The sequence below is a fragment of the Misgurnus anguillicaudatus genome, chromosome 12 (assembly GCF_027580225.2).
Source record: "Misgurnus anguillicaudatus chromosome 12, ASM2758022v2, whole genome shotgun sequence".
NCBI classification, from domain to species: domain Eukaryota; kingdom Metazoa; phylum Chordata; class Actinopteri; order Cypriniformes; family Cobitidae; genus Misgurnus; species Misgurnus anguillicaudatus.
The window spans coordinates 6843021-6915109 of record NC_073348.2 but is presented as its reverse complement, the minus strand read 5'-3'; the positions used below and the strand labels follow the sequence as shown (position 1 = coordinate 6915109).

The following is a 72089-nucleotide window of genomic DNA, read 5'->3' as shown; positions in this document are numbered from 1 at the left end:
ACAAATATAAAATAACTTTTGTAATGAAATAACCACAAATGTCTTTTCTGTGCTCACATCATTATCAGTTTTATTCAACCCCCAAGTGACATTCAATCTTAGTACTTAGTACAACATCCTTTTACAGTTAAAACAGCTTTTAAACGTGAAGCATAGCTTGACACAAGTGTCTTGCAGCGATCTACGGGTCTCTTCGCCCATTCATCATGGGCAAAAGCCTTCAGTTCAGTCACATTCTTAGGCTTGCGCACTGCAACTGCTTTCTTTAAGTCCCACCAGAGGTTCTCAGTCGGATTTAAGTCTGGTGACTGCGATGGCCACTTCAAAATGTTCCAACCTTTTTTCTGCAACCATGCTCTAGTGGATTTGGAGGTATGCTTGGGATCCTTGTCCTGTTGAAAGGTCCAACGTCTCCCAAGTCTCAGGTTTGTGACGGACTGCAACACATTGTCATCCAATATCTCCTGGTACTGAAGAGAATTCATGGTACCTTGCACACGCTGAAGTTTCCCTGTACCTGCAGAAGCAAAACAGCCCCAAAGCAAACAGTTCTAATTTTCCACAAAACACTATCCCAAAGCTTCTGTGGTTTGTCCACATGACTTTTGGCATACTGCAGTCGACTCTTCTTATTCTTTGGAGACTGCAAGGGGGTGCGCCTGGGAGTTCTGGCATGGAGGCCTTCAGTACGCAGGGTGCGCCGTATTGTCTGAGCAGAAACTTCAGTACCCACATCTGACAAATCTTTTCTCAGTTCCTCAGCAGTCACACAGGGACTTTTTTCCACTCTACGCTTGAGATAGCGCACAGCAGTCGCAGTTAGCATCTTTTTTCTGCCACGACCAGGAAGCGTTTCAACAGTGCCCTTTGCCTTGAATTTGCGAATGATTCTTCCTATGGTGTCTCTTGGTATGTTTAACATCTTTGCAATCTTCTTATAGCCATTGCCCTTCCTGTGAAGATTAATCACCTCTTCTCTTGTCTTCCTGGACCATTCTTTTGACTTCACCATGTTTGTAACCACACCAGTAAATGTTTAGAAGGAGTTGAGTATCACAGTCATTTTAAAGCTGCCTAATTGGTGCTTATTAGGCTTTATTGCTGTTCCCTGACATCCATAGGTGTTTTCAATACCTGAACCTCTGTTCTTCAGAGTGGTAGTTCTTTAAGGGGTTGAATAATTGTGTCAATGAAGAATTCACAAAAGAAACATTTACTACTATATTACAAAACCAATTGATGTCATTTTAGTTGCATATGGTTCTTTAAGAAGTCATTGTAGGATTTCATTCTGAATACAATTACAAATGTACACTAAATTCCCTAAAACCCTTAACAGCATTGGGGGGTTGAATAATTTTGAACACAACTGTACATAAGTTCACTTCACCATTTCCTTATGCAGAAATAGATGATTAAGAGTAATAAAATCTTTAAAATATTTAATTGTTTTTGACTTGGTCCATTTTTGTCTTTGGTTCCAGTACATATCTTAGTCACTAAATTACCAGCAGTTTTTAACATTGTTACTAGGTGCTAACTAGATTATAGCAAAAATGTGTGTATAAAACTGTAAAATAATAGCCTGACGTTGTCATACTCAATTCTAGTCAGAATTTGAGTCTGATACCGCTCCATTGAGCTATAATTATGAGGCGTGTCTCAACCGAAAAATGCCTCTGCACTCAATTGGATAGACCTACGACCAATCAGAGCAACGGCGTGTGTGACGTATGTTGAAATTACGTCTTTGCAGCCTGACCGAACTGCTAGTTATTTCGCTACAATGACACTAACATTGTGATTATACTGAGTTAGCGAATGTACATCAACACCTATTATGTTTACAACATTTCGTTTATATCACAACATGAAGTATTTACTAAGTCATAGAGTAAGACTATCTCTTACCATTTGTACGTTAGGTGAACTTCATCCATGACAATACCCATTACGTTGGCTTGAAAATATTGGAGCCTAGCATGTCCCTCCACTTATTCAGCAACTACGATTCCGGGCTTCCGAATAGAAGCTGGCAACGACCGCTAATTATATCCATCTCGTCGTGCACGCTGAGTTGCATCGCCGTGATATCTTTTAGAACAGACTCAATGTCAGAATCCACACATCTGAACTCTACAGCAGCAGCCATTCAACACACGCGCTCTTTGGTGACGTGGTTCATTACGTTACTGTTGATTATCTGTCCATCATCGTATAAAGCCCGCCCTGACAATTTGATTGGTTTGACCAGCATTTGTCTTAGCATAGTAGCTCCTTAACGGAGAAACGCCAGACCGATCTTCCCGTTTTCAAATTCTTGTGGGCGGGGCTAAGATCGGCTGGCACCCAGGCTAGTAAAATAATTGAGAGAGAAACTGGAGATCATTTTATCACAATAACTAATTACTTATTCATTTCATTTAGAATCTTCAAAAAACGCACAGAGAAAGTGGTCCACAGAAGAGATCCAGGCTGTGGAAGAAACCCTAATGGACTACATCAGTTCTGGAAAAGTTCCTGGAAAAGCCCAGTGCATGGAGTGCATTGAAAGGAGGTCCCCATCAGCACTTCAAGGGAGAAGTTGGAAAGGGTTAAATTTTATGTCAAAAATCGCATTGATTCCATGAAGCGTAAAATGTAAAACGATAGAGCCTTTATGAAGATGTTTTTCCCATGTTTGTGGATAGGATAGCATTGGTTTGTTGAAAACTTGAAATAAAAGGTAAAGGGCCTTTATAGGGCTGGGTGATAATTTTATGTTAAAAATCGCATTGATTCCATGAAGCGTAAAATGTAAAACGCTAGAGTCTTTATCAAGATGTTTTTTCCATGTTTGTGGATCGGATCGCATTGGTTTGTTGAAAACTTAAAATAAAAGGTAAAGGGCCTTTATAGGGCTGGGTGATATATCACATGTGATTATTTATGCACATCTAATCAGTAAAGCAGTTTCCATTATTAGTAGTAAATCGCTATCACCTGCTTTCCAAAGATCTTCTTTCAGATGAAGCAGCATTTACTACACAGAGATGTAGTTTACCGACAAGCTATGCAATATCACATTAATTAATGTACAGTATGTAACAGGTCGAGTCTGTAACAAAGCTAACTACTGGTGTAACAAAAGGTATTGTTACATATGTGTTACAATGTAATTATATTGAAAGTACCTTGTGTGGTACTATGTAATAGTGATGTCCAGTTCGTGAACGAATCGTTTTTTGAACTGGTTCTTTTCAGTGAACGACTTGAATCAGTACACCTAATCAGACTGAATCGTTTAAAAAGTTTGTGACTTGGGACAGCAATGATCCACAAGTTACTCATTTTCAGATGTGCTCGACAATCATTCAGAATCTAGGGGTGTAACGGTACGCAAAAATCACGGTTTGGTGCGTACTAGGGCTGCACGTTTTCAAGTTTTTAATTAACCGTTAACCGACACCCTTAGCGGTTAATACTCGGTTAACCATATTATGCGCAAGGCAACCCAGAGATAAAGACACACGATAAAAAAGGGGTAGTTATTAATTTTTAACACCTTTAATAACTGGTTGGACCACATTTAAAACGAAATTAATTTATAGAAATAAAACGCAGTGGTAAGGACAGAGCAGCTTAAGTATGTCACTGACTTTACGTTAGCGGGGATGCTAGGCTGGGCAAAGGTATTCGCAGGCTCCGCGGCCGCCTCTGTATGATGCCCGGGTGTTGGCTGGGTTTGTCGCGATAGTAGGTGAAACGGGGATTACCGGTGCTCCAGCCTCTCACCGGTTAGATCACTTGCCCACCCCGACACCGTCTTTCACCGTCGTTTTGATATTTTCTTGTAATTAAATCATTTAGCTTCGTTAGAGAGAGCAAACACTTATAACTGAATGTGTCTGCTGCATGAATTCAGCGGACCTGAACGCACGTCACTTCACAGAGCAGCAGGTGTCAGATTTCATTTATTTCTGTCAGAGTTTGCGAGGCGAGCTGAATGACCAGATGATAGCAGAAGCCGCGTGCTTACTCGTTTTTGTTATAATGCACATATATGATGTTTAATATAAGCGAGATAGTTTTGTTTTATTTTTTATCAAGAAAAATAATAAACCCATCATTCAAGCAGCGCTTTATGGAGGAGTCGGTTGCACTGCTTGGAACTGGCAAGTTCTGCGAGAATTACCTGCACACATTGACTCAAGCACTTAATTAAACCAGCTGTTTATTCATAAGCGATTTAATGCAGCTTACGCAAGCGCTGCATTTACACAATTGCGTAATTCAAAAGTGAAAGTAAAATGCGCACGTCTGCATGCATTAACCGGTGGGAAAATTCTGTCACCGCAGCAACCCTAGGTTGTACATGAAGTATATAAGCACTGCATTGCAATACTTGCATTTTGCCCTGTCATTCTCGATTTTAAAGTGCTCCCACGCTGTGCTTTTCTTTACCCGCTTCATATTAGAAAACTGCTACTACTTGTGGACATTACAAATGTCTGGGAGCGCTTTGGCGGTCTCTGGTGGTGCAAAAATGTATTACAACTAGGGATGCACCGAATCCAGATTTTTTAAGTTCGGCCGAATCCCGAATCCACCGTTTAAGATTCGGCCGAAACTGAATACCGAATCCTACTCGCATCCTTATTCCATTAACACAGTAAAGCACATTAATGAAGTAAACAACGTTCACAGCAGTGTATTTTTCATTTTATTTAATTTTAACTGTACATTATGCCAGGATGACAAGTTGGAAACTATTTTGACAATTACCATAAGCCTATGCATAATAAAAGCGATGCGTTGCGACACGCTCGTTTTTCAAATAAGCAAGCAGCTATATACTTTGAGTTAGAAGCTCCGCTCGTCAATGTCACAGTCTTCACACGGCCGTCCAATTACAGTGGAGGAGGGGCGGGACATTACCACAGCAACCAACCGGCTCACAGCTGAAGCATCACTGCGACCAAGCGCTCGGCTGAAAAACAGAAACAGCTGGCATTTTGCGTCCTCAAGGCGTTTTCAGCCGTGTTTAAAAGTTTTGGTGTGTCCAGCCCCTAGGCTCACCGAAAGACAAAGCTCATCTCCACGTCAGCACCCGATGTGTGTAATCAACGGCCGCGTGACATCGACCAGCGTAGCGCAAACCTAGGGTTCGGTTCGGTGGAAAAAAAATCTAGGATTCGGCCGAACCCGAACCCCGTCAAAAAGCCCAGTATTCGGCCGAATCCGAATCCTGGATTCAGTGCATCCCTAATTACAACTAAATTCAATGCACGCCATTGATGCCACTTAACCGAGCAAAATGTTTCACTCTGTTAAACAATTTTTAACGGTTAATCGGTTAATGGACACCCCTAGTGCGTACCTCGGTTTTGATGCCACGGTTCGGTTCATTTTCGGTACAGTAAGGGGAAAATGCAACCATTAAACTGCAGGTTGTTTGTTACTATAAACTTTTTTTACAATTTGTTTACACTTTGTTTAAACACTTTTTTAAAAAATATAATATATAAAATATATATAAAATAAAATAAAGATTAAATAAAATACTACTGCATAGTTCTCCACTAAATAACATACTTTTTTTACATTATTTTATAACAGTACAGTAGGTAACTATTTTCTTAACCTTCTCCTGAACTTGATTTACTAAAACCTTAAAGGAATAGTCTACTCATTTTCAATATTAAAATATGTTATTACCTTAACTAAGAATTGTTGATACATCCCTCTATCATCTGTGTGCGTGCACGTAAGCGGTGGAGCGCGCTGCGACGCTTCGATAGCATTTAGCTTAGCCCCATTCATTCAATGGTACCATTTAGAGATAAAGTTAGAAGTGACCAAACACATCAACGTTTTTCCTATTTAAGACGAGTAGTTATACGAGCAAATTTGGTGGTACAAAATAAAACGTAGCGCTTTTCTAAGCGGATTTAAAAGAGGAACTATATTTTATGGCGTAATAGCACTTTTGGGAGTAGTTCGACTCGCCTGAAAAGGCCGCTCCCCTTCTCACTCTCATAATGGGAGAGGGAGGGTGTTACTGTTACTCAGGAACTGATTCACAAAAAAGAGTTAGACTTCCCATCACTACTATGTAACAACAAGTACCTACATATGTTACTAGTTACATAGTTCACAGTTCAATTACATGAATTAGCTTCTTAATTACATTTAAATTACATAATATTACACAGGGATAAGCTACGTAAAATAAAGTGTATCAAGAGTGTACTTAAGTGTACTTCATGTGTATCTACATACCTTATCTATCTGTAACGTAGTTTGAATCGACTCAATAGTTTACAGTTTAATTACATGAATTAGCTTCTTAATTACATTTAAATTACATAATACTACACAGCGATAAGCTACGTAAAATAAAGTTTATCAAGAGTGTACTTAAGTGTACTTCCCTGATAGCACACATACATCTTGAAGACGTCTATTTGATGTCTGCGTTTACATCTGCAAGACGTATTATTTAGATTGTTTGCTCATCTGCAATACGTCTCTGAGACATTTCCTAAAAGATGTCATATAGACATATTGAAGACGTCTGCAAGACATTTTTGATTTAGAATGGATGTACAGCAGCTCTTTCTAAGACCTTTATAAGATGTTTTTACACACCAGATGTATTCCAGATCTCCAGATCTTTACCAGACATCTTGCAGACGTACCTGTGCTATCTGGGTTCATGTGTATCTACATACCTTATCCATCTGTAACATAGTTTGAATCGACTCACTAGTTAAATACATGAATTTGATTCTTAACCCTCTGGGGTCTAAGGGGTTTTTAGGGCCCTGGGGGCGTATTACAGAAACGTTCTATCTTAGGTCTTAACTTAAGATATGATGTGTTAAGTTAAGATTTTTCACAAATTCATATAACAGAAGCAAAGCTTAAATTGATTTAGGATTCTCATCTTATCTCACCAAATCTTATCTCATCTCTAGTTAGGAAATCCCAAATCGCTTAATCATGTTCGGCTATCAACTGTCATGTCTGTTACCAAGCAACCAGCAATGCGTGAGCTGCTGCTACAGTAAACAAAAGAATTGTCCTTTTAATTTCAATGGGCCAGAAAAATACATTTTATGTAATTCATAGTAATCATAGTCTGTGTTTTTTGTATTAGTGTTTTAGCACATCATCTATCAGTTACCATTCAATTTAAACATTTAGCAAATGTGACTTACAAAAATTTAAAAAAATATTCTTCCTAAGTGTCACGGGTGAGACAAGATGAGGCAAGGTACGGATCCAAGTGCAGTTTATTATATGCCAGAGGCCAGAGAGGGACTGGATACCAGGGTGGTGCTGGTGGTATCAGGAACCTGGGTAGAGGAGAACAGAGAGAGGCCCTCTGGGCCTGGTTAGACGGGGCAGTGAGTACAATTACAGTCATCATGGACCAGACAGTGAGGGCAAGGAGCTTGAGGACAGCCATCTTGATACAGACGGAGAGTTCAGAACTGGCCATAGTTTTCGTGACAATAGAAAGTCTTTGGAGCTTCGGGGTGACCACACTAGCATACCAATGAGGCGCAGGGGACTCAAACGGCACAGATGACTCACTCGGCTCAGGGGAATCAGGAGACTCACTCGGCTCAGGGGAATCAGGAGACTCACTCGGCTCAGGGGAATCAGGAGACTCACTCGGCTCAGGGGAATCAGGAGACTCACTCGGCTCAGGGGAATCAGGAGACTCACTCGGCTCAGGGGAATCAGGAGACTCACTCGGCTCAGGGGAATCAGGAGACTCACTCGGCTCAGGGGAATCAGGAGATTCACTCGGCTCGGAGGACTCGGCAGGTTCACTCGGCTCAGAGGACTCGGGAGATTCACTCGGCTCGGAGGACTCGGGAGATTCACTCGGCTCGGAGGACTCGGGAGATTCACTCGGCTCGGAGGACTCGGGAGATTCACTCGGCTCGGAGGACTCGGGAGATTCACTCGGCTCGGAGGACTCGGGAGATTCACTCGGCTCGGAGGACTCGGGAGATTCACTCGGCTCAGAGGACTCACTCGGCACAGAGGGCACAGGGGACTCAGAAAATTCAAGGGACTCAGATGACTCAGAGGATTCAGATGACTCAGTTGAAGGACCCTCGGACACCACAAAGCTGGAAACCACAGGACGGGGCAGCCCAGCCACCCGTACAGATACTAATGGTACATCCATCAGACTGGTGATTAGAAGTCGGAACTTTGGCAGTGCTGGAGAGTTTACCAATGCAGGTTGGTTAAGTGGAGTGGGTGTGGCAGTCATTTTGTGAGTCGTTTTGGGTACGGGAGCCATCTTGAGAACGGGTTTAGGTGTTACTACGGCAACTTTAACATCTGGAACAGTGATGATGGTGGCCTTTTGACAAATCGGAGCCGGTATGGTTGTGGCAAACTCGAATACTGGGGCAGAATTAACATCAGCGACCTGAGGCATGGAGTGGGATGACGTAGCGGCCATCTTGGCCGCGGACGCTGACACAGGGGACACAGAACTCGAGAGAACAGCGTCCGTGCTTACAGCGGATTGCTCGGCCTTGGGTCTCTTCCTCCGTTGCGGATGACGTGAGCAATGCGCTGGCTTCCTGATGACTGGCTCGATTATTTTTTCAGTCTCCGCGGGTCCTTCGGCGGGGAACTCCCACAAATTCCATCGGCTACGGTTGTGCAGGTAACCGACGAAGCCCCAGAAATCCAGTACTCGCAGCCCGTCCGCCTCCTGCTGCGGCACGGGTTCGTCGAGACATTCATTAAAATAATTTTTAAGTTCTGAGTTACTGAGGTCTAGGCCAAGTGAAAATGACCAGAATGTCTGTGCGAAACTTCACACAGGTTGCCCCTGTTGCCGGAGGGAAGTTAGGTTGGAGAGTGCGTTCCACCATTCTTCCTCCGTGGTAGGGGGTGAAACGTGCACTCGGACAATGCTGAGACGGAGCATAAGGACACAGGGAACACACCAAAGAACTTGAAAAAACACGGGAACGCGGAATTGCTGCTGGATCCTGAATGGTGGATTGTTCTGTCACGGGTGAGACAAGATGAGGCAAGGTACGGATCCAAGTGCAGTTTATTATAAATAAGAAAGTGTAAAAATGACAAAAACCATAATCCAGGGAAACACAAGGGACAAGCAACATCATTTAACAATCCACAAAAACAGAATGAACAAGCAGGGTATGAATGACTAAGACCAATGACAATGCAGAAACAATCAGTAACCAAGACAACACACAAGAGGAGAGGCATGAACACAATGAATATCCATGGTTACAAACAAGGGGGCGGAGACACTAATTAACACCGGGAAATACAACTAGGACCAAGGGTATACATGAACACAGGTTAAACACAGATACACAGATACAAAGCATAAACCAAAACACAACTATAACAAAACACAAGAATAACAGAACACAGGGACACAGGAGGCACTACGTTACACTAAGTGCTAGGATACTACTGTACATTTCAACATTTTATAGAGACATGACAAGAAATAGATGCTGAGTCAAGTGTGTACTGTATTCACTATAATCCCATCAAGTGTTCACGGATAAGATAACTGTTTTTTAATAATGAGGGATGACAGAATTGAAAGATCGCTCCACTAGTGAGAAACATTGTGATTATGTGAATGTGTGAAGGTAAAAACATTCAGAAAGTAATCCAAAAACAAACATTGATGTTTTTCATCCTCCACTTTGTTAAAAATGTAATGTCATTCTCCCGCAGCTCTATCATAATGTGATTGTTTCAGCTGGCTCTCATTAAAGTTTTAAGTTAGGACAACTGTGAGGTTACCCTAAAGTTAAAACCGTTTTTAGGATGTTTTGTCAAGTTAGGATGCTTCTGTAATACCACTTTCCTATCTGCAGTTAAGATAAGATAATGCATTAAGGAACATCATATTACTGAGCTTTTGTCTTAAATGAGGTCCTAACTGAAATTACCATGGTTACCAAACAGTTAAGATAAGATTTTAAAGTTAGGACTTTTCTGTAATACGCCCCCTGGGGAAGTTTTGACATGCACTGACATTTGTGCTTTTTGCAGTTCCTTAAAAACATATAAATGGCAAAATTCTCTCAACACTGCGTTCAGCACAAACTGTGCTACAATATTATATGACGTACATGTTTGTATTTTTGAGAGAAAAATGATTATGCATGTTTTTATAAAAAAGCAAAACTTGCAAGTCACTGATACAAGTCCACAAAACTCATTCTAAACATGTTTTCCCAAGACTTTCCAAAACAGGATCTAGTAGTCTAGAGTTTTTTCTTCAAATTGATGTGAAAATTATCTGGTCTACTCATTCACATAAAACAATATATTGATTTACAATTTCTAAGACACATTTGCTTGGGAAAGGCCATATGCGTAGAGGCGGGAAAGCTCCTGAAAAATGACTGATTGACAGCTGAAGAACAAAAGAGTTGCATAATGAGCCACATAAGGAGCCTTGTAGGAATGTTCAACAGGAATGTAACTTTCTCCGTAGTAAAACCATGATTAGGTTTACTTGGGAATTTATAACAAAAAATTATATATATAATGTGTGTATATATAGAAATATATAGAAATATTTTCTATTAATTTCACAAGTATACCTTTAAAAACCATAGTAATCATTGTAAAGGTACTGTTTTGGCCATCGTACAAATGAACACAGGGTTAGTTTTTGGTTGGCCAGCGAGAGGTTTACTTTTGTGCAGTAAAAAAGCTCAGAAGAACTGCCTATCGTTGTCTGGACTCTTATTTGTGTTTTTGTAATCATTATAGTAGAAACACAACAAGGGACAAGCGTGTAAAAACGTATCAATGTTTGTTTACAGCCGCCGCCATTCACGTGTTGATCATGAAAGCAGTATGTGTGCACATACGAGTGATCCTGTGTTTAATAAACTTGCTTTGTGGAGATATGCGCTTAGATGCAACAAAATAAGGATTGTACTGTTTGCAATCACGTATTTTATACGAATACAAAAAACCGCGTCGAGTTTCCTGACTCGTGTATGTGCGTTCCCCTCGCGTGAAATGTTTGACGGAAGAACAAAGAAAACACTCGCGTCTGGAAATATTGACACACATACGCAAGTAAATAAGGATTTAGATGTCATGTTTGGTGCACTCGGGTGAAACAACAAGGAATGTTGAGACTGGATTGTGAATTGCGTATCCATTGACTGCAGGAGGCAGGAGTTATGCATATGGATATCTCTGCTCATTCACTTCAATGGTGCAGGGGTGTGGTGATCTCATCTCATTACAGATAATCAGGTAACAAGAGAAAGACGGTACTTCTCCTCCTTCTCATACAGTTTACACTGAATGACAATATGTTTTCGATCTCACAATTTCACTTACATCTTCCAAAAGCTGACATTCCAAGCATTATGTAGACATTTATCCTTTGTTTCTATGACATGTATTCGTTAAGTTACAGTTAATTTCTCTGACGTGTTTCTGAAAGGACTTCACTGAGGGAGAGAGAACAAAACGTGCATCATGTTTATTTTCTTAATTTTGCGAAAGCACAACATTCTGTTTTTATTGGGGGTGGACAGAAAAAAACAAGACACTATAACGTTTTAAATGATGTATATATCATATCTGTATGTCCAAAATCAGCAGAGTTATCTAAGTCTATTTGCGGAGTGAATGAAAAATAAATTGTTTGCGGCGCCTGCGCCACAGTCCACCCCAGAGTGTTAATTACATTTAAATGTGCATCTTGAGACAAAACAATGGCACTGGCATATTTTAAGATACATCCGTGATAAAACCAGGGATAAGTGTACCTATACTTTCTATCCACCTGCCTGTCAACACATTGACAGAAATGAATGATGTAAGCAGATTTATACAATTTAAAACCTTTATTATTAAGCTTTAAAACAATAGAACACTAGAATAAAATGTCTTTTAAAACATTGCTTAGAAAAACATAAAGTTAAACACATTAAAGGCATTCTTACATAATGGAACTGCTTTGAAAAAAATTTAATGAATAAATAAAAAACGAAAATTGCCCCAATATAAAACTATAACATTATTAAGCTATTAAATATTATGGGGCTTATCTGTGTTTGTACTTGATTGGCAGAAGTTGCCTTTAGCTTTTAGCTCTTCAATTTTAGTACTGTAGTACTGCGGATCCGCTGTGGAAGTCAATGTGTGTATTTCCACTGACTACAATCCAAATCCATCACAGCTCCGGCCATCCGCAGCCCTCCTGAACAAATACGCAGAGCTTCTATTTTTGACGGATGCCGGACAGCTCCGCAGGGCAGAGCCATGACTTTATCCCGTGATCATACCTGAATTTGCGAGAACTCGTGTTTTTTTATTAAATCTTTGCAATAGAAACATTACAAACACACACAAATAAAGTCATTAATACAGAAACTACAAATAATAGACAAGAACAGAGCCGGGGGAGTTTCAAATAAATACATTAAAGATAGAGCATAAATAAATGGTTTTATCAGCCTTCTTATTTTTTGAATTTTGGATGGATTTGATGTACTGCTCTGTCTAAGCGAGATCTCGTGTTGTGATCTGGGCTGGTTTATTAAAACTTCATAATTCAACGGCATAATGGGCGGAGTCAGAACTAGGTATCGCGCGATCATCATGTGAATTTGCGAGACCTCATGGGTCCTCGTCACTTCTGCACGCAGCCGCTCTGCAACAAATACGGAACTGGTGGGTATTGGCGGACGGCCGAGTGCGGAGCCGTAACGCAGCGGAGCCGATCTGCAGCCGCTCCGCAGTCGGTGGAAATCCGGGGTTAGACATGCTCCCCTGACTCTTGTATGCCTTCAGAACTTTGTTGTACCTATGTACCACATCATCAGTTGTGCGAGCTGCAAAGAAAACAAGAAAAACAGAATTATCAGTCATCAACTGGCTAGAATAGGATTGAAATTAGATATTAAATAGCATTGCTTGCTCCCAACTACTTGTCATAGGCAGCATTATAAATGATAAAAAGTACAGTCGGGGTTCGTACACATTTTTACCAATAGATTTCCATGACTTTTCCATTACTTTCAAGGCAAAAAATCATGACCAAGAAAATACATAATAAAGAATAAAAATCCAATGAAAATTTGCCTTTCGCTTTGGATAAAAGCATCTGCTAAATGCCCAAATGTAAATGTACCACACCTAAACTAAATACAATGACAGGCTATTTGTTTTCTTACATGTACCAGTAAAATGATTACCAGGGAGTATAGGTTTACATAAATTACATACCATTTAATAGTAGTTCAGTAGGTCACAAAACTTACAGTTTGGATGATACAATGTTTTTCCAGCTACAGATTAGATCATTTTTCAGGTCAGAAAAATAGGGGCTACTGTCGCTTTAAGAGCGAGTTCCGCATGGAGTCACATAGCCTTTTTTGCAATTCTCATCACTGACATGCACTCTATATCACTTTTAAGTTTGCTTTGGGACATTTCATGTTTTACTGAAAGGATATAAATGACTGACAGGGCGACGTTGGAGAAAATTTTGCGCAATAGATCCAGATGCTTGCTTTCAGTACAGTTCACGTCTAACAGCTTCGCATGAAAGTGAAAGTAAACCCGAGCGCGCGTTTAAACATAAACGCGGCTCAAATACCCGATGCCTGGATTACATACACCATAATTACCCAACCAAATCTGTGAGAGAATGCAAAAGCATTTAAATATATTTTGTTCTCCCTATAAGTCAAGATAGCCCGACGAGCAGGGCGGAGATGCATTTTGCTTTGGGAGCCCTGAGCCAGCATTACCTCGACGTGTCTGATCGCAAGATTGCCTGATTAAAATTAACATTTTATATTTTACTGTACTCTTTTATATTTTACTGTTCTTTAAATGTATTCTTTGGAAAAAATTCCATGACTTTCCCAAAACTTTCTGGGTTAATTCATTTTTCAGCACTTTTCCAGTCCTGGAAAATTAAGTTTTAAAATTCCATAACTTTTCCAGGTTTTTGAGGACCGTACGAACCCTGTAGCCAAGTTACAATACCAGAAGCTGTGTCCTTGTCATTTAATCTGCCAGCCAAACAATTTTAATCTACATATCTACATGGCATAAGCCAGTGGTTGTCAACTCTAGTCCTGGGAACCCAAAGCTCTGTACTTTCTGTATGTCTTGCTTATCTGACACACACAAAAAAAAAATCCGTAAAAAAACGGACAAAGTACTGTATAAATATAAAGGAATTTTCCGTATTTATGTTTTACAGGCGCTTTACCTGTTTAGTTTTTTTATAACATGTTGGATTATGGGTGCAATAACCCCCACTGCAATCTTTCACTTTTGCCTCTCTATCACCATCTCTGTTTAAAACCTAAAATTACAACTTGCTTGCAGAGTTATTTTCTAACATGGATGATGTTTAACTTCTAAACAACTGCTGTCAGAACAAGATACAAGTGCTTAACTATTCCAGCACCCACACATGTGATTTAGTAGACAAATCTTTTTTCTAACGCGACATGTAAGTCAAATGGATATTTACCACAAAATTTCTCACATTAAATATCCAGTTTTCATTTGTTTTAGATTCATTTGAAGTCACCACTATGGTGATTAGTGTTCCCTTTAGGCATTTGTTCCTTGACCTTCACTGAACTAACACTGCTCTTTTAGCAATTGCAACTGTGTTTTTTGCTTCTGTGTTTTTCAACTTAATCGTCGCTTGATGGAGAAAAATCTATCATGTCATCTAAGCTTGATTGTTTTTTTATGTTATGCTGTCTATCCTGTAAACATGAAATGATAGTATAAGAATAATTACCCCAGCTCTATTTTTTGTGTGATTTTAATATGATTCTGGACGTGACTTAACAAAAATCACCATACTTTAATCAAAAATCAATGTTAAAACATCCTTGAAGCTTAAGGAGAATGACACATTTTATATTTTACAAATGTTTTTATTTACAACTCACGGAAATGCCTGGAAGTGTTGTGAAGCATGACACTGAAATAAAAAATAACAAGAGACAGACAGAAATTAAATAAATAAATATATATAAATATATATTAGGGGTAAAACAATACATGTATTCGTTTCGAACCGAATCGGTACGGGGGTCACGGTTCGGTGCATGAATTCAAACGGAGAATACACGGTATGAAAATAAAATAAATAAAAAAAACTTGCGTGCAAAATAATTAATGTTATGCGGAACTACTGTTAGATACGCGGGTTCTTTATGGACAGCTAATCTGTTGCCCCGCTTTAGCTCTGAAGCTCTGATTGGCGCAGATGCATCCGACCTCCGCCTATGTATGCGCTCTATTAGAGCCCGTCTACATTCTCTGGCACTCTGCATTTTTTTGTCACGTCGACGCCGGTCCAGTCAGTGAATGAGCAGCCGACAGCGAGTATGGCAAGTGGTGGTGTTCCACAACAGTTAGAAGTTCCGCCAGCCTCTTTAAGATCGCAAGTTTGGCAAAGCTTCAGTTTTCCAGTCAGTTACAATAGTACAGGCAAGAGATTGGTGGAAAAGACGAGGACTTTGCGTCAGCGTTGTTCAGCAGTCGTTAGGTATGTGAGTGGAAATACATCTAATCAGGGCTCTCAAGTCTCCCACATTCACCTTGACAAACACGCATTTCAGTCAGTTCAAATGCCACACTTTGTATTTCTCACGCTGAGAAGTAGAAGATAAATTGTCCTGCTATATACAACAGGCATACGCAGGGCAGTTCTGTCGAGTTCAGCTGCTTTCAGTTTTTTAAGCGTGCTCAACTTTATGCAGCGCCATCAGCGTCAGAGTACCGCGAGAAATCTTGCGGAGGAGGCTGTTTTCACGTTACTCTGACGTCATCCACTTGTCGTTTCTTGCATCCCCTCGTGAAGTCGTACACACCTATTAATTCATCCTACAAGCCTATTTTTTTGTTCTTTAGTACATTAATATGAAATAAGGCCAAAATTTTATTTTAAAATGTATTTAGGTAACACTTGTAATACATTTGAACCCATATTTGTATGAAAGATGAGTACAAGATTACTTAAAGAGGTATACATTTTGAAATACGAGATAGTATGTTAAATGCATTTCAGTTCATATTCATGACATCTGAAAATAACACTGATAAGGACACCTATGTTTTTAAGATTAGCTTAAGTACAAAAAAAAATGCCACCTTCATTTTTGTTTTTCTTTTCCCTCCATTGTACCGAAAGTGAATCGAACCGTGGCGCCTGAACCGAGGTATGAACCGAACCGGGACTTCTGTGTACCGTTCCACCCCTAATATATATATATATATATATATATATACTGTACCTGTACTGTACCTTTGCATTATAAGTTTGACCATGCTAGTTGAAATAAAGTTTGACCTCAGCTTAACGTGATACAGTCAGAAAACCCGGAGTGGATCCGGTGCGTAGTGATTACAGAACGCTTACAGTGGAGAGAGGAATGTGATTTGGCTCCACTCCAGGCTTTGATCACATTCCAGAGACAAAAGATCTTTGATTATTTGCCCAGATATGCAGGTGATTTGAACTAATTTCCAGGCATCATAACATTACAAAAGGCAATCGAAAATTTACTACCTCGTCAGATGACGCTTACTACTTTTTACTACTTTTTACTGGCCTTAATTTGGCATAATTTAATTTACTACCTTTTACAACCCCGGGGAAACCCTGTCATGGTCAGAGCAATATTTGTGTAAATGAGGGGATGGTGTCAGGTAGGGCTGCACGATAAATCGCATCATTTGGAGCAATTTTGAATTCATTATCGCGGACATATCACCTGCAATAGGGCACAGCTTGTTAGTGAACTACTACTTTGTGTAGTAAATGCCGCTCCATCTGAAACCAGGTGATGCCCATTTACTACTAATCAATAAACCGGCTTTACTGATAAAATGCACATGAAAATCGCATGTGATGAATCGTGCAGCCCTAATGACCAGGCTTTCATATAGCACAGTGATTAATAAAAAAGATTAATTAATAAATTGCAATTAATGACCCTAATTGCTAAATGGTTGCCAACCACAGATATACAGATATACTGTTTACAGTACCTCTTGTCATTGCCAGAGGATGCCAGTGCTTCTTTTTACTTTTGTTGTGGGGTTTCTTCATTTTGGAGAATGAAGAAGAGGAAAGCAAGGAACTGGAGGTGGAGCTAGAGGTAGAGCTGGAGGTGGATGTGGAGCTGGAATCATCTGAATCCCGGGATTTGTACTTTTTTGATTTCCCTGCCCCCAAAAATCAGTACATTATAAAATCTACTTTTTGTGTTAACTTATTTTCAACTCATTAACTCATTTTTATTCTTTATTCATTTTAAGTGCCTTCACATTGTAAATAAACCTCAACTGCCACCCAAATATAATATATTTTACTTTGGATGTATTTGAGCTTACTGTATAGCATGTGTGCCATCTCCTGACAAAGAACTATAGCTGCATGCATACTTTGTTTAGTTTGATCAAGTTCTTTAAAGGTCAGACCTCAGCCAACCAGTCACCAACCTGTTTTTGCCCTTAACTTTTTCTTTAAAGTGTCAGTTTTTCTGCTGCAACTTCAGTGAGCTGGGTTTTATCTGCAATCAACAAAAATTAAATGTAGAGTTAATGCATTATATTTATGAAGCATTTATAAAGAGGTTGGATGAAAGACTAAATAAGATTTCAATAAGAGATTAAAAATAAATAATTGACTAAAATAAAATCTGTACTTAAAAAAAATGTGTTAAAAAATAAGCAAAGGATGGCTGTGACCTAATGTGCATTCCCTTTTATTTTCACAAGTTAAACATTTAACTCTTTCCCCGCCATTGACGAGTATTTCCGTCTTTCCGCAATACCGCTATTATCCACTAGGTGCCTTTCGCAACTTTTTAAACCCGACAGTATTGCCCTCTGGCAAGCTGCTGCATGTCCGTGTCTGTTTTAAAGATCACTCTGAATGGGATCTCTATGAAAAGTCCGTCACAAAAATAGAATTATCTCTGCTTTTTTCTCAAAATGTGGTGTTTTTGCAGAAACCTACCCATATTCAAAAGCTGATTACAAAAGAACTATTCAAGGTAGGATTAAACGTTTTTTTTTTTTTTTTGAAAGCAGAGTGTATGTTCTTTAATTTGGTATATTGTATGTTTATATATCTGAAGAAGAACATTTTCTGGAAGGCATTAAACTTTGGTGAAAATCATGAAAACCGCTGGCGTTGGCTGGCAACTTTTTTTTAAAAATGCTGGCGGTAAAAGAGTTAAGGAGGTAGCTTCTTTTTATGAAGGCACTTATCTTCATAAATTTCAAATGAGGAATGTTTACAATCATAGAATCAAGACAGAATACAGAGGATAAATAAGTATTATACTGTTTGTAGAGTATAAGATTTTGTATTTCTAAATACATCATATGAGTTTGTTTTTGCATAGGGTGTGTGTTAGTTTATGTGTTTTGTGTGTAATTTTGCCTTTGTAATTGTATATGGTTGTGTATGTCTGTGTGGTTTGTGCGAGTATGTCTGGGTTTGTAATTGTGTGTGTGTGTTTGTGTGTGTTTTGTGTATGTTTATGTGTCTGTCTGTGCATGTCTATGTTTTTCTGTATGTGTGTGTGCGCGAGTGTGTGTGTGTGTGTTTAATATTGTGTTTGAGTGTGTATCTGTGTGTGTTGTGTGTGTGCTATTGAGTAAGATTGGTGAGACAGAGAGAGACTGAAAGAGACTGAGAGGACTTTTTGGGACATTTGATCGGATGGTTTAGGACATCCCTTACAAAAAAATCCTGCAGGATTCCTGTAGGATTTTGGGCCTATGTGCAGGAATCCTGTAGGACAGAACAAAAATCCTGCAGGACAGGGCACATTCCTGCAGGAGTCCTGTAGGTCTGTTCACATACTTGTCCTGTAGGACTGTGTAATGTCCTGCAAGAATGAAGAATTCCTGCAGGTTTTATCATATACCTACAGGAATCCTGTAGGTATGGCTGCAGACATGTCTGTAGGACTGTTAAATGTCCTGCAGGAATTATGAAGGACTGTAGTTATGTGCAGGATTCCTGTGTGATAGAATAAAAATCCTACAGGACAGGGTTATTCCTGCAGGACTGTGTATCCTACAGGAATGTAGGATTCCTGCAGGATTTATTACCTATACTGTAGAAGTCCTGTAGGTCTGTTCACACACTTGTCCTAGGATTGTGCAATGTCATCCAGGAATGAAGAATTCCTGCAGGTTGTTCATTATTTACCTACAGGAATCCTTTAGGACTGTTCAACACTACAGAAATGATTCCTGCCGGATTTAAAATAAAGATTTTATGTAAGGTGTTGCTATATGTTACATTTCTGATGGACTCAAAAGAGTTTATCAAGTGATAGACTTCATTACTAATAATTTAAAAGTCATGTAAGACAAACCTGCAGGACAAATGTACATGTTATATTGCTATAACTTTGCATGGGATATGAAAAAAATATATACATAGATGTAAACAGTCCACAAAGTAATTTTATTTAGCAGTGTGATTTAACATAAAAACTTATTAAAATCAGAGCTTATTAATTAAACTGGCCAAATACATTTTCCAAATAAAACAAAAGGGAATAGACAAACAAATGAATAAGAATTATAATTCAGCCAGGTCCAGTCCACAGACTGCCTTAGACCTTGAGAAAATCAGTAATACATCCTTATTTCATATCATATGTATATACACACACACACACAAACAAACAAACAAACACACAGATGCATACACATACATATATTAACAATCCTATGTATCCTATGTACATATGTATTAACTGCAAAAGTTCAAGAATGCTCAAGCTATTTGTTTGAAATTGTAAATATGTGACAAAAATGACTTTAGGATAGGGTAATTCTGGACTACAAATCAGTCAACTTCCCATTTGTTGGGTTGAATGCAAAGTAAATTATGTACACATCCCACATTTTTTAAGTAAACACAAGTTGTTCTAATCTCATTTGTATGTTTATATATTTATAGAAGATAATTTTTCCTGCAAGGAATTTTGTGAAACTTTTGTTAAAATCACAGAAATGCAGGTGGGCAACTTTTCTCAAAAAGGCTGGCGGTGAATGAGTTAAGTGTGTGCTGTAATTTGATTCCATGTTTACATGCTTATTTACAAATGAGTACTTGTGACCTCCCGTAATGGCGGATATCTGTTACATGTTGTACAGTGTTAGACACAGTTATTCAATTTCGTATCCTTCATGGCAACTTTGAGTAATGCTGCACTGCGGGATTTGCTGTAAAATGATTCCATATTGTTTACATACAAGGCAATTCCATACATTGCGCTTTACACGCGACACCGTATTTATAAGCGCCACGTTACACGGAGACGCGAGCTCGCGCACATGGATGTTCTGAATTTAGTTTATGTACATGATAGTTTATATGAATGTACTATCAGCGATATTTACCCATCAGTTATATATGTAAGGGTATTTCTGTGGACAATTTATGCCAACAGCTGTTCATAACTCTCCTAGAGGTCTGCATCTCTCTCATCAGTACAAAACTATGAAGTGGAAAAACACTTTTTGGACATAAAGTTATATGGTAACATGAGCCACATTAAGTTTACAGGTCTGTTGTGTATCAGTTTCTTATACAAGTTAAGTTTTTGAATTGAGATTGTTTCTAAATAAACTGAAAATGTCCTACTGACCTTCATTTTTATTTTGATTATATTGTTAACTTCTTAATAAACCTCAAACAAACATGTATACATTTGTCCTCACATTCTTTACTGTAGTTCCCAACATTCCTGCCTCATTATGCAGCTCATTATGCGAGCCTTTGTTGCTTCACTGTCAATCAATCCTTCTCGCATACGGCCCCTCTAAACAAAAAGTGTCTTTACAATTTCTAAATCAATAAATTGGTTTATGTGAATGAGTACGCAGAAAGATTTTCACATAATTTTAAAGAAAAACTCTAGACCATGGGTCTTCAACCGGGGGTCCGCGGCCCCGAGGGGGTCCGTGACGGAACTGCAGGGGGTCCGCCAAATGATGTTTAACGACAAGCTATTTCTTGATTAAAAACCTAAAATATATGTACAAAACGTTACATGTCCCCTTTAAGCTGTGCACGTATGTGGCCCCATAGGTTTGAAAGTGCGCGTTCAGTTTAGCCAGCGGACCAAAATAAAATATCTAAAGATTATAAATGTCGACTCAGGAAGCAGCAGTAGCGACAGAAAAGTCATCATAAAACAGGTAAATCTATCTTTCAGAATGTCATTTTAGAATCATTGCGACATGATGTGTCATCTATATTTCTGTTTCACGCGGTTCAGATTTAAAGAGCTAATTCAACAGGCAAATTAAACCACACCGCGTCTGCATTTTAAACTGTGACAAAACTATTGCTCGATTTTAAAAATGAATGAAACGCGCGCCGTGATAGTGCTTTGTGCAAGATTCATAGTCAGGTTGAAATCCGCCTCTCAAAAAGTTGCCCCAAAGAGATGCGCTCGGACTCGTTGCATGTTGTTCTCTGTCACGCCAGAAAATAAACCTGCGTTACTCAAACTCGTGACAATGATGATACACGAGCAAGGCAACAGACCTCAAAATTATAAAGTAGCACAACCTCTATCCCCACCAGAATAGAGAGTCTTTGTGCTATTCACCATGATCATTCATCTTTATAAACTGAAAGCCCTTGTCCAATTCACAATAAAATGAAAATATATTACACTGCAAATACCTTAAAATATTATTATTATTATTATATTAATATAAAAACTAAATCTACTTTAACAAAAAAATTATGCATGTTAATATAGTATGGCTGTGTGACAATATGGTTTGTTTCTATTTATAAAACAGTTCCAGTCCTTAATTCTGATTGGTCATCAGTTGTACTTTACTTCACTTTGCGTTGTGCCTAATACGAAAAGGCAGCCTCTTGTACCTTATTGCTTACTCAAATATTTCTGTTTTACACATTAGTATTAAGGGGTCCCTGCTCCATGCCTCTCTCATCTAAGGGGTCCCCGACCCAAAAAACGTTAGTATTAAGGGGTCCCTGCTCCATGCCTCTCTCATCTAAGGGGTCCCCGACCCAAAAAACGTTGAAGACCCCTGCTCTAGACTACTGGATTTTGTTTAGAAAAGTCTCGTTAAAACATGTTCAGTATAGGTTACTTAAAAATGTTGCTTTTTTAAAACCACGCATAAAAAATTTTCTCTCAAAAATACAAACATGTACATACATGTAGCTCATATAATATTTTCGCCCAGTTTGTGCTGAACGCAGTGGTATGAGACACTTGCCATTATTATGTTTAAAGCAACTGAAAAAAGGCCAAATGTAAGAGCATGTCAGAACCTCTGACAGTGTCCCAAAATGGTCAGACCCCAGAGAGTTAATAAGTTACTTTAATCAATTATTTTAGTGATTTTTACAAAGCCACTGAATATTTTTACAGTTATGAATTACGTCTGAAAGGATAAAAAAGGTATTATTAAAGGTATTATAAATATAAATATGTAAAACTAAATAAAGATATCATATGCCAACTGTACAGTATGTAAGCATAGGCCTATGTTTTCTTGTTCGCTCTGCGTGGGTTTAAACGCCGTTTTTCTAAAGAATAAACTTTATTGGTGGTGGTTGAGAAGAATTCTTCTTTACATACATGTGTCGTATTGTTGTTCTTAATATATTAAAATACTAATATATTTTTACAACATTTTAAACTTTAAAACATGTAATTTTTATGCCACATTAATCTCTTTAAAATATTGATACTTTTAGAAAAACTGACATAATTATTAATATTATGAACAAACAATGAAACTGTGTCAAAATTCAACAACAAAAATAATAAAGATATTCATTGTAAATATGTGTATTAGGCTCACACTAAATTCTCTTTTGCACTTAGTATAAATGCGCATTGCACATACAGTCATCTTAATAGTTGTATGCGCTGTTATGCTGGCAAGAAGGGGTTTACTTCACTTTGCTGTTTTAATAGCAATGTTAAATATTCAGCAATGCCATTATTAACTTCTGGAAACAACTGCAATGACACAGCATACTGTATAAAAATTTAGTTTTTTATGCGCCACCTGGTGGATATTCTGTGAAGCGAGGCCCCCGCGAGACGATTTGGCTAATGCCGCGGGAGAAAGCGCGTGTTTTTAAAGGCCACATATGTATGTACTTTTTGAATATCGTTTGCATGTACTAATACACACCTAGACACAGAACGATGTTTAAAAACGTGTATCTCAAAATAAGTGCTCTTTAAAATATTTTGTTAATAAATGACAAGAGTTGGTCTTCAAAAACCATAAAAAAATTGTAGATGTAACAGATTTACAGACAAACAAAAAAGGAAGAACACGACTTTGAGAAAATATATAAATAGTAAATATAGTATATATAGTTAGTATTTCCATTTAAATGTAAAAATCTGATAATTGAGCTCTGGTTAATAAACACAAATAAGTTCATTACTTAAAACTATTAGGCTTACTGTGCCAATGAGCCTCCATATTGCTTGACAACCATTCGAAACAGTGATGAGTGGTGTTTTGCTTTGTATTTATTATCAATAAATTATTGTTTTACATTCATGAGTGCTTATTTATTAAAAAACTTGTGCATATAGTAATATTTAATACACGCAATAAGCCCTTTGAAGGCATTTCTTTTCAGCAATTTATAACAGTCATGTGAGTTTTATAGGCCTTTTTCCAAATTATGTTTTTAATGGTTGTAAAATCTTTCCCACACTCACTCAGCTTCACATGGCTTATTGCTTTCATTACCAGTCTAGACAAACAACATTTTAAAATATTCAGTTAAAGGATTAGTCTACTCATTTTCAATATTAAAATATGTTATTACCTTAACTAGGAATTGTTGATACATCCCTCTATCATCTGTGTGCGTGCACGTAAGCGCTAGAGCGCGCTGTGACACTTTGATAGTATTTAGCTTAGCCCCATTCATTCAATGGTACCATTTAGAGATAAAGTTAGCAATGACCAAACACATCATCGTTTTTCCTATTTAAGACGAGTAGTTATATGAGCAAGTTTGGTGGTACAAAATAAAACGTAGCGCTTTTCTAAGCAGATTTAAAAGAGGAACTATATTTTATGGCGTAATAGCACTTTTGGGAGTACTTCCCAAAAGTGCTAGTACGCCATAAAATATAGTTATTACGTGCACGCACACAGATGATAGAGGGATGCAATTACATATTTTAATATTGAAAATGAGTAGACTATTCCTTTAAATTATATAGCATATCCCACAAATCAATTCTTGCATTACTTACCTGAAACGAGAACCGCTGGACCCGATGAAACCAGAATGATGTTAAGCCAGAATGACGTTGCTAACGCAAAACGTCAAATATTGCCAATGCTCACTAACTAAATAAAATACTATTTTATTGTTTATTTTATTATTTTAAATAAAACATTTTTATTACGGTATTTCAATGACCCTCAATGTGTCTTAACAATTTCATAATATGATATAATAACTCAGGCATGTGAAACCAGAGCAAATGTATACTTTTTATTATTTTTGCTCATCAAAAATACCAAAATCAGCTTTGAGTCCCCACGTATTTTCCAACACAATAAAAAATAGAAAGATAAAATTATGAAAAAGTGCAGTTTCTCTCTGGCAGCTCTATTTTTTTCTTTTGTCAGGGAAATATAGTGCATGTCGTGGTGATATACATGTACATTTTGGATAATGTATAATTTATTGTTTTAAATAAATGTATTTACGTTGTTCAGACCTAAAGTAACAGTCGCGTGCAATGGCCGCGAGCGAACCAGAGAGTATATAAAGTTGTATCCATGCCAATGGCGCGCATTAAGTGTCAGGATTCTGCCTGTATCTTGTCTTGTTGTATATCTAGTTCTAGTATGGCAGAGTCCTGACAATGTTTTATGTGGGAGATACGTGGTTTTGGGATTGTTTTATAAGACCACGTATTTCCTGTCTCGTCACTTTTTACACGATTCCTTACGACACGGAGCTGTTAGCCAATTGGAAACATATGCGGGTTCGTGTCGGTTGCGGATCAAAGGGCCGGGCGGTGGGCGGAAGGGGCGTTTCCGCGCCCCCCCACGGGCCGAGGCGAGGGCCGATCAAAAAGCCTGTTTTCGGTGCATATCGCACTCTGCCCACAGGGGGCGCATATCCACGGGGCCCTGGACCCTCTATAATGACACTCGCCCATTGGCCCCCCGACACGCCCCCGAACGACACGAAGCCACTATTCGTACATTCGCCCGTTATTCGCATGGAGGGCACCCGGACATGCCCCCGAATAACATGAAGCCCCTATTCGTACGTTTGCCCATTATTGCATGGGGGTCCCTTACCGACCCCCCCCCCCCCCCAAATGACACGAAGCCACTATTCGTCCGTTTGCCCATTATTCTCGTGGATTGACCCCTGACCTTTCCTGACACTTGCACGTAAATAGTCTGCCAATGGACATATAATGGGTCCGTGTCAATTTGTTCCTTTAGAGTCTCAGCGATTTAGACCGCGGTACCGCGACACGGACAAAGCGTGGATAGCGCGCACGTACGACAAACTTGCGGTCAAGTACATGTCGTACGTGCGCGCAGGCCTCAAGATCACGCAGCCTTTCCATGGTTATATCCCACTGGAACCACCGGACAGTTCGCCTGAGCTTCCTGGCCTAGGAGACGAAACGTGTTTAAAAACCGGGCACGTAGACATTAACCGGCCATCGACATTTCAATGAGAAAAGTTTAACTGCAGACTTACCGACAGATCCCTGTGGGAATTAGCGAAGTGTGGCCGTATGTGCTTTAGGGCACGACCACACAACGGGCACGGGCGTAAAGGCTGCGTGACCTTTCTCTGGGAAAAGCGAACCCACAGCTGCCTTTCCCAGAGATTGGCAACCCCATGCTTGATCCTCAAGTGCTGCCTCATGTTGGAAAGATTTTTGGGGCAAAAGGGGCAGGGTACCATTTTTTGAAATGACACAAAAGAGGCAGTAAACCGTAATGTTACGTGACATTAGTAAAGCTAAACATGTGTATAATGCAACAAGCACCAAGATATTACAGTATCTGGATGACAAAAGCATAGGTCAAAGGTTAAAGTCACATTGCAAGGCCTACCTGTTGCATTAAAACAATACAAACACGAGTCACGGGCCGTAAACGTTAATGTTACGTGACATTAGTAAAGCTAAACATATGTATAATGCAACAAGCACCAAGATATTACAGTATCTGGATGACAAAAGCATAGGTCAGAGGTTAAAGTCACATTGCAAGGCTTACCTGTTGCATTAAAACAATACAAACACGAGTCACGGGCCGTAAACTTTAATGTTACGTGACATTAGTAAAGCTAAACGTGTATAATGCAACAAGCACCAAGATATTACAGTATCTGGATGACAAAAGCATAGGTCAGATTATTAATTAATTTTATCTAACTGCTTTTAACGTTAGGGTGCTAATTCTCTTTCGACAGTGTTCAATGTTACGTTTATCATTTATTAATTTTTAGTGCCGGTCACTTCCGGTTTTCAGTTGCGCTCTATCTTAACGTTATTCTATCAAATTTTTTGACGTTATTAATTTTCTTTTGGCCAAAGGCTTATTACCTTTCACTCAAGATTAGTCTTTAAGTGTTATTTGTTGGTTTTCAAGTGTTTTTAATTCGTTAACTGTTTAATTATTGTTTCAGATTAGTTTTTCTTATGTGTTTTCGTTTGGATTCGTTTCTAATGAATGTATTTATTAATAATAAATGTGAGTGTTTAATTAAATCTATCTTGGTTTGATTTTTTGATGTACCTGTAATTTATTCAAAACCAGAAATGAGGACAAGTCAGACAATTGAACATCTGAACGTTTATTAATCACAAAAAACACATATATCACATTAATAGAACTGATTTAAAAAACACATTAATGGAACTGATTTAAAACACATTATTGGAACTGATTTAAAACACATTATTGGAACTGATTTAAAACACATTATTGGAACTGATTAAAAACACATTATTGGAACTGATTAAAAACATATTATTGGAACTGATTAAAAACATATTATTGGAACTGATTAAAAACATTTTATTGGAACTGATTTAAAACACATATAACAAATCAACACAAAATATTCAATTGTTCACCATTCTATTTCTCTTAGTGCCCGCTGCACCTTAGCCCGCGCACGACTCGCTTTGGCTTAGCCGGACAGTTGGTAGGACGCACTAGGTTTCCTCACCGGCGACCCCTTCGCCGGCGACACCTTCAGAGGTGACAGGACCACCATGGGTTTCCTTCTGGTGGTCCTGACAACTCTTTTAGGCCGCGCTGCCAGCTCGGGGGCCGTCAGCTCGGACGTGGCGGGCTCGGAGGCAGCGGGCTCTGAGGCGGCGGTCTCCAAGGCGGCAGGCTCTGAGGCGGTGGGCTCGGAGGAGTCTGGCTCGGAGGCGGTCGACTCCTGGGCTGCGAGTTCCGGAGAGTTGGCCGGCCGAGGGGACGACCCCGCCGAGGACGGCTGGGGTACTTTTCCAAGCTCTAAAATGCAAGACAGAGAAAGAAGTTAGCATCAACACAAACACACCGTGGACACGAATGAGACACACAAAAGACAACTAACCGAGGGAGACTCGAGCGAGGACACCCCCGACTCCTGATACTCCACGGCCTCCTCCTCAGAGACGCTCGTCAACGGCGGGTAGTCTGGCGGAGAGGCAGACCGAGAGGCGGCCCTCTTTGCACGCTTGGCCTTCCCGCTGTGTTTGGACTCTTCGATGGCTGCCGCTCCTCGGCCGGCTTAGACGGCGACACCTCCACCCCCACCAACGCCTCCTCAAACAACCAGGTTGTGAGCGTTCCTAGCCTGCGAAAAGAGAGAAGAACAAGGCGGGTAAGTCAAGAGAAGGGCGTACGATCGAAATCACGGCAAACGGGGTCTGCACTTACGTGGGTGGCGATGGAGGTGCAGATGTCCGTGAAGGTGGGCTTGCCGGGGAGTCCCATCGACACCCAAGCTCCCTGGAAGTAATTGTTCAAATTCTTGCAGGGGTTGGGTGTCGACGTGTAAAAGAAATACACCGCCTCCAGCCCACCCACCAGGTTTTCCTGCAGCGCCAGGAACCTCCGGAGCCAGTGATACTCCTCCTTTGTTAAACTCAGCTGAGCCGGGCCAAAGGCCTGGTTTGTCTTGTGGAGCTAGATCTGCAAAAACACGGAGAAGAGAGTTAGTGAGCGAGACGTTCGAAAGTCATTAGCATTTCAGATCTGCGCCACTCACGTTAATCAGATAGGCGCCCGTGCTGTCGGACTTGACGGCCTTCTCCACCTCTTTAATCATTAGATTTTGAAAAAAGCCCAGTCTGTGGCCGTAGATCGAGGCGAAGTAGGCCGTCAGGTGTCCGTACAGCACGAACTGGGTCTTTTGACTGCAGTCCTCCTCCAGTTGATCTGTGCATACAAAAGCACACGTCAATAAAACCGAGTGGTCGAAAAGGACGAAACGCAAAGGGGCTAGCGACTTGGACCTACCCAGGATCCCCGGGATCAGTTTTTGGCACTCCGCGCGGCACTTTCGAAGCACCTCCTTGGGGATCAGCCACCCCTCCTTGGCCTGCTTCACCCCAATTTGGTGCATCGTCACACCGCGCTTCATGCCCCGGAGCAGACCCCTGACTCCTGCCGGATGCCCAGCACGGCCTTCTTCGACAGGCGGGAGGTCGACGTAGGGGTCTCGGACACATAGTCCACAAACTGAGCCACGTTCTTCAAATAATGGTTTACAGTGGTCTCCGCCGCCTTGGTGGCCCTGAGGCTGCTCACCCACCTGCGGACACACACAAAGAAAGAGAGCCGGGTTAATGGCGACCCGCCGATGTCAAAACGACAGCGGAAAAAGGGAGCGAAACTCACTTCTGGATCCTCTCCGAGTCGTTTAGGAACGTGAGGGTTGAGAGCCGGCTCTTCCCCGCCGCCATGAACGTGAGGAAGGCCCGGATCCTGTAGAGCTTGCCCCCCACGTTCTCCTTCAATTTTCTGGAGGGTTCGGGTTCTCCTGGTATTTCCTGTACTCCTCCAGGAGATCGTCTGGAGAGGGAGAGAGAAAGAGACAAACGTTAGCATTATAGACAATCGATGGGTAGATTCTGCTGGAAAGAAGGACCGATACTCACTCAGAGCGGTCACGTGATCGGGGAAGTGGGGCACCTCTCTCTCCTCCTCTTCCGGGTCTTCCGGCTCACGGGGCGTGGCGAAGGACGGACCGGGCGTGCCCTCGGCAAAGGCTGAGGGCGGCGACAAGGGTGCCTGCTCCTCTTCGGGCTCTTGCAGGGCGTCCAGGAGCTTTTTAGTCACCACTCTCACCCTCTGCGATGGCTTTTGTCCACGCTGGTGCAAGAGTTTCTTGCACCGGCGGGTCACTTCCTGTTACACCAAGGAGAGGGTGTCCACCTGAGCGTTGAGGTCCGCCACCTGCCTCTTGTGCCGAAGTCTTCCGGGGCCGAGAAAAAGAGCTCCGAACTTTGGAGCCCTTCTCCGGCGGAAACCATTGAGGCCAAACGGTTAAAGACACCCTATTATGCAATTTAAGAAAAAAAAAACATCTCGGCCCAGGCATGTCACAGAGACGTGGGGTGGTGCCGTGGGGGGGGGGGGTCGTCGCCTCTTTCACAACGACTTGACCCCCAAGTCTCTAGGACCTCCCCGTCCAAAAATAATTCCAAATTTTCGACCTCTTCACCAAATTCGCATCACGCGTCGATCGTGCCGAGACTAAGACGGGTGCGCGGGTCCCGCCTTCCTAGCGCGTTCCTGTGCCGGGGTAGAGGCCTGACACGTGTCAGCGATTCAATTCAAAAATAAATAGTGCGTTCGTGTTCATGTCGTAGTTGCGCGAAAGTGACCTCGCCGCTCTCCGCGCGTCGTCAGTGTCGCGGTAATGCTGTCGAAATCGGCGAGGCTCTACAGGGGAAAAAATGACACAAACCCATTATTCGTCCAATGGCAGACTATTGTATGCACGAATACATGGAAACTGTCAGTGATGTAAATATGCCCCGTAACGTCGTAGAGACATGTTGGTGGTGTCACTTCCAAAGATATAACTGACTTTCCTCATATTCAAATGCCAATAGCTCTGCCCACGAGAGTGACACACCCTCGTGCTCGGCCCTGTTGGAAAGTACTGTTCCAGGGCTTTCCAACGGACCCAAGATCAAGTGTCTCCGACCTTGCTCGGCTGAGAAAAAGAGCACTCAAAAGGGCTTGAGGCACTCGAGTGAGGGTTCCTCGGAAAGCCCCTGGGGAGACCTTTCGAAGGAGCCCGAGTTCGAGGGCGTGGCCCTCTAGGGGGCGGACCTACGCGCATTTGAAAAAATGGGCAAATTTCGTATATCTCCGGAAGGGAAGGTTCTAGAGACATGGAGGTGGGGGCGTTGGAAAGGTGGAGGAAAGCCCTTTCCAACGAGCCCAAGGTTGAGGGTGTAGCCTAATCAGGGGCGGAGCTACGGTCGTTTGAATATTGAAATTATGTGACAAAACTCATGTTTAGGGCTCTATTACTCGGCCCAAGAAGGTCGTAGACACTCGATTGAGGACTCTTTGGAAAGGCCCGGACTTGCCCTTTCCAACGAGGTTGAGGGTGTAGCCTAATCGGGGCGGAGCTGAGGTCATTTGAATATGTGTAAAAAAAGCTTGGACTTGGTGTTTTTTCATTTTTTTAAACATGTGAAATAGGCTAAAGTTTAGTGCTCTTTTTCTCAGCCAAACAAGGTCGGAGACACTTGAACTTGGGTTCGTTGGAAAGCCCTGGAACTGTACTTTCCAACAATGTCGAGCACGAGGGCGTGTCGCTCTCGTGGGCGGAGCTAAATTTCGTTATTTCTTCGGAAGGGGAGGTCCTAGAGACTTGGGGGTCGGATCGTTTTGAAGGGGGCGACGGGGGCAACGACACCACCCTCACGACACCACCCTCAAGTTTCTATGACATTCCTGGGCTGAGATTTTTTTTTTCTTAAATTGTATAATAGAGGTTCTTTAAGGGTTTGGCCTCAATTGTTTTTGCCAGAGAAGAGGCCCAAAGTTCGGGGCTCTTTTTCTCGGCCTGGGAATTTCGAGGGCATGTGAGAGCTATGTGGCATTTGAATGTGAGGATAAATGTTGTTATATCTCCCGAACGCAAGGGCCCATATACTCGTGACTGGTTTCGTTGAAAAGGGAACGGGGAGACCTTTCTAACGGTCCCCATTTCGAGTCTGGCCGACGTTTGGTGGCGGAGTTAGGGGCATTTGAATTTGAGGAAAATTCGTTCTGTCTTTGGAAGGGGAGGTCCTAGAGACTCGGGGCTCGGATCGTTTTGAAGGGGGCAACGAGACCTTTCCAACGACACCACGAGTCTCTACGTCGTTGCTTACTTAACGTGTTTGCCTTTTCATCTTATAAGGCAAATAGACTGAAAAGTGAAGCAATTGAGTTTCCTGTCTAAAAAGCCCAAATAGACTGAAAAGTGAAGTATTTGAGTTTCCTGTCTAAAAAGCCCAAATAGACTGGAAACTGAAGTGGCCTATATAAGCCGATTTCTCTGAAAATTTCTCATTCTCTCTTAACGGCTGAGGATCCTTGTGTGCTAAAAATTCGATTTGCTTTTATTTGCTAAATGGCTTTTAAGTGTCCAATATGTGCTGGCCAGTACATGCAGCTGAGCCAGCACCTGAGGGTGACCCACAAAGTGGTCAACGTGGAGGAGAGGAAGCTCCTTCTGGCCCTGGAGTCTGGCAGGGTGGACGTCTGTAAAGGACGTTGCCCTGTCCACGGGTGCCAGAACGAGGTAGCTCGAATGGACCGGCACCTTCACGGCCACAGCGAGCTCTCGGCGAAGGCTCGCCGGAAGGCCTTCGCCGAGGTCAAGAGGGTCCGCATATTAGAGAAGCTGGCTGCCTTGAGGGCTGACGGACCGACGGTGCCGATGGCGTCTACCCTGGACCTGCAGAGGGAAGAGGAGCAGGCCGGGGAAGAAGCCATCAATGCCCCGGCAGAGGACGACGACGAGCAGCCCTGCGGCTCCGAGGCCTGCGAGAGGCGGGTGGCGCGCCTGCGAGTGAGGGTGTGCGACTTGGAGAAACAAGTGGACACCCTCACTACCACATTGCAGGCGGTGACCCGCCGGTGCAAGCAGCTTCTGCGCCGGCGGCCTGACAAGTCGGCCGCCGACTTCAGAGGCGTGACGCAGAAGCTGCTGCAGGCCTTGGAGTCTCCCGCGGAGGACGAGGAGGAGGCGGGACCGTCGACGGGAAAGCGAGGGACCAGGGAGAGGACTCCAAGGCCTTCCTCGCCGCCCCCGCAGGAGGATCGGATCCTGTCGAGGAGGAGAGCGCCACGTCTCGGTACCCCGAGCATAGCGCGGTCCTGAGTGAGTACGGTTCCCTTTTAACGTCCTCCTGTCTGTTATGCTAACGAATGCTATAATGCTTTCTCTCTCTCTCCCTCTCTTCAGACCAGCTCCTGGAGGAGTACCGCCTGCACCAGCAGGGCCCGGAACCCTCCAGGAAGCTGAAGGAGAACGTGGCGGGAAAGATCTATAGGATCCGGTCCTTCATCGGGCACATGGCGGCAGGGAAGGGGCGCCTTTCCACTTTGGAGTTCCTGGACAACCCCGGGATGATCAGGAAGTGAGTTTCACTCCCGTCGTTTTGACGTTTTAACTCTGAACGTTAACAAGTTAACAGACAAAGATCATGGGCGGCCTCGCCATTACAGCCGAACGCTCACTGTTTACATTCCTTGCTCATTTAAACAATACTTAGTCAACTAATGTGGTCAACCAATACACCGTTTGAAAGATAAATGTACACAGATTCATTTGCGTGTATGCATTCAACAACATAAATAACTTAGTAGGAGTTTTTGGTTATTCTGTATGAAGAGTAAAACAATGCAAAGCTATAACAAAGCGGACGAATCCTTACCTTTTGTGTTCTAGGAACGAGATGTCTGGTCAAATAATGGTAACATGTATTGCTCTTCGAAGAAAAGTAGTCCAGTATCCAATATCCATAGTAAATATTTGCACAAAACACACTGACTGGTAAAAAAAGGGTTTATATGTCCATTGTTTACACCCTGATATCCGGTAAACATGTCGTCATACTCCCGTTCACTCGACGATTATGTCTTTCTAACACATTTTCCGATAAATCCAAACTCGTCAGTGCATCTAGTAGAGTGTTCTAAACAAAATGAGAGTAGTTCAAGTCATTTCTGATAAAAACTACCCCGGCAAACTTAAAAAATAGTGAAAGGGGGCGTGTGCTGCAGGTAGCGTTTGCTTGTGCGTATGCAAAAGTTTTTTATAAAAAAAATTGACAAATGACCAATTGAAATCATGTAGCGTCTAGTGACGTATAGCTAATGATATGACGGATACACCCATGTGCGGATTTGCATAATGCTTGTATATTATAGTGTTGTTATCTGTGCGTATACATTAGCACTCAGAAGAGTTACGCACTCGTGCTCGTTACACATACAGGGCTTTGAGACGTCACCTGCTTGTTAGCACTTCTTACAATGGACTAGCATCGAGGACAGAAGTTTTTTCTCTTTCTGCTGCCTTGGAAGAACTTATGCGAAGCAGTGATGAAGAAAATGTCGAGGATACCGAAGAAGAAAGTGTTTGCAGTGTCGATTTGGAACAAGAGAAAATGTTTTTACACGGTCTTGATCCTTTTTTAGATCGTTAAGATTCAGCGATCTGTACTGTATTATTCTTACATTGTATTACATTTGATTAGTGAAAGACGTTTTATTACTTTGACTATTATACCTTATGAGTGCATTGATGCATCGTGTAATCAAAGTATTATTCAATTGCTAATATTGCGATATAACGTATTTGAAGGAAGACTAGTAACTTGCATGCGCAAATAAGGGCAAAATGTAACAAGCTCTTTCTATCTTGTTATTACAGTAGAAAGTGAGTTTCTAATACAGTTTGTTGTAGCCATAATACAGTTTGTTGTAGCCATTAGCATCACCTAGAAACACTTATGTAAAGCATATGAAACATGTTTTACTGTATGTAGAAAGTAAAAAGTTCTTATTGTGTCAATGGGAGGAAAATGCAGTGAATACGTGATAGTTCGACTGTGTAATATTATCTGTTGCATTAGAAGATGCATTTCTAAACCTATTTGTAAATGTCAATAGGGATGCTGACACTTCTGATGAAGAGTGGTTACCAGAGGCCTCTGGACCACAGACAAATCATTCCTGCCTTTCTAAACATCTTCACATGCGTTCACCTGTGCCAAGGGAAGAGGAAAGAAAAGGACACAGATAGAATCTCCATCTGACTCACGCAGTACTGTATGGTCGGTGAAAATACAATGCTGTTTTGTGCATGTTTATTTAGAAAAGAAAACTGTACTTTGAGGCAGACTGTTGACAGATTATTGTAAGATAGTATTGTGAATGTGTGCAAATGGCATCACTAGAACAGGTCTGATGGTACATTACTCTGCTATTCATAATCCTAAAGTGTGAACTTTGTGTATGAATAGAGCAGCCATGATGGTACATTACTCTGATAGCCATAATCCTAAAGTGTGAATTTTGTGTATGAATACAGCAGGCATAATGGGACATTACTTTGCTATTGTTGGACTTTAAGGCGTCCAATGCATGTTCATAATTTGAGAAAGACCCAAATATCTAGATTGAATATTTATTGATCAGATATGAAAAAGTTACAGCATGCTGGGCCGTCTCAAGCCATAACAGCAGGATTCGACGGACTCCCCGCTCAGGACAAAAACATGAGTATTTATCGTCGTTCTTTCTTCACAATTCCTCCTCCCCCAATGGGCTGTTCTCGTTCATCTGACTCCATCTCCACATACCTGTGGGGGTTGCATACCAAACAGACAGAAAGACATACACAGACCATTCTGTTCCCTAAGGCATTATGTCCTTATCTGGACATCTTTGTAACTTTAACACTTTTGGCAATCATCATGAAATGTAGGCAGTAAATATGTAAAAAATAATTATTCAACAACACAACAATACTCCATTGTTCATAAATTGGTTAAATGCATTCATTAATTAAACATAGTAATTTTCACTTTCTCTAAATGTAACATAGTTATAAAGCAAGCGACTTGTTTATTGAAACCATCTGTTCTGTGTGTTTTCCCTTCAGGGCTTTTTTACAGCCCCCCGGCTCCCACACACACATACATATCAGCCACCCCCTCGTTGGTAACTTTCCACACACACAGACAACTTTCTTGTACTCAGCACAGAAATCACAATACACATGAATTAAGATTATAAACAGCACGATTAGTAAAACAAAATCAAATCCCACACTATTCATAATCCTAAAGTGTGAGTTTTGTGTATGAATAGAGCAGGCATAATGGGACATTACTTTGCTATTCATAATCCTAAAGTGTGAGTTTTGTGTATGAATAGAGCAGGCATGATGGTACATTACACTAATAGTCATAATCCTAAAGTGTGAATTTTGTGTATGAATACAGCAGGGATGATGGGACATTACACTGCTATTCATAATCCTAAAGTGTGAATTTTGTGTATGAAAAGAGCAGGCATAATGGGGTCATTACTTTGCTATTCATAATCCTATAGTGTGAATTTTGTGTATGAAAAGAGCAGGCATAATGGTACATTACACTAATAGTCATAATCCTAAAGTGTAAATGCAATACTTTGTAAATAGTTTGTATTTTTGACTCGTGTCACAGCACTGCCAAGCTATGTGCAATACTTTATCACAGTTTGTTGATAACTACTATATTGTAAACATATAAAAACCTATACATAAATTTGTTCTTTAATGCTGTACATTTTCCTAAACCATGCAAAATTATGTAAGTAAATAAAGACATTGTTTCATTTTATATGAGTAAGTAATTGGGTGTCATTTTGGAGCCTTCAAATAGCACACCAAGAAAAATCCACATAAATACCTTTTAAAATATATCCAGAAAGTTAGTATTTTCCAGAATAAACAGTGTATATTATTCTGTCACATACTAAATCAAAATAAAATGTGTGGAAATGGTCAGATAAACATGTTAGACCTCAATGTAGAAGGTGGTAACCAAGTGTCCCTTTGGAGTCTCCAAGTGGCTTTTTTTGGAAAGACATCCAGACATACAAGCAAAAATGAGGTTTTTACAAGCTTTTTTGTTAGTGTATCAACTTCAAATTTTACAAATAGACTGTCAAGACCTGTGAGTTTAGATCAATTATATTTTCAGGCTCATTTACCACTGGTTGGTTAGTTATTTTGCCATAGAAATGTAAAAATTGAATTTTTTTAAAAGAGAAAAAATCTTGAGCGCTGTATTTCTGCTGCCATATCTATGAAATATTTATTGCTAGAACAGTTCTGCATTTCTAGTAGTGAAATTCGAAGTGTTAGCTTTCAAAAGACACCTTGTTTATGTTTGTAGACAGTAGGATGCATGAGCAACAGCCTTTTTATTTTGGGTATGCCATTTGCCAGAGTGGGGGGGGCTGGCTCGACGTCTAAGAGGTTAACACTGGTCGTTAACTCTTTCTTTTCTTTCGTCCGCAGATGGCTGGGCAGCTTGAGATTGTCTAAAATAGCAGAGACTACAATCAATCATTATTTAAAGAACGCTGCCCAGTTCATGGACTACGTCTCGGAGACCCCCCCTCCCACGTCCCGCCTGTCGAAGAAGGCCCTGACGGGGATCAGGCGGGAGTTGAGGTCCCTGATTAGGGGCCTCAAGAGGGGGGTGGTGATGCACCAGATAGGGGTGAAGCAGGCAAAGGAGGGCCGGCTGATCCCCAAACTGGTGCTGAGGAAATGCCGCTCCGAGGCAAAAAAGATCATCCCGGGGCTCCTAGGTAAGTCTACATGGCCGGCGGCTCCGCGTTCCTTCTCGTGGACCACGCCCGGTTTTACTAACGTGCCTTTTTGTCTCCACAGACCAGCTGGAAGAGGACGGGCTGCAGAAGACCCAGTTCCAGCTCTACGGCCACTTGACGGCCTATTTTGCCTCCATCTATGGTCACAGACTCGGGGTCTTTCAGAACCTGACCATGGAGGAGGTAAAGAAGGCCGTCAAGTCGGCCAGCTCGGGGTCGTACCTCATAAACGTGAGTGTTTTCCCTAGCGTACTTCAGAAACGCCAGAGGCTTTTCGAACGTCTGACTCTGTCTCTTTTTTCCGTGTTTTCGCAGATTTCGCTCCATAAAACCAACCAGGCGTTCGGTCCGGCGCAGCTGTCCCTCACGCCAGAGGAATACTCTTGGTTTCGCCGGTTCCTGGCGATGAGGGACAACCTGGTCGGCGGGCCGGACGCCACCCACTTTTTTTACACATCGACACCCAACCCCTGCAAAAACCTGAACAATCATTTCCAGGCGGCTTGGGTGTCGATGGGACTTCCGGGGAAGCCGACGTTCACCGACCTCCGGACCTCCATCGCCACGCACGTAAGCGTCTCGCTCGTTCTGTGTTCGTCCATGTCGATCGTAAGAAAATACTGACTGTTCTTCTCTCTTTCACAGGCACGCAACACCTACACCTCGAGTAACCGGACCAAGGTGGCAAAATTTATGTGTCATGACACCTCCACGGCCGACAAGTTCTACGCTATGAACTTGTCGGTGAAGCAGGCCGTGGAGCACCGCCGGTTATTCGAGGAGGCGCTGTGCGGCGAGGAGGTCTCCCCGGCGAAGCCGTCTGAGGAGGGGACGAGTCGTAAGAGGGTGGCTAAGACCAAACACGGCGGCTGGAAACACCATCGGGAGGAGTCGCCGCCCACCTCCCCGTCTTCCAGCAGCTCGGAGGTGGGGGAGACGGTGACCTTCCAGGAGTCCGGGGTGTCGTCGATCGACTCTCCCTCTGTGCGTTGTCTTCCCTTATATCTCGTTCGTGTCTACTGGTCGTTCAGCTTGTTTTCTTTGCTAATTTCTTTCTCCGTCTTGTGTTTCAGAGCTTGGAGGAGTACCCCCGGACCCAGGGTTTGGCCAGCCCGCCCTCGCCTTCCTCCTCGGACGCTTCGCGGGAAAGCCGACGGAAGGCTTCCCCGGAAGTCCGAGCTTCGGACCAGGACGACCCCGAGCAGGAGCAGGACGACCCCGAGCAGCAGCCCGCCTCTCCCCGTCCTACGGCCCAGCAGCCCGCCTCTCCCGCCACACACAAGGAGCCCAGGCGAGTTGTCACCAGGAGAAGGCCGGTGGTTCTCTTGTCGCCACTGAGGAGCCCAGACATCAGAAAGCTCTGCCGGCTCTCTGGCCTCGCCTGTGCCAGTCGGGCACGGGCGAACTTGCGGAGGGCCACAAAAGCACCGGCAAGAAAAGAAAAAAAAAGCCTTGTAAATAGTTCTCGTGTTCATTGTTCCTGTTAAGTGTGTTTTGTTCTTGTGTTTTAATAAATGTTCTGTGTGTTTGGTCGTTTCTTTACATTTTTAATTGCATGGTAAATAACATGCAATAGTACTGTTTAACAACACAAATGGATGCATTTCTTTAACAGGTAAAGCAGGTAGTCATATTATAGTGTCACTTACAACTGGTACTTTTTATTGCATGGTAAATAACATGCAATAGCACTGTTTAACAACACAAACAGATGCATTTCTGATCCGGATAAAACAGAAAGAGACCGTTCCGACGACACCGCACCAAGTCTACGACTTTGCTCGAACGAGATACATTTTTTTCTTTGAAACGTTCAATAAAGGCTCTGTTTGAGTTTGGCCTCAATTTTTTTTTGTGTGACAATGGGTAATGTTTAGGGCAGAGTTTCTCGGCTGGGGGAGGTCCTAGAGACTAGTGGGCTGTGATGTTTGCAACGAGCCTAAGCTCGGGGGCGTGGCCCCTTCAGGGTGGGAGCTACGCCCATTTGAATATTAATGCTAATTTTGCATATCTCCTGAAGGGGAGGTCCTAGAGACTTGGGGGCGGTGACGTTTTGAAGGGGGCGGAGAGAGATTTCGATCGACACCACCCTCGAGTCGCTACAACGTTCCCTCGCCGAGATATAGTTTTTATTTTTTTTTTAAATGTATGGAAAACGCTCATATTCACGGCTCTATTTCTCGGCTCAGCAAAGTCGTAGGGACTCGAGTGAGGGCTCGTTGGAAAGGCCCGCACTAATCCTTTCCAACGAGCTCAATGTAGAGGGTGTAGCCTAGTCAGGGGCGGAGCTACGGTCATTTGAATATGTATAAAAAAAGCTTAGACTTAGTGTTTTTATTTTTTTTAAACATGTGAAATAGGCTAAAGTTTAGTGCTCTTTTTCTCAGCCCAGCAAGGTTGTAGACACTTGACTTTGGGTTAGTTGGAAAGCCCTGGAACAGTATTTTCCAACAGTGTCGAACACAAGCGCGTGTCTCTTTCGAGGGCGGAGCTATGGGCATTTAAATATGAGGAAAGCTTTGAAATATCTTTGGAAGTGACACCACCAAAATGTCTCTACAACGTTCCGGGGCATATTTACATCACTGACAGTTTCCATGTATTCGTGCATGCAATAGTCTGCCATTGGACGAATAATGGGTTTGTGTCATTTTTTGTCCTTTAGAGCCTCAACGATTTCGACCGCATTACTGCGACACGGACGAAGCACGGATAGCGTCAAGGTCACTTTCGCGGACGTACGACAACGTACGTTTGTGTAAATGTCGTACGTGCGCGCAAGTGACCTTGATGCTATCCGCGCGTCGTCCATGTCGCGGAAGTGCGGTTGAAATCCCAGAGGCTCTAAAGGGAAAAACTGACACGAACCCATTATTCGTCCATTGGCAGACTATTTACATGCAAGTGTCAGGCCTCTTATCTCGGCACAGGAACGAGCTAGGAGGGTGGGACCTGCACCATTGTCTTAGTCTCGGCATGCTCTACGCGTGTTGCGAATTTGGTGAAGATTGGGCGAGGTCAAAAATTTGGTAAAAAAAACCATAAGGGGTACGTACCCCTGTCGTTATTTTTGGAACAAATTTTCGACCTCGCCAGATTGTCGCCAAACTCGCACCACCCGTAGAGGGCGCCGAGACTAAGACAGAAACGTGTGTCCCACGTTCCTAGCTCGTTCCTGCGCTGAGATAGATGCCTGACACTTGCCTGCAAATAGATTGCCAATGGACGCATAATGGATTTGTGTCAGTTTTTTCCTTTAGAGCCTCAGCGATTTTGACCGCATTACTGCGACACGGACGAAGCACGGATAGCATCAAGGTCACTTTCGCACACGTACGACAACGTACGTTTGTGTAAATGTCGTACGTGCGCGCAAGTGACCTTGATGTTATCCATGCGTCGTCCGTGTCGCGGTAGTGCGGTTGAAATCCCAGAGGCTCTAAAGGGAAAAACTGACACGAACCCATTATTCGTCCATTGGCAGACTATTTACATGCAAGTGTCAGGCCTCTATCTCGGCACAGGAACGAGCTAGGAGGGTAGGACCTGCACCATTGTCTTAGTCTCGGCACACAATATGCGTGTTGCGAATTTGGAGAAGATTGGGCAAGGTCAAAAATTTGGTCAAAAACCCTGTCGTTATTTTTGGAGCAAATTTTCGACCTCGCCGGATTGTCGCCGAACTCGCACCACGCGTAGAGGGTGCTGAGACTAAGACAGGAACGTGTGTCCCACGTTCCTAGCTCGTTCCTGCGCCGAGATAGAGGCCTGACACTTGCCTGCAAATAGATTGCCAATGGACGCATAATGGATTTTTGTCAGTTTTTTCCTTTAGAGCCTCAGCGATTTCGACCGCATTACTGCGACACGGACGAAGCACGGATAACGTCAAAGTCACTTGCGCGCACGTACGACAACGTGAGGTCAAGTACATGTCGTACGTACGCGCAAATGACCTTAACGCTCTCCGCGCTTCGTCCGTGTCGCGGTAGTGTGGTCAAAATCCCCGAGCTTCTAAAGGGAAAAACTGACACAAACCCATTATTTGTCCATTGGCAGACTATTTACATACAAGTGTCAGGCCTCTATCTCGGCACAGGAACGGGCTAGGAGGGTAGGACCTGTGCCACTGTCTTAGTCTCGGCACGCTCTACGCCTGGTGCGAATTTGGTGAAGATCGGGCGAGGTCAAAATGATCGGTCGGGAATATACGACAGGGGAACCCCTTAACGTCTTGATCTAGGCACGCTCTACGCGTGGTGTAAATTTGGTGAAGATCAGGTCAATCCGCGCAAATAATGGGCAAATGGACAAATAGTGGGTTTGTGTCATGGGGGGGTGCGGTCAGTTGCGGTCAAGGGGTCAATCCGCGCAACTAATGGGCAAATGAACAAATAGTGGGTCCGTGTCATGGGGGGGCGGTCAGTGGCGGTCAAGGGGTCAATCCGCGCAGATAATGGGCAAATGGACAAATAGTGGGTCCGTGTCATGGGGGGGGTCGGGGTGCGGTAAGTTGCGGTCAGGGGGTCAATCCGCGCAAATAATGGGCAAATGGACAAATAGTGGGTTCGTGTCATGGGGGGGGTCGGGGGTGCGGTCAGTTGGGGTCAATCCGCGCAAATAATGGGCAAACGGACAGATAGTGGGTCCGTGGCAGCCCCCCCACTTAGATAATGGGCCGGTGGACGGATAACTGGTCCGTGGACATACTGGGGTTGTCCGGGGGCGTCGCCCAATGAATCGCACTTCCTAAACTGCAACTGTCAGTTTAGTGGACCCGTGGACGGCCGGGCTGGGCGCCGCCCGATGGCCGAGGCCCGAACTGCAAGAGAAACCCCATACTTTTGACCCCTGATAGCTCCGCCCCCCTGGGGGTCCGGGTCGCACCCCACGCGACCGGGCCGGCCCACGGGCGAGGTGGACCCCACCCCGGGGTCTGAGAAAAATATTGGGGGGCCGGCGCGCAGCTGACAGTTTCCATCGGTGTCGGCCAATGTACGTAACAGCTACAAGTCATGTAGGACTTACCGTGTCCCTTAGGCGGGGTCGGGGGGTGGTCAGGAGGGGTCAGGGGGTCAATCCGCACAAATAATTGGCAAATGGACAAATAGTGGGTCCGTGTCAGTGGGGAGCGTGTCCGGGGGCATGTCCGAGTGTCGGAAGGGGTTGGACATTAAATCCGCACACATAATGGGCAAATGGACAAATAGTGGTTTTGTTTCAGGGGGGGTCTCGGGGGGGGGGGGTAGTGGGTGCCCCCAGAGGCGTCCGTACGGCCGCTATGGATATGGTCAGGGCGGGGGTCGGGGTAATGGTAGGGTGAGAATCAGTCACTATATTAATGGGGAAAGGGCTGACAAATAAGGCGTACGGTCCCTCGCCCCCACTATCATGACGATGTCAGATTATGCGAATGGAGTTTTTGACACGAACCCACGGGGTGCCCTTACCTGTTATCATTTTCAGCTATTCCGCTCATTAGTTTTCTCTATTTAATGTCCCTGTTTTCTTTGTTCTGTGCTTGTGCGTTTGTCTCTGTACCCATGAGAACCATGTCCTGAAAATCTCAAGTCTAGTATTTTGTTATCTAGTAAAGTCTGTTTGTAGTGTTGTTCTAGTCTAGTCAGTGTTTTTGTTATCTTGTGTTTGTGATGTTTTGCCCCCTCGTGAGTTTTTGTTTTGCTGTTCTTGTGTCCTGTTAATTAAAATCTTCAGTGTTTTTTGTATACATCTGTCTGCGCCTGGGTTCTTGCCTTGCCATTCCTGACAGACGCACAAGCCAAAATTGAACCCAGCAGACAACCCTCACCATGTCTCATTCGAAGTGGTGGAGCGATTTCATTTCTGAGACGCTTACTGGCGGTGGTCTGTTTCCACCCCAGAAGAAGATCCCCCTCAGAGACTTTGCCAAACATGTGGAGAGGAATAGGTGTTTTATTCCAGAGAACTTGGCCAACTCCTATTTCATTGCTGCTCTAAATGTCCCACCACCACTGCGAGAGCGGACAGAACTGACCCGTTTACCCTACTGCCACAGTCTCCTCAGGCAACACTGCCACAGCCGCAGCCAGCACTACCGGTTGCAGCATCTCCTGTCATGTTCCCTGTTTCACCCCCATCCCAGAGGGTCGCGTCATCAGTGTTATGGCGCTGGGTAACCCAGTGCTCGAACCTGCTGCTTCCACCACAGTCCTCACCTTACCTTAGAGGTCTGCAGTCCCGCGGGATCCGCGATGCAAAACAGTGCGGCGCCAGACACATTTTGAATGGTCATTGCGGGAGGGGACGGGATGATAGAGATGCACTTGCAGGTGCGGGCGGGAGGGATGATACGCTGCACTCCCGCAAATTAAATATTAGTGTAATTTTCAAGACATGCTAGCGACCTGCTGAGTTTTATTATTTTTATTATTATTACTAAACGGGAGGCCCAGGCTTTTCAGTTTAACACCTGCACTGAGGCTCAAAGCCCAAATAGTGTTTAGTCTTAATGTTCGAGTCAGCCTAATTTAATAGATTTATATTTTTGGTTTTGTTTACTATTAGCCTACTATTGTGAATATTATGCTGTTCGTAATATGGGACTGTTTTGTGATCACGTTTTAAATGTTTAAATGGCCTGTGATCTAGGCTAGATAAGAATGACTAATTTTACAAATGTTCCTATGTTTAGGCTTAAGGCTGTTTATGATAAACGATAATTAAGCCTATTGGAATTTGGGCTAATAGATGTTTGTTTTAATAAATGTTTTGTATGGTTGAACACATGCAGGCTTACCAACACTGTAAATATGTTAGTGCCGGAGTGGGACTCATTTTCAGCCGCAAATCTTTAGATTTATTCATGTTAAAAGACGGGTAAATGTTTTCTGTCTATTAGTTTTTGTTAAATAGTGATGGTCAACCCGGATCTTTTTAAGGATTCGGGTTATTTTGAGTCACTCACTAATATGATCCGGGTTGTGCGAGTCACTTGAATCACTTGGTCAAAATCTCCCAGTTTCAATCGCTAATACTAATGCAACCAAGCAACTCAGATCACGCATGCAGCTAAGTTATGAGTCTACGACTCCTCTGGCGCAAAAAAGGGCTCATGTGACCTGAGGAACTTGTAAAAAAAAGCATGCATGTCCGTGGTAACATTATCAATAACATAATTGTAAAAGTTCGGTGTGTTTGTTTAGTTTCATTTCATAACGATAAATATATCAACACCACGTTTAAAAGATGAACGTGTCCTGTTTCAGATTGACTTACAAGATCCACGATTGGCTTCCGTTAATGCAGCCACACAGTCACTCATCCGCGCAAGAACATGATCTTGTGAGTGAGTCCCAGACAGAGCCGCTCGCCCGCTTCTGCACGGGTCCTGTGAGTGAACCACTCACGTCACTCTGAGTGACTCAGTCAACAAGAGGAGCCGTGTACGTCCGTCGGTGGCGGATCTTTACAGCAGCACTGCTGCAACAGTCCTCGTATTTCAAAATTTTAAACATTTGCAGCTTCTACCCAAAACATTGTGCCAGTCAAATATTGCAACAGATTAGCCTACATGAGTCAGTGTGTTAATAACACGAGCAAGGCTCGTTTCTCCTAGTCCAGGATTCAAGCTCTATGAGTTGAGCCAGTCTCTGTGTGAATCCCCGAGCCGCCGACCACCTCATTGTTGCGCGCACGCATCCCTTTGTACTCGGACTCGGAGCTGCAGAAAATTACGAGTGAGCTTTTGGCTCACTCTGTACCCCCAGTCGACATTTGGTGATGTAAATTAACTCGTGGTTGCAAGTTATAGAACATATGGCAGCTTAGTTAGAGTTATGTGTTGTAATTCTGTTGTAAACATTTGAAGAGCTTTGTGTTTGATCCAATTTCTGATTTTTAAAGCAAAACCTGAGAGGACTCAACTGACTCGGGTTAATGTCACTAAGGACTCATGGTTCTCGAGTCATTTTAGGGATCGGGTTAAATGATCCGAGTTTCGAGTGACTCGCTCATCACTATTGTTAAACGTTCTGTTTAATATAAGCAAGTCATTTTACTAATTTATTGTTGTTCTGTTTTAACAAAAATAATAATAATAAAAATACTAAGCATTCATAGTAATGGAAAATTATGTCTTTCATTTATTCGTTATAACACAGATACCATCCGTCGAATTCGTTTTATTAATAAAACAAACGGTTTAATATAAGTGAGTTTGTCATTGTAAGCTTACTAAAATATTTAATAATCTAATGTTAAATATCAAATGTAGCCTACTACAGATTTTAAACGTCTTTGCCAAATATATTTTCGTTTAAAATATGCAGTGTGTTTAACTCATTCACCGCCAGCCTTTTTGAGAAAAGTTGCCCACCTGCATTTTTGTGATTTTAACAAAATTTTCACAAAATTCCTTGCAGGAAAAATTATTTTCTATAAATATATAAACATACAAATTATATCAAATTAAAGAACACACCCTCTGCTTTCAAACAAACAATAAACAAACAAACAAACAAAATGGGGAAAAAACGTTTCATTATATATTTACTTTTTCTACTTAATTTACCACTTAAAAAATTGCGTTTTTGTAAAGAAATTTATGTTAGAGATCAGACTCAGAATGACTATCAAACATAAACGCAGTTAAAATAAATCATTATCTCTTTTTAACTTCCGTTTTTGATAAATTCGTTTTGGCGCCATCTGGTGGATAAAAGTGGTATTACACTTTCACTTTGAAATTCGTCCAGAAAGGCACGTTTATTAGTTAAATATGAACTTATAAATGACGAGATAACTCGTCAATGGCGGTGAATGAGTTAATAAGTCCAGCAGGTGAAAAAAATCATCACCTGCATATCCCTAAATCCAACACATCTTTGTAAGAACGTAAGTTAAGTGTCCATGTTATTTTTACATTCTGACTTAAAAGAACAATTTGGAAAAAGAGATCAGAGCAGAGGAGCATGTAAATGCTGCAATTACAGTTGCTCTGACGGCAGCTTATTTTGAAAAGACGCTGTATTTTATTGCTCTATTCGCCAAGTGTATTTTAATTGGCCACACTATGAAATTTATATATAAATTCAGAACTTTTTAAAATATTATTCAATTAAACTTATTCAAAAACTACTACAAGGAAATAAATGTGTTTGTTTCTATTTTTTTAAATGGTGGGTCTTGAGATTACCTGTTGGGTTGAAAAAGTTTGCAAACCCCTATACAATACATAGATTGATCAAAGCTTTATCAAATCTTTTTAGTTTTTTATTAGTAATTATATCATGTTATTCATGTATATAGGTAAATAACGTCGTAAGATAGGCATACTTTGTGTCCGAAAAGAATAAATATAGTGGATTTTACTTGACATCATATATGAAACTTACTTTATTTTCCAATAAACTGATGAGTTTTGCATCAAACTGATTTTTTATACTCTTGCAATAGACGATTCATACATCTATGACTTAAAAAATTAAGATTTGTATATCCTTTTTTTAGAGACCGTTCGCATCAAGTTGCCAAGTTTATTTTAAGTCTTGATGCGCGGCAAGCGCACTCAAATATAGACGCGTCTGAAAAGAAAAAGAAATTCAGCGCGTCCTGCGTTTCCATTCATTTTAGATTTTAAGTTAATGGACTCAAATCCAAAAATTCTTCCAATAAGTGGTCGGGACTCGGGACTCAATTAATTTGGGCATAAAGTGGTGGGGCTGCTGTAACTGCAGGCAGCCTATGACAGCAACCTTCAACCTGGTGGCATGACAACAACCGACCTCGTTGCCAAAAAACAGACCAGCCCACCGGGAATTCCCTTGGTCCGATTAGCCATCTGGGCCTGTTACCAAGTATTGGTAAGGAATTATATGTGCACGCACGTTTTTTTAAGACCTTTCCTGAGACAGAAAGTAAACATCCATCCATCCTGCCTGTGGGCATCAGCCCTGGGACCCAACCCTTTTCTCCCCTGTTTGCAAGAACCCTGTCAAGCCCCCTCGGACTCCGTCCTCAGCCACACCCAGTAGATCTAGGACTCCTAACCTAACCCTCCAACCATGGACCACCACCTATAAACTCTAGTGTTCCCCCCGCCCCTTATTTGTTGTTTTTATTATCTCATCCCAACACTGTAATTATGTATGCCTGTTTGCCCCTGTGTTTATGTTTTTCTGGGTGTTCTCTGTTTGTCAGTCGGTCATGTCTTGTGTTTAGTGTTCCCTGAGGAGTGCATCTGTCTGCGCCTGGGTTCTTGCCTTGCCATTCCTGACAATAAGAGGACAAGAACGCTGAACGGAGAGAAGTATCAAAGACGTCTTAAGGTAAGTTATTAACCAAATTACATAAATAACTTTCAAAGTGCATAGTCATTGAAAATAAAATTCTAACAATATGAAAAAGTAAAAAGAATAATAGAAAAATTAAATTTTACAACCCCCCTATTTTAATGCCTTTAAGGTAACTGGCTGCATTTTACAACAAATTTATCCCTTGCTAGATTAGGGACATCCCCTATACAGACAATAGCTTTTTACAAGTTTGCACTTGAATAAAGCAATAATACTAAACTTTAAATAATTGTTTATCATGTTTTCTGTTTTTTCCTACCCTCAGAATGGCACATCCTTACACCAGACCTGAAAGACTCACACTCAAATGCGTCACTATGCGTGAAGTTAGAAAAGCCACCTCATTTATCCCCCAAGGGACCCAAATACACATACAAACATATAAAACATCAACTGTCAGTTCACAAGAAGAATGGCTCTATCCCCAAATTCCAGGAAGGAGCATTTTATATTTTTAAAAATGCACATTATCCAAAAGATATGGCCAGTTATATGTGCTGCTTGGGGAGAAAAATGTAAGTTTCGGTCAGGACCATTCCCCGTTTCTCAAGAAGCAGAGACCACTGCAAGAAATGCCATGGTTCCTTCCTCACTAAGAGTGACTGGAGAGGAGGACGACATTTATTGTAGATCAGAATATTTGACTCTACAAGGAAAGGTGGAACAAGTGAGTATCTGTTTTTTTTTTACAAATCATATTTTGTACTGTATGAATTAAAATCTGTAATGGGCAACACAAAAATTAAGTTACACTGTACTTCGTTTATATTGATCTGTAACATATTTGTAACCACTGGGCTATACTGTTGCAGCTGCAGAGGCCACGGATGACTTGCGCAGAGGGGCCTATCATGGACATAAAAATTCAATGTGGTGAAAATCTGGTTGACGTGTCTCTTTGGAGATATGAAGCATTATGTGAGCTCCATAAAGGGGACCGTGTGGAGCTTACCCATCTCCATGCTACTGCTCTCCCAAATGGGAATGGGAAATTTAATTCCTCAACATACACAACTATTAACGTACGTCACACACTCAATCTCAATCATCTACTAACACTCAATTCCTCACAGGTCACCCTATCCATCTATCAGTCTCACCCACTCACTCACACTCACTCACTAACCCACTTACTCAGTCACTAAAACATTTTTTTTATCCAGATTGAGGAGCCTGACATTGAGGAGAACAAAATCGAAGTCATCGGTGTTACAGAGCTTGAAGACGCAAGCAACCTTCTTACAATTGATGATGAAATGTTTGAAGTGTCATCTAGCCCTTATACGCCTCGCTACAAACTCAAAACTATGGGTGGGAGGTCGTTCTCTTGTGTTGCGCCTAAGCTGTGGAATTCTTTGCCTTCTTTTATTAGGAATGCTCTATCTTTTACTTGTTTTCAGAAATTACTTAAAACACATCTTTTTAATGAATCTTTTTAATAATCTTATAGCTGTTATTGGCATTGTTTAGTGTGTTGTAATTATGGGGTAGTGTTGTTTCTTTTATAGTTGTTGTAGTGCCTTGAGTGTAAGAAAGGCGCGATACAAATAAAATGTATTATTATTATACTGGAACATAAATTATCTCATTGAGGAGTTGCCAGTAAAAGTCAAAGTGGCTCACATAAGACAAAACTTGTGATAAGAATTACTTCGGCAGTTTGTGATCCCAATGATATTGTTCATTGTATCTTTATTGTTATTGTTGTGGCGTGCTGTGTTGCCAACTATTTTCAATGGAAAGTAGCTAAAGCTTCCTTGGAAAGTCGCTAAATGTCGCTAGATTATGTCATTGCGTCATTTGCATAACAGTCATCACGTCGCATCTGCATTCTTACTACATTGGCTTACTACATTATTTCATATTTCTCTTTCTCTCTTAACTGTCAAAAATTTTATTTTAATAGACATGAATGCTTGAAAAAATGTTCTTGTTTGTTTATCTGCTTATGTTCTCATAAAACGAAATGTGTTTATGTTCATGTTTAAATGGCCAAACAGTCCAGTTTCAAAACATACACTGATAAATGATGGGAAACGTTGTTTTGTTTTTAAATAGCCCATTAACGCGTTAGCTCCGTACAGTTTGTCTGTTCTAAATGTGCTGCTGTTCAGCTCCCTCAAGTACAGTTATTTTATGTACAGTGAATAATTTTATTCAAAGACCATTTTACATTTACATCTCGCCATTAATGTAAGCCATCGCGGGATCCGCCTGCTCCAGCTTCCCGCATGCACGATTATGCCGTCTGGATGCGGATAGATAACCACTTCTCCTGCCCTGACTGCAGCTGGGAGAGACTCTGCTCTGCTGCGCGAGGACTAGACGGCCTGTGAATGCTTTGGGACGGGGGTGGAGCCCACAGAAGCAGCGGTAGCTGCTCATTGAGAAGAGTGAATGTCACGTAAAAAGTCTCCAACAACGCCAGAAAAAGCCGCTAGATTTGTCGCTAGTCACTTTTTTGAAAATAAGTCGCTAAAGGGGTCTGAAAAGTCACTAAATCTAGCGACAAAGTCGCCAAGTTGGCAACACTGGTGGCGTGAACTCCGTTATTTCGTTAATAATTTTTTTTTCAAAACTATATTTTTATAATTATAGTTATGTGAACGGGTCTTTACAGGCAATGTCATAATACTTCTGTCTTCATCACTGCACCGGATAATGAAAAACGTCCATAACAACGTGTTTCAATTAACGCAAGTAAATAAAAAATGTGGGCAGTATATGTTCATCATTTGTGCTCTGCATTGGGCTATGTTTGAATAATCCAAAAATAAAAACTGCATGTAAACAGAAGTGAAGAGGTTAGCTCAAGTCATGTAAACATCTTACTGTGATTAAGTCCTTACTCTGATTATTGGAAATAATCGCATTATTGGTGTACATGTAAACACTAGGTTTCCATTAAAGTCAATGTGTATATTTCCACTGACTGCGGAACGGTGACCATGATTTTGCCAAGTAGGGAGTGTTCCTGGATTAACATCCCTTTGTTGATCCTGGATCCACATTTCAATCAACCAATCACAGCCCTCTGATGTCATCAGTGTGTGCCTACCAAACCATCACCGATTGACCACATGTGGATTCCCTCCATTTTCCACCCCAGCAGGCTAAAAGAGGTAAGATATTACATCGATCCTGTTGAATTTGACCCAAAAATGAAATTTTGTAAAAGCATTTATCACAAAAATCATGCAATTCAACTGAATAAATACAATTTCAGCATTTTTGTGACCAAAAGCATTGTGTACAAAAACTGATTTTGCTTATGATCTACTGTTAATTATTACAACGTTTAAAGCGTAACTAAACCCCTGGTCAGAGCCTGACTCCACCCACTGGCAATTTTTGAAAAATGCAAGAAAAGTGGGCAGATCCCAACAGAGATAGAGGGGACGAACTTAAGTGTGTAGTGAGATCGTAACAAGGGCGTGGTGAGCTTGAATCTGCTTACGTCACAAGTTACTTTTTGGACCCAGCATCCAATAGGAAAATTCAACTGCAGTGGCCACCGTTCAACATGAAGAGGGCAGCACTCAGACGTTTTTTACACCATATATTGTAGTATTGAAACACTTTATATACAAATGTCAAAAAACTTACTAAAATGAATGAATAAAGCATCATTCTTACAGATCTTTAACTACAAAAAGTTGGTTTAGAGTTTGGTTTCTCTTTAAGGAGTTTATATTAAAAAAAAAATTTTAAACTAGTGTTAAACTAGTGTGGGGCGGCAGTGGTCGAGTGGTTCATGTAGGTTGTCTACAAATCGGAAGGTTGGTGGTTCAATCCCCGGCTCCACCTGACCAAGTGTCGAGGTGTCCTTGAGCAAGACACCTAACCCCATCTGCTCCCGACGAGCTGGATGGCGCCTTGCATGGCTGACACCGCCGTCGGTGTATGAATGTGTGCGTGAATGGGTGAATGTGAGGCAATATGTAAAGCGCTTTGGATGGCCATTGGTCTATGAAAGCGCTATATAAATGCAGTCCATTTACCATTTACCATTTAGACTGCATCTTTGCCTTTTCTGTTTAAACAAGCTGTTAGCTGTATTAAGGAGTTTCAAAATTAAAGTTTGTGTATGTTGGCGTTGATCCCATTAGAATAATTTCAAAACAGTCGAAAAGTGTTACTTTTTATATGGTACAGTCTGAAATAACAAATTTTGAATCATTTCAATACAGTCAAAATTCCTGGACCATAATGTCTGTTTAAATTCGCTAATGTTGATCCTGGACCATCGTAATCATTTCTGATTAAATTCGCTAATGTTGATCCTGCACCATCATTTCTGTTTAAATTCACTAATGTTGATCCTTGACCATCATAATAATTTCTGATTAAATTTGCTAATGTTCATCCTGGACCATCGTAATCATTTCTGTTTAAATTCGCTAATGTTGATCCTGGACCATCGTAATAATTTCTGTTTAAACTCCCTGATGTTGATCCTGGACCATCGTAATAATTTCTGTTTAAACTCGCTGATGTTGATCCTGGACCATCATAATCAGGGTCGCATTAAGAGCTCACTGGGCCCCGGGGCTATGAGTTACTCCAGGCCCCCCACCACCACTTTAGGTCACCAACTAGAGAGAGAACACATTTTTCTAAAACACTGCTGAAGTTGTTTTACATAAATATAATCTAGAATAATTCAGAATAACAGCTGCACGAAAAAAGCTGTTCGATTAACACTAACCTGTAAACATGGCTTGCTAATAGCAAATATAGGGGTGGGCGATGAGCTAAATGTTATCATTATACGAGTCATTTTATCTAACAATAATGATATACTTCACAGTCAAGCTATATTACTTTTAATAAGAATTTTATCATATGGAACTTTAACGCCACTAAAATTTCAGAATTCTTTTGACCAATTTCCATATCACAAAAAAATAATAGTCACTTTAGAAAATAATCTCAAGCTTACTGATGACAAGAGTTACAAATAACAATAGAACAAAGGCACACAAGAAATCGACCTACTTGAAAAACTTAAAGCACTGAATAATATTATATTGTGTAAAGTAATCAAATATACAGTAGGCCTACCTATCTTTCACTATAAATTCAACATTCATTCTTATTTATTTTACAAAAGTGATTCAGTCAATGGCAGTAAATTACTTTATTTCTGATGTTTGATTTATTTATTTATTTATATTTATTTAATGTTTATTTGACAGAGACAAATGCATAAAACATTGCTTTATAAAAAATACAAAGTAGATGCCATGCATACAGGTTTATAGCCAAGACTAATTTGCAACCCCTGTCCCTGGTTAGGCTTGTAAGGTTAAAACAGAGATTACAGAGTATTGAAGCACAAATTTATAGCTATTAAAATATATACAATAAATACATCAAATACATAAAATAAGATGTGGGCTTAAATAGATGTAATCACTATAAAACAGAATCTAAACAAATTTAACATACAAATACATTGAGTTGTAGCCTGTATAATCAGTGTTCACAAAGTTGTTTCAGTATTAAAAACCTTAAGTCCTTTCAGTGTTTTAATTTCTGATGGTAAAGCATTCCACCATTTTATGTCTCTTACTAAAAGTGATGTCTGACCAAATGTTGTTCTACGTTTTGCCACTATACAGTTTTCACTTATTGTGCCTCTAGTTCTTATTCTGCCCTTTTGTTGCACTACTAGTTGAGCGAATATTTCTGGTACAAGGTTATTTATACACTTAAAAATTAGTTTTAAAAATGAATAATTTAAAAAACTATCAGAACTCAATATATTATGCTTCCTTAGGATAATGCAATGGTGCCATCTTATAGGTTTCTGGTCCATTAATTTTAAGGCTTGTTTATATAATGACCTAATGGGTGTAATTATTGTTTGATTGGCCTGACCCCAAACAGTAATGTAATGACAGTAATGATTAACATTATTGACACAAATGGCGACAGCAGCTTTATTAGCAGCTTCTGTCACTTTAAGGGGCTAATCAAATGCGCTTTAAACGCTTGGAAACGCAAGGCACGACACACTGCCTTTTTAAAAAAAGAGCGACGCGGCTTTTTATATTGCTAATCAACCACAGAGTCAGCTGTCTTGTCAATCAAATATTGACGCGTGAGGGCTCTTTTCCTGTTAACTGTCATATTATTAGCAGAAACTTAAAAAGAGGACGCTTGCTCTGACCTTGTTTGAGGGCGAGAGGTGCACAAACATGCAGGAGAGAGTGAGCGAGTGGAGTCCGGTTCTTCAAAACAACTGTAAACTTCCCTTACCACAACGTAAGGCCCGCCTCTCCCCTCATTCGATTGGACAATGCGCCCGACGCGAATGACGTCGGGCGCTTCTCCGCTCTCAGCGCTTCTTCAAAAGCACGTTCTGCGGCTGGCGGCAAAAACCTAATTTGTAGGGGCGTGGTTAGGCTTTGGCAATCAGATGGCTAGTAGTAGTCAATCTGCTTCACAGCCAATCACGGGCCCCCTACTTGTTCGGGCCCCAGTGCTTTAGCCCCGCCTAGCCCTATTGTTAATGTGGCCCTGATCATAATAATTTCTGTTTAAATTCGCTGATGTTGATCCTGGACCATCAAAATAATTTCTGTTTAAATTCACTGATGTTGATCCTGGACCATCGTAATAATTTCTGTTTAAATTCGCTTATGTTGATTCTGGAGCATCATAATAATAAAAAACAGCATACCAGCAATACAAGCATATGATGTGTTTTGGTGCTGGTATGCTGGTGACCACCAGTTAAACCGCACAAAACCAGCATGGGACTGACTGCGTTTACATGCAGCCAATAACCCGTTCAAATCCGGAATATTAGCAATAACCCGGTCGCGCACGTCCATGTAAACACCGGCAAAAACCCGAATATGCTCATATTCCTGTTTTTAAAATCCCGAATATTACCCTTGGGTTACCTCTTTTCTAACCCGAAATTTTGGTCATGTAAACGCGCATCGGGATATTCCCATCAAAAGGAACATTGATTTGTGTGCTGCGCATGTTCTATTCGCAAGGAATCTTGGTCTTTTGAGTAGAGGAACTTCTTGTATGCGCCAAAAACCCCGCAGGAGAGGTAAGCATGGCGAGAGAGATGCGCCACACTTTTAGAGCGAGGAGGAAACCAATTGCAACAACCGCGTTTTTCACGTTCAATTAATATATAGCTATTCTTGTTTTTCAAAGCATACATGTATAATAAAGGCCAAATATTGTCAATAGTTGTGAGAGTAATTTGTTTTTTTTGTGTGTGAATTTCAATTCAAAATGTAATACTATGGTATTCATGTTTCGTTAAATACAGTGAATGTGTGAAAAAGTTAAAGATGACAGAATAACTGTAGCGTCGTCTGCGTCTGGATGCAGTTTCTAAGATTAAAATTACTTTAATTTAACTGATCAACACAAATACAAAGCGGCATAATATAACTGATTGCTTACCAGCATTAAAACCACTTAAAATAAAAACCTTAGGTTTTTTCTTTGTATACAGCGTCCGCTCCGTGGATAAGGATGTTGCAATAACACCGGTGGGTTTATTATTAACTGACTGAATACTTATACCTGACATTTAGATATGAAAGTTTATCATCAACAGTACCTGCGTGAAACATTATGAACATTGGTGATCATCTGCCGACTCGACTGCTTCTGCACGTCCTCTGCTTAATTAACGGCTTTTTGTTCTATCCGCGTGGGGTAAACATTTTTGTTCTGTACTTTTTTACTTGCATGTATTTCTACATATTTTCGGCCAAGTAACACTCAGGATATAATGTAAGTTATTATAGATAGCATATAAGCTTGTTCTGAAAGGATGACAAAATTATCCATCCAGCTTAATTTAGCCAAAATATTGATTTATTCGTTTTCATACTTTATAGATGTTAATTTATCTACTAATCTATTATTGAAAATGCCATAAATAAATATTCATTGCCTTCTGTAAGCCATTGCCTTCGTTTTGTACATTTATAGGTGCATAAATACTGTCTAATTTTAATTTCTTTAAGACACGGTTGTGTTCTCTATTTACAGATGCTCTGTAAATTTGCACTTAAAGGCGGAGTCCACGATGTTTGAAAAACGCGTTGGGAAAGGAGACGGGCCGACTACCAAAACACACTTATAGCCAATAAAATCAAATCAAACGCCGGGTTGCGTATGTGTGGGGCGGGTTTATCAACAGAAGGTCCGGATTCTATTGGGGTAGGGGCGTGTTTGTTTAGGTGATTTCAAATATCAACACTGGCTTTCAAACATCATGGACTCCGCCTTTAAAAACCTTCTTGTTAGAAAATTGTTCTTCAATAAAAAAAAATTTCAAAAATATATTTAGCTGAAGGCTAGTATAGTTGTTAATCTTTTTCTCAAAAAAAGGAAAGACGTGTGACTTAGCCTACCCTGCTTCTACATCGGTGCAGCTTGTTCTGGATTTAAATAATAATTTTATTTTAGTAAATGAAGGCGGTAAAACCGCATAGCGCACTGGTGAGCCACGCAAAATCACCGCATTTATCTTTTAATCACAGTTTACATCAGGATATTGCCAATTCCATGTATACAGGGGTAACTCTCTCTGATTACGCATGTAAACGGGTTATTCCGAATGTTTCAGAAACCCGAAACCCGACCTTAACCTGACCATAACCCGAATATTTACAGCATGTAAACGTAGTCACTGATGCTGGTCTATGCAGTTTTTTTAGCAGAGAAAACAATTTTGTGGTCCAAATTAATTAACAAGGTACAAATTTTTTTGTATGTGCATTTCAGCTGTCTTCCATGATGGAGGAGTTTATCAAAAAGACTGTAGAAAATGAGAAGAGGAGAAAAATAAGACTGAGAAACATACAACTCAAAGTGCATGTTCTGAAACCAGATGACCCAGAAGAGAACCTTATCACAGAATGCATTAACAAAGAACACAAAAAAAAAACATTCAGGACCACAAATTGTTCTAGTTTACAAGACCAAAAAAGAGGATATCATATTTTCCGTTGCAGAAGATCTGGAAACATTTTTGAAAGAAGTCACAGAACTGTGGGATGTAAAGCATATATTTCATTTAAAATAAGACATGATTGGAAAGGACACAAACTTGTTGTGCAGAGAATATTTAACCAACACAATGGGCATGATATATCTGAAGAAGATGGCCATTTTCAGCAAATTAACCCTCCGTTAGTGGAGCAGATTAAGAAGTGGATCACATTAGGGGTAAAACCAGATGTCATCCTTCTTCAAGCTAATGAGTGTTCAAAAGCCAAAGGAGCTGCTAATTATCATTTGAGAATACTTTGTTACACCAGAAGACATACATAATATCCGTACTAGCATGCTTCGAGGGAAACACCTAGATAAAGATGACTGTAAGAGTACAGACAAGCTATAGAGTGCCGAAGTAATGTCATCACTTTGTAGGCTAAAACGCGGAAGTGAGTTAGCATTTTAGCACTACCGGTTCCCTTGCCCTGAAGTCTATGGGTTTTTTGAATGGGTTTTTGATAAATCGCCTGAAATAAGGTCTGTGGTTAACAAAGCCTCTAAATATTTTCACTAGCCTTTCAGCCTCACGTTCTCAGAAGTTTACCTTTCAGTTAATATACATAACGTTATATATTTAGTATTTTCAAATGGTAGTTTTTCCAAATATTGTTGTACTGTGGAGAGACTGTAGTTTGACATGTTTTGTTTTGTCCGGAGATGCAACCACAAGTTGTCGATGAAAGATGCTCGTTTACCGTCCGATGTTCCACAGCGGAGACTGTTCGTGCCGTAAGGTAAGCTAACACAACGATGATTTCCATGTGAACACTTAAAATATCTTAAAACTTGTTTACTTTGCTGTTTAATAGATTAGATCCGCTGCAGTTTTATTAAAGGCTAACGTTACTTTGAGAAATGTGTTTAATTAAAATATTCAAAATAATACCTGGTTTATTGACTTTTATTCAACTTTGCTTTACCCACTAATAATAATGATTATATTTGTAAACAGCACTAGTTAGGCATTAGGTAACAATGATAATAATCTTTTGTTATTTTAGTAGTAAATGTTAACTATATTGAATGTGCTAACATGGACGGATCAATGAAGAAGATTAATGTAAATGCTGAAAAACTCCATTCTAATTTAATACAACTATTTTATTGTGTGGTTTTTGTAATTTTAATTTGAAAAGGTATAACTTCCATAAAACTATACTGCAAAAAATGACTTTCTTACTTAGTATTTTTGTCTGGTTTTAGTAGAAATATCTAAAAATTCTTAAATTAAGATGCTCTTTCCTGATGAGCAAAATGACATGAGCAAACAAGTCTAGTTTTAAGACAAATAATATACAATTTAAGTGAAATTGTCCTTAAAACAAGCAAAATTATCTGCCAATGGGGTGAGAAAAAAATTGTGAAATAAGATGTCTTTTTTCTTAAACACTTAATTCAAGTAAAATTTTCTCACCCCATTGGCAGATAATTTTGCTTGTTTTAATAAATTGTATATTTTTTGTCTAAAAACTAGTATTATTTTCTTAGGTCATTTTGCTCATTAAGAAAATACATCTTGATTTAAGAATTTTTAGATATTTCTACTGAAAACAAGACAAAAATACTAAGTAAGAAAGTCATTTTTTGCAGTGTAACACTGCTTATTTTGAATTTATCCTTAGACGAGCTGACCAGATGCCCAGTGTCCATTCTCGCATCTGCAGCTGTTATTTATCTGCAGGGGATAAAATATCCCTGTTTTGTTTTTATCCACAAATGATGTTCCCACTGGACAAATTTTGGAAGATCATTCATACTCCCTGAGACAGGATAGGGCTGATGTGCCTAAAAATTATCCACCACCCATTTATAAAGAGGAGGAAATGGCTACAATTTATGGCTGACAAAGATGATGAACCATCTCTGGCTGATGAAACCCTCACTATCAATTATGAGGAACAACGAAATAAAAGCACAACTAAAGAAGAGCTACAGTTTGGACGAAGAAGAAGAATCCAGATTGAGATTGAGTTAGAGCATTCCATAACAGAGATTCAGCTTCTCAAAGACTAACTCCAAAGGCAAACGAGTAACTGTCATGACAGGTATTCAGCCTTTCAGATGAGTGAAAGTGTGATTCGAATGGAGACAGGATTGCCAGATATAGATACTTTCAGTGCTGTGTGTGAATATGTTGCTCATTTTGAGGATCCCATTAAGTACTCTGCTGGATGGAGGAGACCCAAAGAAATCATCCTTGAGGACCTTGATTAAAATTCGCCACAACTATACACACTTGCACTTGCATTTTCCATGTGGGCATTCACATTGTGTTGCAAAACTACCTTCTTTCCCTGTAGAGACTTGTCATGTGAATTATATAGTATATACTAGGCAGTTGTGTTTTACAAGTTAACAATAAACTTTATTATCCAAAATGATTCTGATATAAGTGCACAAAACAGTAAATTTGACTTATTATAAATACTTAAAACATAAACAAAACAAAATAGATATAACTTAAACCATTGTCAGTTTTGACGAGAATAATGTTATATTAGGCTTATTTAAAAAAAAATGGAAACTTATAAAGTCATTGTTCATTAGCTTTACAGTATGTATGTACTTCACAAATTAATTAAAAACTTACCGTTAAGACGACAATGCTTGACTTACTGACAACATACTGATGTAGGCTTATGTTTAATGTACTGCACAACGTTTTTATAACACGAACCCACAGTGTTCTGACGGGACTTTAAACTTTTATAAAACTAAAGCCTCTGCTCTCCGCCTCTTTTATTTAGCGAGGGCGTAAAGTTGCGCGAGCTTATTTAATCAATTGCTTTGAAATAAGCATGTTCAGTAACAACACAAGCAGCTGTACTCCCACAGACTGCGCGTCAGTTTAAGCGCGTCCTTTCTCCGCCTCGCGTCATTTCTTCCGCTTGCATTTTAAACAACTCGCACGTGGACAAAAGAGACGGATTAAAAACACCAAATGTAAACAGGAATGTGTCTCTCTCCTCCACCTATAATCCAATCGACCAAAGCGCGTCTTAATACCAGGTGTAAAATGTTTTGAAGAAACCGCGTGACTGGCTGCCGCCACCTGAGCTGAGAGACTGACTGACTGAAGTTAAGGGGCGGGGGACTGGCTGGTGTCACTACAGTAAGTGACCTGGGTCGCCATTAGCAACCAATAGGGCGCACTCTGCTGGACAAACAAGTACTTACATCTTTTAACTCATTCCCCGCCATTGACGAGTTATCTCGTCAATTATGAGTTAATATTTAACTAATAATATGCCTTTCTGGACGAATTTCAAAGTGGAAGTGTAATACCGCTTTTATCCACTGGATGGCGCCAAAACCGAATTGATCAAAAACGGAAGTTAAAAAGATTTCAAGATTAATTTTAACTGCCTTTATGTTTGATAGTCATTCTGAGTCTGATATCTAACATAAATTTGTTTACAAAAACACAATTTTTTAAGCTTTTTGCTTAAAATGTTGTTTTTTTGAAGAGAAATATCCATATTTCAGTGGTTAAATTAAGTGGAAAAAGTAAATGTATAATGAAACGTTTTTTTCCCCATTTTGTTTGTTTGTTTATTGTTTATTGTTTGTTTGAAAGCAAAGGGTGTGTTCTTTAATTTGATATAATTTGTATGTTTATATATTTATAGAAGATAATTTTTTCCTGCAAGGAATTTTGTGAAACTTTTGTTAAAATCACAAAAATGCAGGTGGGCAACTTTTCTCAAAAAGGCTGGCGGTGAATGAGTTAAAAGCATTTAATGTTTTCTGTAAGGAATGTTCATATCGGCTTCATATCTGCGGCTTATACGCTGATACAGATATATCTGCGACATGCTCATATCGGCCGATAAAATCGGCAAAACGATAAATCGGTCGGGCTCTAGTCAATGGATATGCAATCCACAATCCAGTCTCTCCATTCCTTGTTTTTTCATCCGAATGCACCAAAACATGACATCTAAATCCTTATTTACTTGTGTATGTGTGTCAGTATCTCCAGACGCGAGTGTTTCTTTGTTCTTCCGGCAAACATTTCACGCGAGGGGAACACACATAAACAAACACACGAGTCAGGAAACTCGACCCGGTTTTTGGTATTCTTATAAAATACGCAATTGCAAACAGTACAATCCTTATTTTCTTGCGTCTAAGGTTATATCTCCGCACAGCAAGTTTATTAAACACAGGATCACTCGTATTACTGCTTTTATTATCAACACGTGAGCGAGTAATGGCGGCGGTGGGTGTAAACAAACAAGTTTGTCACGCTTGTCCCTTGTTGTGTTTCTACTATAATGATTACTAAAACACAAATAAGAGTCCAGACAACGATAGGCAGTCCTTCTTAAGAGTTGTTTACTGCACAAAAGTAAACCTGTCGCTGGCCAACCAAATACTAACCCTGTGTTAATTTTTACGATGGCCAAACAGTACCTTTACTATGATTACTATGGTTTTTAAAGGTATACTTGTGAAATTAGTAGAAAATATTTCTATATATACACACATTATATATATATTTTTTGTTATAAAATCCCAAGTAGGCTAAACCTTATCATGGTTTTACTACAGAGAAAGTTACATTCCTGTTGAACATTCCTACAAGGCTCATTATGTGGCTCATTATGCGACTGTTTTGTACCTCAGCTGTCAATCACTCATTATTCAGGAGCTTTCATGCCTCCACGCATACAGCCTTTCCCAAGCAAATGTGTCTTAGAAATTGTAAATCAATATATTCTTTCATGTGAATGAGCAGGCCAGATGATTTTCACATCATTTTGAAGAAAAAAAACTCTAGACTACTAGATCCTGTTTTGGAAAGTCTTGGGAAAACATGTTTAGAATGAGTTTTGTGGACTTGTATCAGTGACTTAAAAATGTAGCTTTTTCAAAAACCACACATAAACATTTTTCTCTCAAAAATACAAACATGTACATACATGTTGATCATATAATATTGTAGCCCAGTTTGTGCTGAACTCAGTGTTACGAGACTTTTGCCATTTATATGTTTTTAAGTAACTGAAAAAAGCCCAAATGTCAGTGCATGTCAAAACTTCCCCAGGGCCCTAAAAACCCCTTAGACCCCAGAGGGTTAACTGGTCCTTTCAAAGATGATGTCATATTTTATCAGCGTCTGGGTAAGGATCAGGGCTGCGTTTCCCGATAATGTTCTCTCTTAGCGCGCTATGAAGACTCTTAAGTTAAACCTTAACTACAGGTTTACCTTTTCTAGGCGTGTTTCCCGAACTCTACCTTAGCGGGTTTCTTAAGGTATACTTTCTTACGTACGACGTTACCAGGTGCTGTCCATGGCGATGGTGCTGAATAGGTTAATATCGATTGCTCGACAATCAATTGTTCACTTTATGTAATAGGTACTTCGCTGCGTTATGAGAGAGCGGTGTTATTTATTAAAGAAACATTTCAGAAATAGTTCAAGTTACATTTATTAGGAATATCTGGTATAAATATTTCAAATTGCAAACAACTAAATATAAACCTTGTATATTTTATTTTATATCAAACCAATGCAAAACTCGCAACTTCATGTCCAAAAGTATAATGCATAAACTGCTCCAATAGGGGTTTTCACACTGCGCTTAACCCTGGGTTATCTTCATTCTAAACCCCGCTTTTAACCCTGGGTTAAGGAGCGTTTCACACCTGTAATTTGAAAGCGGTGTTAGCACCGCTTTTTACCCAGGGTTATGAAACCCTGCTCTGGCTCTTTGTGGTGCCAAACGCATGCAGTGTGAAACGAAGCAGGGTTAGAATGTTATGACCCTAATTAAACACAGCTGAAGTAGCTAATCAAGGCTTGATAATTACAGACAGGTGTGTTGAAACTGGGGTGGAGACTCCTGACCCAGGGTTTAGGAATGCACAGTGTGAAACGTCAAATTATGAATACCCAGGGTTATCTCTTAACCCCTGGTTAAGTTTGAACAGTGTGAAACATGAAAAAAATAACCAAGGATTCCGTTAACCCTGGGTTTAGAATAACCCAGGGTTAACAATTTCAGGTGTGAAAAGCCCTAATGCATCCATTATTCCTTCACTTTAAAGGATAATTTATATTAGGGGTTCCCAATAAATGTGTTGCTTAGGGGAATAAGGTGGGTCGTGCAAGTCACCTGGCTTGGCATTACACTAAAAATATATAAAAACAAGTTGTTGTTCATTAGTTCACGCGTTTATGTGCTTGGACACTGCGCAAGCAGCGCGTTTACAATGCGGATAACGCTTAATGGACGCATTTCTGGAGCCGCGCCTGTCTGTTTACCTTAAATATAAGTCAGCTTAACATCAATAATAATATTTAGGGAAATCCACAATTATGATTTTGTTATGAGTGTGCTCCCGTGGTCTGCGATTTTACTTGATTTGTTTTATTGCAGATAAAATAGCCGGTAAACTAAAGATTTAAAGGGCCAATCAGTAGAATTTTAAGTGTTTTATTAATCAAAATCAATGTCTTTATTCATAAATATGTCCTCGTGGCTGTCAAATGACCTCTGCCAGTGATCTGACTTTTGTTTGTAAGCTTAGAATTTCTTCTCTTTGAAATGCACAAATGAACTAGTAAGATTCGCTGTGTAGCTGCCTGCCATAGTTTCACCAACTCCTCTACCCAAACTCTTTTTTAATAGTTTCTTAAGCCTGTAATAATAGTTCAAAGCTGATGTTCCTTTGGGAAAAAAATTTTAAAAATCTAACAACCATCAGTGTAATAATGTCTAATTATGTGAATATTTTATTCTTTAACTCATTCACCGCCAGCCTTTTTGAGAAAAGTTGCCCACCTGCATTTTTGTGATTTTAACAAAATTTTCACAAAATTCCTTGCAGGAAAAATTATTTTCTATAAATATATAAACATACAAATTATATAAAATTAAAGAACACACCCTCTGCTTTCAAACAAGCAATAAACAAACAAACAAACAAACAAACAAACAAAATGGGGAAAAAACGTTTCATTATATATTTACTTTTTCTACTTAATCTAACCATTGAAATATGGATTTTCTCTTCAAAAATACAACATTTTGAGCAAAAAGCTTAAAAAATGTGTTTTTGTAAAGAAATTTATGTTAGAGATCAGACTCAGAATGACTATCAAACATAAAGAGAGTTAAAATAAAACGTTATATTTTTTTAACTTCCGTTTTTGATAAATTCGTTTTGGCGCCATCTGAAATTCGTCCAGAAAGGCATACTTATTAGTTAAATATGAACTCATAAATGACGAGATAACTCGTCAATGGCGGTGAATGAGTTAAATTAAAAACATTGCCTAATTTAACACGGAGTGTACTTCAACTTTTTTTTTTTACAGATATTTAGTTATATAGACTGCAATATACACAAGCTTTTATCACAGTGATGGCCCCTAGCGGAGTCAAGTGGGCACCTTCCGAACGAACGACTTACAGAAATGATGCGTAACTAAGAACGTTTTGGGAAACACATATTAACGATAAGGTACAGCTTAAGGTACAACTTAAGAACGACGTAGAGCTAAGAAGGTTTCGGGGAACGCAGCCCAGGACCTTATTATTGTTCTCCAGACTGAGTTCATGAGAAAAGACTTACAGGACTATGGGAGTAACATTTTGTTTTTTGATGCTACACACTGTGTGAATCAATATTCCTTTCCACTCTATACATTGCTTGTGAGAGATGACCATGTTCATGGTGTTCCTGTTGCATACATAATAATGAGCAGAGAGACCCAAGAAACCCTTAAGCTTGCACTTCAGAGGCTACGACCTGTGTTCCCTAAGCCGCCAAGGTAATTTATTAAGTCATCAATTGCAGCTTCTTAAGTTATTTTATATCAGCAGTGTTAAACAAGGTAATTGAAGGTGCTTCATGGTTGACAAAGACATGAGTGAAATTAATACTTTGAATGAAGTTTTCCCTGAATCTGATGTTCTTTTCTGCTGGTACCATGTACTTCAAGTAATTGAAATTTTGTAATCAGAAAATGTTCGTTTTACTTTCACAGTCATTTAAAAAAAAAAAAAGGTCAATACATAAATAAAAAAATACTTGCATATTGCGTCTGATGAAACCATCTATAGAGTAGGGGAGAGCAGGGGCAAAAGTAACATTTTTCAGAAAATTTAATTTTTAAAAATAAATTTATAGACAGAGATATATTTTTGTTGTGGTCAGTAACTCACAAGTGTGGTCTATCAATACCAGGTGGAATTTTGAACACATGTAAAACGACTTCAGTATAATTTCACTTTGAACAGAGGTAGTGAATTGTTACTTTTGACTCTGACAGCAGCGACGAAAGTAACACACAGGTGGGTCAAAGTAACACAGAAAAGCAAGAAAGATTTTTGTTTTTAGTAAATATAGTATGACTATGACCTTGTTAATATGTAACTGCAAACATATTTTGTTGTTTATCTTTGCAAAAAATAATACAATTTCATTTTAAATTTCAGTTTTATCAAATATTTCAAAAGCAACCTGACAGTAAAAACTTGAATTGTTGAGAATAAAAAAGTAAACAGTATGAACACTATGAAAATGAAATTAAATCACAACCTTCAACTGGACAAATTGTACTGTTGCTGCAACCTGAGCAGTCTCCTAGCTGCTACAAGCACTCTCTGAAAGTGGCGGTGAAGGGTAGAGCACACAGCCCCGCCCCTCCCCCTGCCTGCAGAAGAGTGTCTAATACCAGGCACTGTTGCGTTTTTCAACCACATGAGGGAGCTGTAAGTCATTTTTACATGGAAACTACATAGTGTTGCTTTAATTCATCCAAGTTAAGGTAAGAACATAGTAAAATATTGAAAAACGGTGGTGTTTTCCTTTAACACGGGAACAAAAGTTACAAGTGTTATTTTCGTCCCAACATGAACTCCTGATATTTAAACAAGGTTAACTATTTTTTTAACTCAGAAAAGGCAAACTTCAGGATGTGTTAGAGCACTAAATAACCTGTAGATTAATCAGTAATGTGACATATGAAATCAGAAACACAATGTGTTATAAATGTGGGCAAAACAGTGATGAAATAACTCGATATTTTCAGCTCTGTCAAGTGTTGTGTGCTAAAGATGGTGTCATAGTTTGGAATGCAAATGCATACCTGTCGAGTTTTAGATTTGAAATAAGGGAAATTTTCCAGCACCCACCGCCAGCAGTCCTACCAACCCAACAAGCTCCAGTATCCCTTACATTTTAAGACTGGTGCTATAGCCTAAATGACAACACAAAATGGTATATATCAGGGGTGTCAAACTCATTTTAGGCTGACTGAGGGCCGGATGGTAAATAACGCCACAATGTGAGGGACGGATAATATTTATTAAACCTTAGTTTGCTGAAATTGTGTTAAAATTAACTAGACAAACTAACTTAATAGCAAGAAAACTAGTGAAACACACAGCTCTGTGAAAACTACTTTTCATAAGTCACACTCATACTGTACATACTATACACACAAATTTGCATCTGTACAAAACCCACTGGCCTTTGGTTGAAAAGCCTAAATTTAACCTATTTTGCGTTATACCTTAATGCCAAATTTATTTATAAACCATTCACCTTTCTTTGTAATGAGAACAGTCATTTAGAAAATGAAAATGGTAGATTGGGCAGTGTCCCAAACCAAAAAGGGCACTAAGGGGGTGGTAGGCTACTATATAGTATGGTTTTAATAAAGTATTGTAAATAAATATGATGTGTTATATGACTAGCATCAACTTAGACAAGTGATTATAATGGGCAATATAATAACAAGAATTAAAGTGTGACAATAAATATTCAATATGAATTACCTGCTGGCTTGATGGAGCTTTGAATCCATGGTTGCAATGTTGAACTGCCTTTAGAAGCAGCCTCCCTTTCCGTTCTCTGTCTTTATTTTGTGAAGGCATTTGTGTTTTTTGTATTTTTTTGCCTACAAAGTGTGCCAACAACAGCAAATTTAGTGTTTATATTAATTTAGATCTGATCGGGAACATTAAATCCATTAGACAAGCGATAATAGTAAGAATGTGGATATTTTGTTGTTTGCTTGCTAATTTGTTAGCACTTTTAGAACACCGACAGCAAATCATTACTAGAAGAAATACATAAACAAACTTTCAAATGAATAATTCTGCGGTTTAACAACTGATATAGTGTAATAAATCCACCTGTTAATGCAACGAACTTCAGAAACTGTCGTCTTCGCTCTCCAGGCAGAGAGTGCACACAGAGATGCTGCGGAGTGAGCGGGAAAACACGAAGTGGATTAGCGGAATCTGTGGATCTTTAGCAATCTTTAGGATCTTTTTACGGGAGATTTACAGGAAAATACTAATACGGGAGGACGGCGGGAAAGAAGGGTAAAATACGGGACTTTCCCAGCCAAAACGGGATACTTGACAGGTATGTGCAAATGTTATAAGGGCTCTAAGAAAATCACTTTGTTACTTTCATCCCGCGTTACTTTCATCCCAGTTCTTCCCTACATATACTTTATGACCGTTCAAAAGGTCATACAAAACAGTTAAGAGATATGGGGAAAAATAGTGTTGCTGTTAATATTAAGTGTTTGTTTTGCTTGTAGACACAATGGCCCTCATTTATCATTCTTGCGTAGAAACGGGCGTATATGTTGGCGTAAGATTATGCTTACACTCCTCTCACCGCCTGATTTATGAAACTGTGCGTACCGTTGATATTCAGGTGTACGCAATATCTGCCCTTCATAAATGCCGCGGCTGAAAACGATCGTCATTAGAATAACACTCCCATATAAATTCAAGTCTCCACCTCCCCCACGCCCTCATTTTTCGACATTGACACATGGAAGACGGAAAAGAAGACAAACCGGGGAAGTGGAAAGAAACAAAATTGTTTTATTTGGGAGTTTAAAGAGCGGGATTAAAGACACATTAATAATTGCATGACATTTTGTAATATTTGTATTATTATTTTTATTATTAATGACGCTTAATTGATATTTAGAATAATAATTATTTATTATTATTATTATTATTTACTGTTGCCTACATCTAAATTATATGTCTGCTTAATGGTTCGGTTAAGTTTTTTTAAAATAATATTTTAAAATGATGTAGTAACTTTTATAGTGTGTTTTTCTGTATTTACATACAGTTGTTTGTTAGCTAAGATCCAGTTTCATACGGAGCTCCGGATATAATTCAAATTAACAATTTGTTTCCACGACATCCACATGTTTTACTAGGCTAATTCATAATTTGAAGTAATAATAATTGTAATAGTAATGAAATATTATAATAATTAATCCCAAGGAACAAACTGTTGAATATTGGGAACGAATTTTATATTTATGGCCATACTTTAGACTAAATAAGAAAAAGAAGTGTCCATAATGTAGCATAAAAGATAATTCGTGGCCATGATTTTGTCCGCATGTCATCATGATCGGATTTATGGCTCCATTCAACACAAACATTTTACTTTACCTATTCATTTATTTATCATGGAATAACTAGCTTACCTTTTGATGCATTATTACCATGTTTTCGTAGCACATCCTTGTGCTTTCTTGCAATGTGCCGCTTCAGATTCCAGGATGAATATTTGCTAACTTTTACAGTCTCTCCGCACTTCCTTTTAATGTTTTCTTCCTGTCCAATATTAACTTTGATTTTTACTTTACATTTATGATAAGGATTGAATTCCACAACTTATTGCTAGACGTTTTTACAGATTCTCGAACTAGCAAATTATCAAAGGGCGTTCTGGGTTCAACGAGCGGTGCTGAGCGAGCGGACTTTTTAGAAAGGCGCTTTACCGCTCCGCTCACATGCTTTGCCCTGAAACGTCAGGTAAAGCGCCCAGGCTCTCAACTGAAGGAATACATATGCATTCAAATCAAATGCTTTGGTAAAGTCTCTCAAATTAAACATTGAAGTCCATGTTGCATAAAAATAAACACTGAAGTTTGTAATTATTATGTTTTTTTTACAGTGGGTCATAATATATCATATATTTTAGTTTGTCAGTGCGTTTTGTGGTGTTAGGAAGTGTTTGCGCATTTCTGCACTAACTCAAAATGTGCGTACACCACCTCCTGAGCAGGCGTAGGATTTGAGCGTACCGTACGCCAACGTCCATATTGATAAATCTCAAAGTCACCGTGGTTTTGGGTGTACGCCAGGTGTACGCTGGAATTTTGGTGTACGCACTTTTGATAAATGAGGGCCAGTATGTTTTCTTTCATTGCAAAAGACTTTGAAAGGGTGGCTAAAAATTTTCTTAGCAACTTTTCTCACTACCAAGAGGTTTGCAAGTACTTCCAGAGGTACTGGGAACCAATAAGTCAAAGATGGGCTGATTTTGGTCGTTGTTATAAGCATGGGAATTCAGAGACCAACAATTTAATAGAAAGGTAATTTTGATCAGCAAATGCTTAAGTTAAAATATTTGAGTAGCACTTTACAATAAGGTTGTATTAGTAAATGCATTGACTAACCTGAACAAACAATGAACAATATAGTTTTTCAGCATGTATTAATTTATTAATGTTAGGTAATTTCAATAAAGATATTCATATTACCGGTAGTTCATAATCCATTAACTAATGTTAACATTTTAAATGTTTTATTTTTATATAATACATGTATATATACAATATGGTTTAAGGGGTCGGGTATGTAAATGGCTTGAATATTATTTAAGTAATAGAAGCCAGTATCTACAATTTAAAACTATAATTCGAATCATAAAACTGTGGTATGTGGAATTCCTCAGGGTTCGGTAATTGGTCCTAAACTTTTTATATTGTTTATTAATGATATATTTGAGGCCTCCAAAGACATGAATTTTTTATTGTTTGCAGATGACACAAAAGACAGGGGCAAATTTAAATAAATTAATGGTTACTATTGAAAATGAAATGACAAACTTAAAGAAATGGTTTGATTATAACAAATTATTTTTGAATTGGGATAAGACAAACTATATGGTTTTTGGAAATAAGGGAAAACAAGAATGTACAAATTTAGTTATTCAGGATGTAAATATTGAACGTGTTTCAGAAATCAAATTCTTATATTTAACATACTGTACTGAGGTGTGGGGTAATGCATGCACCAGTTATACTGAAAGGTTGTGTTTACTCCAGAAGAAAGCAATAAGAATTGTGACGCACAAAGGTGTACGGGACCATACTAATAAATTGTTTATCACATTGCAGACCTTGAAATTTTATGAGTTGGTCCAATTTAAAATATTGCAAATTATGTGGAGAGTGAAAAATAATATGGTGCCAATACCATATAATACACTTTCAAAATAAATTTAAGTTAATTATAGATAGTAAAAGTAGAAGAAAAGGCAACTTTTGCGTACCATATTCACGTACCTCACAAAAACAAAAAGGGTTTATGGTAATTGGGATCAATTTATGGAACTATTTGGATAATGAGGAAAGATCATGCTATACGATTGTTCAATTTAAAAATATATATATAAAAAAGGTATTTCGAAAATATGAAGAAAGTGAAATATAAGAATAAATTTTTGATAAATATGAAATTGTTAATTATATACATGTGAAGTAAATTTGCACTTTGATATAGAGAATGGGAGCTATACGAGCTATATATTCTGTGCTAGAATAGATATTTGGGAAAAGGGGCATGAATTTATAAGACTATGTCTTCCTCATGCTCCTATTCAGCATTGGAAGCTATTATTTAGTTGTGTATGAGATTATTTTGTGTTTGTAATAATATCATGGCTGAATAAAATAATTTGATTGATTGATGTTAGTAAATGCTAATATTAAAATGAATAAAGATGATTAAATGCTGTAGAAGTATTGTTTATTGATAGTTCATGTTAGCTAATGCATTAATTAACACATACAACCTTATTGTAAAATGTTACCAATATTTTAATACAATTCCGCAGACAACAAAATAAAATTGTATGCAGTGTTAATTTTAGCAGCAAATTCTGATTTAGTCTTAGTCTTAGTCTTTTGAATAACACACCATTTAGTTTTAGTCTTATTTTAGTCATCTGAAATCTTTTAGTCTTAGTCTAGTTTTAGTCGACGAAATATCATAAGAGTTTTAGTCTAGTCTAGTCTTATGTTTTTTAGTCTGTTATGGAATGGTATTAAGGTTTGAATATGCAATACAGACACAGATTTAATGGTTGTTATAGAAAACACGTATTTTATTTTATTCTTAATGTCAAAAAAACTGACCGTGGCTTTTCACAAAAGATAATATCACATAAAATAAGCATCAGGCCCGCTCTACCTAAAATATACATGGTCCCTGAAAAAGATATGCATTCTCCCTAAATGACATGCACACACAGACACACGCACGCAGACACACACACAGACAGAGACACACACACGCACTTACGCACGCACTTTGTCTAGTCATGTAAAACCACAACATCTACTATAATAGTAACGTTACACATTTCATTCAATTTGAGGACACTGAATATTTATACTCAGTAATAATTCAGACAATCCAATACAATCAATACAGTTCAGATGTGTATTCCTTTCGTTTCTATGTTATACCAAGTTTAGCGAAAACACGGTGGTTTATCTTATAAAATAACCTTAGCGTGCATGTTTACCTTCGCATGTATTTCTGCATGAGTCATCTTTACAGGCTGTCGTCTTGTCATATTTGAAGTGTGACCAGATTAGACGCTAGCTCTGACATTTTTGTTGTTAATGAGACATGTCTTCGGTCCGGGTGCACCGCAAAACGTTAGCGTGTTGCTAACGAGCGAAGTCAACTGAAATCATCCAAAGCTGGGTGACGAGGACTGTACAACTAAATATAATGTAAACAACCTGTTGTGAAAACGAACTTTGCCGCGGGTTTTTGAAATGCCTGCTGCCTGCGTACTAGATCAACCTACCCTCAAAGATTCGCTCTGATTGGATTTCTTCCCAAATGTCCCACAAAATGAGAACATCTGATTGGATCTCTTCGCCATTCGTCCCTCCCTAACATTTTCGTCTTATTTTTATTCGTTGACTTAAGTGTCAGTTATATTTCGTTACAGTCTTCGTCATCAAATATGATTTTATTTAGTTTTTATTTAGTTTTCGTCCGTAAAAAAAGGTTCGTTGACGAATATTTTTCGTCATCGTCTTCGTTAACGAAATTAACACTGATTGTATGCAGTTGGTACCCTATAGGCAGAGGTGTAAAGTACTTGAGTAATTTTACTTGATTACTGTACTTAAGTATTATTTTTGGGTATTTTTACTTTACTTGAGTACAATTAAAAACCAATACTTTTACTTTTACTTAATTACATTTTTTAAGAGAAAAAAGTACTTTTTACTCCTTACAATTTTATTTACAGTCAAAAACTACTTCTTTTATAGGGATCACTTTATGCTATTTTCCCTTGCTCGTAATTTTATTGCGCTGATGGCCAGTTTAATTTAAATGTTATTTATTTTGGAGCCTTTGGACCACACTAAGGAATTGGCCAACAGTTCATCTGATGATGAAGATTTGAACTGTGTTCCCATGTGACACGTCCCCTGCTATTTGCAGCCTCTGATCCATATCTGATTTTAGTGCATATATCCAATTTGAGAAAAATAAATAAATAAAAATAAAAAACACTTTTTTTTCATCAGTAGACACCAGTGATGCGCGGGTCAATGTATAAACAACCCGCACCCGACCAACGTTTTCATCTAATCCGCCCGCAACTCGGACCGCAAAGAAAAAATTA

The 72089-nt window shown here is 39.9% G+C and overlaps 1 protein-coding gene across 1 annotated transcript; it reads left to right on the top strand.

The window, feature by feature from the left end:
- Positions 1-36674: 36674 nt before the first annotated feature.
- Positions 36675-38997, top strand: LOC129435053 (uncharacterized). The gene is made up of 5 exons (XM_073874713.1): positions 36675-36963; positions 37046-37215; positions 37300-37554; positions 37630-37968; positions 38058-38997. The coding sequence occupies exons 1-5, from the start codon at positions 36744-36746 to the stop codon at positions 38469-38471; spliced, it is 1398 nt and encodes a 465-aa protein (XP_073730814.1). The 5' UTR covers positions 36675-36743; the 3' UTR covers positions 38472-38997.
- Positions 38998-72089: the final 33092 nt, after the last annotated feature.

Excerpts from the sequence above, each read along its gene's own strand:
- LOC129435053 (XM_073874713.1), top strand. The coding sequence starts at position 36,744 with ATGGACTACGTCTCGGAGACCCCCCCTCCCACGTCCCGCCTGTCGAAG. Across the intron at positions 36,964-37,045 it reads GATCATCCCGGGGCTCCTAG|ACCAGCTGGAAGAGGACGGG; the intron begins GTAAGTCTACAT and ends TTGTCTCCACAG. Across the intron at positions 37,969-38,057 it reads CGTCGATCGACTCTCCCTCT|AGCTTGGAGGAGTACCCCCG; the intron begins GTGCGTTGTCTT and ends CTTGTGTTTCAG.